The sequence below is a fragment of the Lepidochelys kempii genome, chromosome 20, assembly GCF_965140285.1.
Source record: "Lepidochelys kempii isolate rLepKem1 chromosome 20, rLepKem1.hap1, whole genome shotgun sequence".
NCBI lineage: Eukaryota > Metazoa > Chordata > Testudines > Cheloniidae > Lepidochelys > Lepidochelys kempii.
In genome coordinates, this window is record NC_136399.1 from 27,674,623 (window position 1) to 27,744,768 (window position 70,146).

Genomic DNA, 70,146 nt, shown 5'->3' on the forward strand with positions numbered 1-70,146 from the left:
GTTCCTCAGACATTCTTGTCAACTGCTGAAAATGGCCCAACTTGATTATCACTGCAAAAGGTTCCTCCCCCACCCCCGCTCTCCTGCTGGTAATAGCTCACCTTGCCTGATCACTCTCCTTAGAGTGTGTATGGTAACACCCACTGTTTCATGTTCTCTATCTATATAAAATCTCCCCACTGTATTTTCCACTACATGCATCTGATCAAGTGAGCTGTAGCTCACGAAAGCTTATGCTCAAATAAATTTGTTAGTCTGTAAGGTGCCACAAGTCCTCCTTTTCTTTTGATGGATACAGACTGAATATGGCTGCTACTCTGAAACCATATTTAAACTGAGTGACTCATCCTGTGAGGGGAGACTATGAAGAAAATGCCTGCATGTGGCAGTGATTACAGCTAACTGGTTTAAATTATGTGGGCTGCGGATGGTAGTTGAGGGGGAAATGCACAGCATCTTCAGGCTGCCTTTGGTAATGCATTCTGCTTCCTGTCTGTGCTGGAAAGGCTATTGCAATTAATGCTCTAATCTGCTGGTTTGTTAGCTCAGAGTAATGCTGTGGGGGATGGGACTGGAACGATCACTCTTCGCACCCCACAGGGAGAAGAGGCAAAATACTGATTTAGATGCTTCACTTGTTTGTCAGAAGGGCTTTGGTAGCTGGATAGTGGGGGAATTTGGGCAGGATCTTTTTTTTGTGTGATTAATGATTTAAGATGGAAACCTTGAATTTAGATTAATTTGTCCCCATGGAATCAACGCCTAGAGATCCCTGCAGCATCTCTAAAAGATATACACTGCTGCCCTTCCCTCCACTGCAGCTGTCATGGGTCATTTGCAGCTTGTTTTTTGGTTACACTGAATAAGGAAGAAACAAAGATAAGCTGGATTTTTGCCCCAAAACGCAAGAGACAGTCAGCTGCTCCAGGCCTTTACTTGTGACCTCCATTCTTTAACATCATGCAATTGTGAGGAAAATCATGAATGGTGTGGAGAAAGTGAATAAGGAAGTGTTATTTACCCCCTTCACATAGCACAAGCACCAGCAGGTTTAAAACAAACAAAAGGAAGTACTACTTCACACAATGTATAGTCAACCTGTAGAACTCATTGCCAGAGGATGTTGTGAAGGCCAAAAATATAACTGGGTTAAAAAATTAATTAGATAAATTCAGGCAGGGTTGGTCCATCAATGGCTATTAGCCAAGATGGTCAGGGATGCAACCACATGCTCTGGATGTCCTTAGCTCATGACTGACAAAAACTGGGACAGGATGACATGATAGGGAGTCCTGTTCTGTTCATTTCCTCTGAAGCATCTGGCACCAGCCATTGTCACAAGACAGAATACTGAGCTAAATGGACCATTGATCTGAACCAGTGTGGCCATTCTTATGTTCTTAGGGGTCATTTCCTTTTATTCCTGTAATTTGATCAGACAGGGAACAAAGGCAATCCCATAGACACATCACAGTAAGAACTGACTGCATCTCCAGGGATGCTAACTGGGAAAACTTAAAACATCATGGAGTGAATAGCTTTTTAAATGTTTCTCTAAGGCATGCAGCAAACCCACCACAAGTGGGAAAGATTTGCCTGACCATCCATCCATACTGAAGGATTCTCCCTCCACGTATGAGAGTTTTGGCAGTGCTGGAGCCCTGGATGGAAAGACAGCCCTGACACTGATTTTACTGAATAAATATCAGCCCTGCAGAAAGCAGTGAGCAATGTCGATTTACTTAGTGAGCACATTTTCACAAGCAGCATTGTTGTATTTATTGGAATGCCTGAAGGAAAAGCAGAGGGCATAGCTGGATGGCAGAAATTGTACCGTTTCGATTAGGCAAAGGCTTCAAAGCTTCCCCTACAAGGAGTAGCATATGCTTTTTCACACAATGCCCAAGTAACCTGTGGAGCTCACTGCCACATGATATATTTGAGGTCAAGAGTTTAATAGGACTAAGGAAAAGGTTGATCCCTTAAGAATATGTGCCAGCTAGTTATGCTAGACTATCTGTTCAGCCTTGTATTTAGCTGTGACATTGAGTGCCTTTTCCAGACCTGAGGAAGAGCTCTGTGTAACTTGAAAGCTTGTCTCTCTCACTAACAGAAGTTGGTCCAATAAAATATATTACCTCACCCACCTGGTCTCCTAATTTCCTGGGACCAACACGGCTACAACAACACTGCATATAAGGAAAATCTTGGACATTTACAGGGATAACAAGAATAACCAGCATTATAGCGTGGATTAAAAATAACCAAGACTTGTGGAAGGGCTATAAAGTGTCTTTTTTCAGGCAGGAGCCTCAACATCTCTCTGTCAGGAGGGTACTTCCCCTGGGGGCAGGTTATACCATTGCTGCCTTCTGAAGGGTTCCTGCATTTCCCTCTGAAGCAGCTGGTTTGGGCTACTGTCAGATATGGGATACTTGTCTAGTTGGACTCCTGGTCTGGCAATTTCCATGTTCCCAGAGAGAGAGTGAATCTTCAAAAGCTGTAATAGGAGTCTAGGGAATTGGCTGTATTACTATTTTCCTGGGTCTAGCGTTTGGGTGTGCCTCAGTTTACCCATCTGTAAAATGGATTAAATTATAGTGACCTGTCTTTGCAAAGTACTTGCAGATCCTAGAATGAAAAGTGCAAAATAGAATAATTTAATTTGTTAAAAATAAACACTGAGGTCAGAAGGTCTGTGTGTGTTAGGAAATCAGTATGAAGTAGTGCTGTAGAAAAGCTGCATTTGTTCAGAGCAGCATAGGCAGCCAATAGACACAGTAGCTGCAGGGAAATAGAACACTAGCAGGTTTCAGAGTAACAGCCGTGTTAGTCTGTATTCGCAAAAAGAAAAGGAGTACTTGTGGCACCTTAGAGACTAACCAATTTATTTGAGCATAAGCTTTCCTGAGCTACAGCTCACTGCACTAGCAGTTAAATGGTCATGTTGACTCTTGGGTGCCATCTGGTGGACATGAGGGCAGATCCTTAGCTGGAGTTAATTGTCATAGTTCCATTGAAGTGATGACAATTTACATTGGCTAAAGATCTGTTCCACAGAGTCCATGTAAAAATTCACTCAGTGGCATATTTTCTGGATTTAAATCCTACCACGATCAAAATGGGCTTAATGTATTTAAACGTTGTTAGATAAAAAAATTGTCTGGGCAGATGTGAGCTGCCTTGTGGCTCTTGTTTACTGGAATCTATTTGACAGATTTGTAAAGTACAGAATTCATAAGGTGCAGCCTGAGGGCAACCTGTACGTGTCATACAGGGTATCCTAGCTCAGACTGGAGATTTAGCCTTTTGCTCTCATGGTGTAGGAGGGCTGTGGAGGCAGCACCTCATCCTGTAAAATTCAATTCAAACGTGAGGCAAGAAAGGAAAATCTGGGTTACCTTCCTCTTCCAGCTCTTGCAGCATGTCTTGACTTATCTGTTTCAGTCCCTTAGATGGTGAGCTCTTCAGCATAGAGACTGTCTTTAATTTTTGTCTTATAAAGGGTTGAGGGCACTGTTGGCACAAACCAAATAATGACAACAGGCCAACAAACGTCCAGCCAGGGATTTCACAAATGCTCATTTAACAAACAAACAGGACACAAAGAACTTGTAATAAAGCTCCCTAACACTTACTACAGAAATTTTATTAAAAGATAATTTAATATTCAAGAATACAAAGCAACATATTAACATTAAATACACATCTTTTGAGGCATGATGTGGAGTGAGTGGGTGATTTCCCCCATTTTCTGGCCCAAGCTCTACAACTACTGGGAGTAAATCCTTAGCGTTTCTTTTAGGATCTTGTTAAGAAACAGGAACAAATAAAAAGATCAGGGATGAGGAAAGAGAAAAAAGAAGGTGGCCAACATTATCAGAAAAAAGAGAGAGATGCTGAGCAGACTTGGAGAGATGTAATATTAGCTTTAACCATTTGCTAATGGCTTCCTGGTTCAGACACAAGTAGCTCAACAGCTGCTCACTATTGGAGAAATTCACCCTTATGCAAAAGGAGCTTAAATTGGTGGCCAGTCCTTGCACTGCCCTCTGCACAGGGGTGAATTTCACCCTGTACATAACCAGAAACCAAGAAAATCCATATCTGTGGATCGCAGTGTGCACCCTATTACAATAAATCACCCCACGTAGCTACCCATCATTTTATTTTACATATTTCAGTGTTAGCTCATTACATAATATTCATGTATTCATCTGGGGCCTAATCTTGAGATCTTTACTCAAACAAACATCACATGGACTTAGTTTGGTTCTGACACCATCAGAATAGGGCTCCATGGTGAATAATCAATGTGCAGGGCAGGAGGGGGAGGGTGTTGTCTTAATGTGATCCTGATATGGAAGATGTTGAGAACCACCAAAATACAGACTAGTCTTGCTTTGGATTAGTGAAAATGTGCCCTTCTGTAATGGGTTCAAGGGATTATGTTTGTGACACAACAGTTAGAGATGCTAGAGAGTGAGGGGTCTGTTGGAAAAGCAGAGAGATGGAATTAAGATAAAGAAACACACTGAGGCTGCTCACTGGGTGGCACAATCTCTTCTCTTTCCTAAAAGATACATGCTTTTTATCTGTGTTTATAGAAAATAGAAATTGCAGCAGTAGAAGCCCCAGGACCCCCAAACCATATCAACACACACTGCTTCACTGGATTTGTGCTGAAAAATGAGGGATGTTGGGAATTAAACAAATCAGTGGAGGCCTGTAGCTTCAAGAAAGTGACCATTTGTGAGTGTTTCCTCCAATGGCCTAATCTTTACAGTCATTTCCTCTCTGCCTAGGTATCCGCGGCCAAGTAATCTGTGCTCTCTCTGTACTGCCTAGATTATTCATCACACTGTGCTAAAATGTGTATCACACCGAACCCATCCCTTGCAGAAAACTCCTGGCACCACTGACAGATGTTTGCTTTCCATGAACAGAGCAGTAAGTCCTCTGGACTTATTTCTGAACGGTCTCTTGGAGTTTGCTAAACAGTAAAAAAAAAGGAAATTCTGGGCTGACCCACAGCCTGCCTGATGATTCATAGCAGAGGTCTTTCCTGCAGGCTCCATCCCTAACAGAAAGCTAGGATTGGGTCCTCATCTCATCCCCTTCTCTGTCCCCACCATTCAGCAGGCAGCACTTGGCGGCAGTGCAGGTCTGTCTCACTTTCCAGCAGTGCACTCCTCATTGTTCGCAAAGGTTTTCCTGGGATGGTGTCCCCAGGTGAGGGTTTGGTTCGGGTTCAGTGCAGTCTGTGCTTGTCCTTTCCAGAGAAACTTGAGGGGACCCTGTGGAACTGTTGTTGGTTTGAAACTTGGAGACCATCCTGGCAGTTTCCTGGGTGATCTCAAAATGTCTGAGTTGCTGTTTTCCTCCAGAACGTCGCTGCAGTGTGCTGGGCTCTGGTGAGCTACTCCTGCTGCTGCCTTTCTTCTCCAGGACTTCCTTTGTCATGGGGCTGCAGTCTGCAGGATTGCCTTCTGCATCAGCCTCCATCAGAGGGCTAGACAGAGCAGCAGCCATCAAGGACAAGCTGGAAGGTTTGTGAATGACTGGCCTCATTTTGGCCTGTGCAGGTCGAGAATACTTCACAGGCTGCCGGCTGAAGTACCCCCTGGGTTGCGTCCCTAGAACTGAATCAGAATCTGAGTCTGGCTTTTCGTGCACTGATTCCTCAAGGTCCTCCAGCTCAGAGCCGTCATTTCTATTCAAATCTGAACAAAACATTAGAGAGTTATTTTAAGATGAGGTTCCCCCTCAACCTAGAGCAGTGGTGGGCAACCTGTGGCTGACGGGCCGCAGGTTGCCCACCACTGGCCTAAAGCATGCGGCCTAGCTAATGTGACAAATTGGACTAGTACAAATCCCTGGACAAACATACAAGTGGAGGCCATTCCCCTGTTCAGTCCTGGGGACTGAGCTGCCACTCTTAATGCTGGTGTAAATCAGGAGTAATTTCAGAGACATGGTGGGAAATGGGTGCAAGTGAGGGGAGATCAGGCGCTGTGTTCTCAAGCCTGTGAATCCTGCTTACAGCACCTTAGAGAATCGACTCTGGCAGGTAACTCTAGGCCTCCTGGCCTCTAGCAGCAGGGCTTGTGCGGAGTAAAGGAAAACCCCTTCCCGAGAAGGGCTCATAATACATTGAAACTTGGTGGCATGCTAGCCCGGTGACTGTGATGGAGTGGGCTGCCTAGACAGGAAAGTGGCAGAGCGATGCCATGCCTTACCCCATACACAGGGACACACGCAGAGACAGGCAGACACAAAGAAGTTGTGAAAGTTCAGTAAACACAGATCAAGCCAACCCAAAACCTGCTCCATGAACATGTGCCCCTGCTTGACATTTACCTAGGGGATCTGTGCTCAGGGGACTGTGTGCTCCCTCCACTGTCAGCTCATTGATGGCTTCACTGGAAGATGACTTATCAGACACGTAGCCCTCACTTGAATCATGCTTGAAGGAGAAACTCTGTTGGAAAAAGCCGAGTTTTGTGAACCTCTTTAGACAGGGCTCTCCTTTCAGATTAATTACAATATGCAATTCCCTGAATGTTGCAGTAGCCAAGGGAACAAAGATAATTGGCTAATGGCAAAAGTATCTTGATCTCCAAGACTCCATTTCAGCTTGCCCAATGCAAAAGCACAGTGCTAAAGCTGGCTCAGCAAGAGAGGGAGAGGCCTCTTACAGCTGGGGTTAGGACCCTATTTCACTGGGTGCTGCACAGACACAGAATGTGGGACAGTCCCGCCCTGAAGAATCTAACTAGAGAAAGGCTGTGAGGTGAAACAATGGGGAGGTGATTTGCCCAAGGTCACACAACTGGTCAGAACCAACAACAGAACCCAGGTGTCCCAAGTGCCAAATCAGCACTCTGCCCATTGAACCATACTGCCTGCCACAAAAGGCACCACAGGAGCAGGGGTTGCTTTCTGGCAGGAGAAATGAGACCTGTGCTAAGGTTTACATCCAGGTATTCTACATACTATTAAAACAGACCATTTTAGAATGAAGGGGCGGTAGCTCTGCCCTGGAGTTGTGGGGAGACAAGGTTCACTCCCTGGGTTTATGGCACCTTCAGAAAACCCTGCATGGAAGCACAGGCCCCTTATTTAGAGCCACCTGTTCTTTATGCTCGATATAAATCAGGAATAAGCCAATTAAAAGCTTGGTGAAGGACTGATTATGAAAATGGCACTAAATTCATGTCACCTCCCTGGTTCCCTCTGGATAGGTCACGATGCGCAGCATTAATGGGCAGCAGCCATATTATCTGTCATGCTGCGGCCTCGCTTAGTGATTCCTTTGTGAGTCCTTGTGCAGATGGACAAAGTGGGGGGAAGCAACGGAAACATAACCATTAATTACAGCAAAGTAATTACTATTAGATTGAAACAAATGAGAGCCTGAGATGGCTGCTACAGTGGGGCCCGAACATCATTGCTCTTATGGGCCCAATTCCCCATGGAAGTCAGTGGGAGTTTGTACAGAGATTGATCAAAATCTGAGCAGGGACTTCACGATTTGGCTTTATTATTATATTGAGAACTCCTATAGAACTTAATTCCCCACCCCGCAATAATTTTTTACCTTTCCTGTAGAATTTAGTAACCATCCCTGCTGTAGAATTATATAGGATGGTGTGACGGGGCATCTGCCCTGCACAAGCCCCGATAGGGTTAAAACCCAGCCTGGAGGGCTACAAGGAAACAGACAATTAGGGCTGTGGCTGCAAGGCTGGACCAGCCAATCAGGGCCCAGCTGGCCCATATAAAAAGGAAGCTGCAGGCTAGAGCAAGGTTGTCTGCTGCAGGAAGCCCAAGGGAGGGGACTGGCTTCCTAGAGGGCTGCAGAGACTAGCACTGTGAATAGGGCTGCTAGGACTTGCAGGCCCAAGGCCCTGGAAGAGGGTGAAGGAGCCAGAAGCAGGAGCCGAAGGTGCTGGGGAAGTGGTCCAGGGACTTGAGACAGACTGGTGGAGAATGAAAGGAGGGACAGCGGGAAGCTGTTATTTACAGGGTCCCTGGGCTGGGACCCAGAATAGTGGGTGGGCCTGGGTCCCTTCCTCCCCCCACTTGCTGCTGAAGAAGCAGCCAGGCTATGGACTGCCAAGCTGCTGCAAGGAGCCACTAAATTGTTGCAGAAGGAGGCCCCTGGAAGGGGGAACCTGGATTGTGACATGGCCGGAGGGCTGTGCCCTGACGCAGAGGCAGTGAGACTGGAACTGTAGTGGGTCTGCAAGTGGAGACAAGGACGGGAGAGCCACCACCACCACTGGAGGGCACACCTGCTGACCAGAGCTAATTCCCAAAATGGCCAGCAGGAGGGCGTCAGTGCGGTGAGTGACTCTGTGACAGATGGTTTTAAAAAAACAAACTCAAACTATGGAAAGGTGCTGATTCCCTATTAGAGTCATACCTATTAGATTATATTGGACTTTTCCATATGGGGAATGGAAGTCAGGTGCACTGTCAGATTAATACCTGCTTTCAGCTGGGATCACAGTCACGATAATTCCTTAGGCCTCAGTGACTGGGAACCACAGGGAAAGCAGTACCACTGCCAACAAGACATGAATGTGACAATTAAGAAAAAGTGCCCCCCCACACCCTTCTCAGTGGCCTGAGCACAGGACTGGGACACAGATACTGATCATTCAGGCTTCGACTCTCCCTGTGACCTTGGGAAAACCACTTTCCCTCTCTCTGCCTCAGTTACCTCAATTATAAAATGTGGGTAACACCCCTGACTTGGCTCCCAGGAGGTATTGCCCATTACCTCAAGTTTTAAAGTGCTTTGAAGAGGAAGGGTGCTAGGCCTTATCGTGAGAGACGAGCAGATGGGGAGGGCTGGAGAGGTGCTTAGCCCTCAGCAGCACAGAAACACAGCCTATCTAGGCACAGCTGAACTATGCCTCTGAGGGAGGCAAGCCCAGCAGGTCTGAGCTGGGGATCCTGCTGTATCCTTCGCTATTTATACAATCGTCCATTCCACGAGCTATAAAACTATCTACTGAGAGACGCAGCAATGTCCTGAGTAACGTAATCTGGAGAAACCCATGTCTTTTCTGCAGGAATCGGATTCTTTAAAATGGACAGCAAAACACTCTCCAGAGCTGTCTGGGGAGCTGCTGAGGGATCCGTAGCTTGGAATTTCTTCCTGTTCAGTCGCCCATTTGCTCTCTGAATAACCCACAGATGCCAAGTGGCTTCACTTTCTGTAAGATCCCGTCTTCCTCGCTAATCCAACTCCCTGGGACTATAACAGGGTCACGGGGCCCAGCTCAGTGTCTCCGAGCTGTACCTCTGTGGTCACACCCTGGGCTTTCTCAGCGCTCTGCTGCTCCTCTTTGTCCTTCTCTGCCAAGGCCTCTTGCGAAGTGTTTTCATCCAAAGATGGAGGCAAGTCATCCATCCCAAAGACCCTCTCGTAGCTCAGAATGAGAAACTCCACAATCTGGGCCTGGTACCCAGAGTCTACGAGGCATGACATGGAGACATCGCTCCCTGAGCCAGGCCGGATCAGCGTTGGCCCAAAGATTATCCCCAGGTTGTTGGGAGACATCTTGTTCTCTTCGTATCTCTGAGCCACCCTGGGAAAGGGAAACATCATGGTTAGGGGCTTCCCAGCTCTCAAACCCACTGCAGTGAGCGGGGAGGGACGGAATGGGCAGGTACTGGGGGAGCTGATAGCACCATTTCCTGGCGCAGATATACATCCTGACCCTGGCAGGAACTGGGTGAGGGAGGGAGGGGATGAGGTTCTGGTTTCCAACGCTCAGACTCCACTGTTCCCTCTAAGCTGTGCACGTGTGCGTGTATACACTGATCCTAAACCCCACGCACACAGCGAAACACTGTGTGCACAAAAATTTGCATAGAAGAGATTTTTTGCACACACAGCCTGTCAAAAATTAGAGGGAACATTGACTGTGACCCAAGAAACTGCTCTGAGCTGAGTGAAAAGTCTAGCTCTAAGAGAAGATGCTTGGTCAGCGCTGAATGAAAGGAGCTTGGGGACATAGGCCCATGTCTCCCATTGCCCTAATGGGGATTCTGGCTCTGCACCTAGTTTAACTGTAAAGTGCCATCAGTTAAGGAGTGGCCAGCCAGCTCATCTGGGACCAGGGCCTTTTCCTTCTCCCTTGTTGGGAGCTGCGAGGGTCTCACCTTTCTTCTGAATAGGCTTTTCCCTCATGGCTGTCCCTTTGGGTCTAACCCTGCCCTTTCGCTGGCGAAGGAGGCTACAGACATGTCAGCACTTCAAGCTGAGGGTGTAATTCCCAGCTAGTGTGCTAAACACGGAACATGGCTGTGGCAGTAGTGCAATGGCAGGAGAGGCTAGCTGTACTGAGCCACCGATGCCAGACTCGTCCTCGGGGCAGCTGGCCCCTCCCGCCGCTTGTGCTGCTGTGGCTACATGCTATTTTTAGCATGCTACCTCACGGAGAGCTAGCTCGAGTATGTTTTCTCAAGCTGGAAATTATACGCCAACTCCAAGTGTAGATGTGTTCTAAGAACTTGTTCTGATACTGACCTGCCATTGTGCCAGATGCTCATCTGGGGAGCAAGATCTCTGCAGCAATCTCTTTGCAGCACTAGCGTCTAACAGACCCCCTCCCCATCCAGGTAACGCTAATCAGCAAGCCAGCCCCTTGTCCCCATCACCTGTACAGATGTGCAATGAGGTGTCGCAGGGTGTTGTAGTTAGTCCCAGGCAGTTTGCTCAGCAAGTCCTTCATGCTTTGAATGGGATCTGCTGAGAACCCTGAGCTGTCTCTCTTCCCTTCCCCAGGTCTCTGTAGGTCCTTGGCAAGTGCGATTAATTCATCGTAGAGCTCATACAGGAGCACTGGTCCTGACAGCTGCAGTGAGATGAGGGAGATTGTGTTACTGCAGCCTGCCTATTTGATGCTCTGGGGAAAGTCCCATGAAGGACCTTTGCTGGTGTCAGTGGCCCCGCAGTCGTGGCCCCCTTCAGCCACATGCTCCCAGGCTCATACCCATGATGTGCAAACTAGTGATTGGCTCCCTGATTTCACATGAACTTCTAGCGCCTGCAGAGAAGGCCCAGGCCTCGCCAGAATTGCCTTTCACATGGAATTAATATTTGGGGAAGCTCAGAAATAACCCAGGTCTGCTACTGCTCAGGGAAGCATTGGGTCTCATCTGCCCTTTATCACTGCAAGCCATGAGGCCTGGTGAGGTCAGGAAACTTCCCAGGGACCATCTTAGACAGTCACTCCCATGGCACCACAGAAGGTGAAAGTTAGGAGATCAGTGCCTGGAATTAATCCCTGATTCTACAGTAAACAGACATCAACACATCCCAGTGCTTCAAAAACCCAGCTAAGAGCAAGCCAGGAACAGGGGTTGCCACCCTCCCAGAGATGCACCAGAAACTGAAGCCAGGAGCCTGCAAGTAGCCAGGACCAGAGATTGATCCTGGCTCCTCCTAGGGATTTGCTACCCACCTCCTTCAGGAAATGCTTCAGGACGCCAGTGATGTCATGGGGAGAATGTTCTGAGAGCTCCACCAGCTCCCTCCCATTTTCAAATGCCTGGCAGAGCTTCTCCACCCGGGCCTTGGCCCCACTTATCCGATAGATCCCCTGCATTATTGAAATGGGGAAAGGGCAAGGGATCCTGGTTAGATAATGTGAGAGGAGTGGGGAGGCAAGGGCCAGGAACTAACAGGACAGCTTAATTTCTGCAGCTAAGGCCAAGAAGGGATGTGACATTCTCTTTCCCCCTGTGGACAGGCAACAAAGGGTGATATGCAGAGACTCGGTACTCAGCCACCCCCATGATGGGCCATTAGAAATACCAGAGCTAGAGGAAACCAGAGAGAATTTTAGTTAGTCTGTCTTGATGCCAGGTGACCTGTGCCAGCTGCCTGGGCCACCATCAATGGTTCACCAGGGAAACCCCCTTTGTGAAAAAAGAAAAGGAGGACTTGTGGCACCTTAGAGACTAACCAATTTATTTGAGCATGAGCTTTCGTGAGCTACAGCTCACTTCATCGGAGTTCCTGTCAAAGTCAAATGGAGCATAATCCTGGTCCCCAGCGGGAGCAGGACCAAGCCCTGTGCTGGACTCAACCCCAGGGCTGCTCACCTGCACTCCGAGGGCACGTGCCTCGATTTCTGAGGTGCATTTCACAACTATGAATGGAACCTCTTCTGGGAAATCCCGTGGGACCTGTGTGAAGTCGATGCCAAAGAGGGGCACTCGGCTGGGCAGCTTCTTGTGGCCACAGGTGATCAGGAGGTTCTCCAGGCACTTCCTGTGGCAGGTCAGGTAGCACTGCAAGGGTAGGACGATCTTGCAGTTAAGCACTAATTACAGTTCAGCAAGGGGAAAGTGTCCAGAAGCTGCGGAAAGTGTCTCCCCCGGGGCACGTCACAGGCTCTCCCTTCTCCTGTTCCCTCCATTCCCTGTTCTACACCTCTCTGCAGAAGCGCATCACTGGGAGATACTTCCCCTTTGCCTCCCTTTCCTCCGCTGTTATGGCAGAGCAGCCTGGGGTAAGAGACAGGGAGATGGTCATGCACTGAGTTGTTGGCCTCACAGTGTGGGGCCCATTCACATAGTTTTGCACCGGGGACATGCCTGCAGTGAGATACCTTGCACAGGGACCAGGGAGAGCTGGTTATCTACAGTCCAGGGTGTTCTGAGCTTTCTCACCTCTTCACACTCGGTGCCACTGACCATAAAGGTTTCACACTCCCTGCACTTGGACGGACCCCGCAATTTCCGCAGCCGGTGGGTCTGTGCTGCACTTGACAGAGAGATGTTCTTAAACTGACACTGGGATGATCCATTTTCTGGTGCAGCAACCATGTAAATAACAAGAAGACATTATAAAAAGTCATTCATGCCATCTAGAAATGCAAAAGACTTAGCAGCCCATTTCTCTAGACAGCTGGGCAGTTCTCTTGTCCTGCTATCCATTGGGGATGATAAGGGGTGCTCAACATAATGACTGACTGTTATTGGCTTAACTGGAGGGGGCCTGAAATAGAATTTGGGACATTGCTGCCATATGTAAGTGAGCAGCAGTAGCATAGCTCTACTGAGGTTCAGGGCTGGAATACCATGGGGCGTTGTGGATTGGAAGGGGCATCAACAGAGCTGCTGTGGGGAGCCCAGGTTTAGAATAGCAGGGGCCTGTGGTTTTGGATTGAGGAGCATCAGCAGAGCTGTATATGTTGGGTGGGGAGCCCAGAGCTGGAATAGCAATCGGGGGGGGGGGGCTGCAGGTCCAAATTGAGGGGCATCAGCAGAGCTGTATGTGGGTCCAGAACTGGAATAGCAGGGGCGCTGCCCGTTGGGATTTACATGCATTGACAGGGCTGTGTATGGAAAGCTCCCTTTCATAAGCATAACAGAATGGGGAAGCACATGGGACGCAGGATGCTCTCCTGCTGTTTCTTTTTATCAGTCATGTAGGTTTGTTTATTGCTCACCATTTTCATATGTTTGAGATGAATCTCTCTCTTCAAAATCATCCGAGGAGGACATGGTGCCTGTGGATGAAGCTTTTAGCAACATCCTACTTTGGTGCCCTGGAGACAAGGAGGAAGGTTTTACATTATACAAAATACAAGATGTACTTTATTTACGTGACAGGTTTCAGAGTGGTAGCCGTGTTAGTCTGTATCAGCAGAAAGAACGAGGAGTACTTGTGGCACCTTAGAGACTAACAAATTTATTTGAGCATAAGCTGTCGTGGGCTAAAGCCTACTTCATCAGATGCATGCAGTGGAAAATACAGTAGGAAGAGATATACACATATACACAGAGAACATGAAAAAATGAGGGTTGCCATACCAACTCTTAATAGCCAACCTTAATCAGTTGGTCTTGTTATCATCAGGAGAAAAAAACTTTTGTAGTGATAATCAGGATGGCCCATGTCAAACAGTTGACAAGAAAGTGTGAGTAACAGTAGGGGGAAAATTAGCAAGGGGAAATAGTGTAATGACTCATCCACTCCCAGTCTTTATTCAAGCCTAATTTAATGGTGTCCAGTTTGCAGTTTAATTCCAGTTCTGCTGTTTTGCATTGGAGTCTTTTTTTGAAGTTTTATTGTTGAATAATTGCGACTTGTAGGTCTGTAACTGAGTGTCCAGGGAGGCTGAAGTGTTCTCTGACTAGTTTCTGAATGTTATAATCCTTGACGTCTGATTTGTGTCCATTTATTCTTTTGCGTAGAGACTGTCCGGTTTGGCCAATGTACATGGCAGAGGGGCATTGCTGGCATATATCACACTGGTAGATGTGTAGGTGAACAAGTCTCTGATAATGTGGCTGATGTGAGATCCTATGATGGTGTCCCTTGAATAGATATGTGGACAGAGTTGGCAACGGGCTTTGCTGCAAGGATAGGTTCCTGGATTAGTGTTTTTGTTGTGTGGTGTGTGGTTGCTGGTGAGTATTTGCTTCAAGTTGGGGGGGCTGTCTGTCAGCGAGCACTGGCCTGTCTCCCAAGATCTGTGAGAGTGAGGGATCATCCTCTTGAAGGACGGAGTCCTCGCTTACAGACAGCCCCCCAGCCTGAAGCAAATACTCCCCAGCAACCACACAACAAAAACACTAACCCAGGAACCTATCCTTGCAGCAAAGCCCGTTGCCATCATGTGCCAGCAATGCCCTTTTGCCATGTACATTGGCCAAACCGGACAGTCTCTATGCAAAAGAAAATAAATGGACACAAATCAGACAAGAAATATAACATTCAAAAACCAGTCAGAGAACACTTCAACCTGCCTGTGTGTGTGTGTCTATATAGATCTCTTCCTACTGTATTTTCCACTGCATGCTTCTGATGAAGTGGGTTTTAGCCCACGAAAGCTTATGCTCAAATAAATTTGTTGATCTCTAAGGTGCCACAAGTACTCCTCATTCTTTCTTTTATTTATGTGTTGCACATTATAGAAAAAATAAAAAAAGCTCCAAATCACATTTAATTTCTATTGAAGTTTTTTTGTTAGTATGAATATTAGGCAGAAAGTGCCATTCTTCTCACCTGGGCTAGAGGTGGGAGAGTCCAGGGAGCGGGATTCGCAACTCCCACCCAGGCTTTCTGTGTCACTGTAGAAGGATTTGTTTACACCTGTAAAAGGTGAAGTAAAAGAGACAGATCATCTCAACACCCTGACTAATGTCTCAGCAGCAGTTTCTAAATGTACAATCTCATCTGCTGGGGTCTTTACTCTTACCGACAATGCTTCACAACAACTGACCTTTCTGCTAATATCTTTTAAAACAGAAACATAGGCACAATGAGAGCCTGGTAATCCAAAGAGCAATCTGGAGGCATTTTTGCTGAATCATGCCATGCTTTTTGAAGACCTTTAGGAAATGTCCTTTTGTGCCAGAAAAGTTTAATGACAATTATTTTCTACCGTAATGAGATTTCCAAAATGTCTTTGAGAGAAATTTTAAGATGGTGAAATGGGATGTTAAATGTGCAATGAAAGGCGATGATCTGTGGAAGGAGCATGAAAAACTTGAAAATATAAAATACCACTCGGGCCTGAACTGAAGGAATAACAAGAGAAGGCTTACTGGCTGCACTGCCTGTCACAGCCCACTCTAAGGTGGCTTGCATACAGAGTATAGTCAAGCATGAAATCAAACATGAGGTTATAAAAGTGATTCATAGATATTTAGGTCAGAAGGGACCATTATGATCATCTAGTCTGACCTCCTGCACAACGCAGGCCACAGAATCTCACCCACCACTCCTGTGAAAAACCTCTCACCTATGTCTGAGCTACTGAAGTCCTCAAATCGTGGTTTAAAGACTTCAAGGAGCGGAGAATCCTCCAGCAAGTGACCCATGCCCCATGCTACAGAGGAAGGCGAAAAACCTTCAGGGCCTCTTCCAATCTGCCCTGGAGGAAAATTCCTTTCTGACCCCAAATAGGGCGATCAGCTAAACCCTGAGCATATGGCAAGATTCACCAGCCAGATACAAGTAAAGCGGTCTGATGCTGCAAGTAAAGGGGTCTGAGGGTACACTGGATGTCCCCAGTCCCCAAACTGCCAGAAAATCCATAAATGTTTTCACAGGAAAGAGAAACAACAAAGTTTCAGAAAAAAAATCTCCATTTCAGGTCACACACCAGGAGATGGACAAGAGCTTCCAAGGCATTCAGGCCATGAACCAGCTTGTTTGTACCTTTATTAAAATGCTGTAAGGCTTATGTACCATGCAAATAGACTACACCTGCCTTATCCATGACAGCATCTCCTGGTTAAAGCTCAGAATGACCTTCACAGCCTCTTTTTTTTTTTTTTTTTTTTTTTGGAACATACCTGTTGTCTAAGATGCCTGTGGATGTGGAGTGAATAAAACCTGACACTTTGTGAGATAAAAGTAAAATTTTCTGATTCAATCAGGGAACAAATTTTCATGACCCTGAATCCCTTTCCATAAAATGGCAGCAGCCAAACCAGACACAGTTCCAGTCTAGAGAAAGCCCTGGGCTCTGACTCTTTTTAGGTTATTAATAACCTAACCTCTCCTTGCTACGCTTGGCTACATATATATAGGAATCAAGCAGCAGTGACACAACAGAGAGTTAACTTTTCCTTGTTAAATTAAACCCACTTTGTTCACTGTTTGTGGAAAACTGCTTTCCTGATGCATCTTCCGCAGATGTGCTCAGATCAGCGGCCGAGGATGAGATGCAGGAGTATTGCACTGCATTCTTTTTTCTGCCACTAGGGGGAGACCTGAGACCGACAAACACAGAGAAACAAGTTTCAGAGTAGCAGCCCTGTGAGTCTGTATTTACCAAAAAAACAGGAGGACTTGTGGCACCTTAGAGACTAACAAATTTATTTGAACATAAGCTTTCGTGGGCTACAGCTCACTGCATCGGATGGATTCAGTGGAAGCTTATGCTCAAATAAATTTGTTAGTCTCTAAGGTGCCACAAGTCCTCCTTTTCTTTTTACAGAGATGAGGAAATATTTTTTATTGTGAAAGAGACAAACTTTTGAACAACACAGACTTATTCAGGTCTGGGACCACCATGACTACAACAATGCTTCAAATGAAATACACAAGCAGGGGCATTTTGTGTTTTGTTTTTTTTAAAATGTCTTTAATTAGTTCAAATATTATTGCCCCATAGATGTACATGGTGCTTTAGGTCCATATAAGGGGACCAGGTCCTGGCCTCCGGGAGTTTACAGGTATTTGTATGCTGGTCTTTTCAAAGAAGCCAGGGACAAGTGCAAACTAGATTGAGAGTCAATACTAAGAACATAAGAATGGCCATACTAGGTCAGAACAATGGTCCATCTAGCCCAGTATCTATCTTCTGACAGTGGCTGGTGGCAGATGCTTGTGAGGGAATGAACAGAACAAGGCAATTATTGAGTGATCTAGCCCCTGTTGTCCAGTCCCAGCTTCTGGCAGTCAAAGGTTTAGGGACACCAGAGCATGGACTTGGATCCCTGACAATCTTGGCTAATAGCCATAGATGGACCTATCCTCCATGAACTCATCTAATTCTGTTTTGAACCTAGTTATACTCTTGGCTTCCACACTATCCCCTGGCAATGAGTTCTGCAGGTCAACTGTGCATTGTGTGAAGAAATACTTCCTTATGTTTGTTATAAACCTGTTGCCCATTAATTTCAATATAAGTAAGTTTAATATAATTTCCCATATATTTTCTGTCTACAGGAAGTATATAAAGATGGGTAGTTTGGAAATCAAACATCATACATATGAGATAATGAGGATCAATACATTAAACAAGTGGGAGAAATAACTCCTGACTTGGGACAGACAGCTGGGCCAAGTTATCCTTGTGCAGCCTCTAACACTTACTGATCGTCACAAGGAAAGCAAATGATCTTTGGGAGTCTGTTCTCTGCTAATGTTAATGGAAGCTATGCAGAGACCTCAAGGAGAGAACAGACCCTTCTGGACTTTGGCTTGTGGTACTTCTCAAAGTGATCAGCTAGCCTATTCCATGTCTTCTCAACATTAATAACCCTGCAGCATCACAAGTGACTTTATAGCGTAAAATGTTTTGAACGAGTCTTTTTATTCAGCTTATTATACATTTCAAGCCCTCAAGTCACCAGCTGTGGTTCTACATTTCTTTACCTCCGCCCTGCAGGAATAAATGCTTCAAATTCAAACACCTCCATGGGGACCTCTTTCTTCTGCAACTTCTGAATGAATTCCAGATATTTCTCACCCACTTTGTAGGGCTTGCAGTACTCAGTCATGTTCTCGTACCCCACTGGAATCTTCTCTGCCTGAGTCTGCTGCAACTTGAACATCCTCAAGGTGACCTTATGGAAATCCCAAAAAGCATGAAACACCCCTAGGCCTAGGTGACCCTCTTTCTCTTGAATCTCAGGTGTGTCCCCCAGGCTCTCAGTTCAGTTCAGCCTCCTACACAGGCCCCACTGTTACCCACACTTTCCTGCTTATTGATATATCTGCCTAGCATTTTAGTTTCACTTTGTTAATGAAATTACACAAAGAATTGCATTTAATTTAAATAAACCTGCATACAAGCCCATTAGCCAGTCAAAACACAGACCCCTACCCCATATCCAGCTGCTCTAGGAACTGTACTTCAGTCATGGTCAGGTGAAGCTGGTGAGGGCTCCTCGGGGCCGGATTAACCTCTTGTGGGCCCCCTATAGGGGCAATGGAGCATGGCGCGGTGGGGGTCGTTCCCCGGAGCGACAGGCCAGCCAGGGCCGTTGGGCATGGCATGGCAGGGGTGGCCCTGCTCCGCCCAGCCCAGTGAGAGGGCCCTATTTACAAACCAGCAGTTGCCAGATGCACAATGGCCTGCCCGGATCTGTGCTGCCAGCGTGCCCCTTCCCCTCGGGGGTGGGCCCATGCCATGCCACACAGCCTCCCCGCCGCCCCTGATTCCCTATGGCCAGAACCCCCCAGACCCAGGGGCTGGTGGGGTCTCAGGGCGCAGTGCAAACAGAGCAGGCTGGGGCCCGTCCTGAACGTGGGCCCGGCTCTAAGGCACCATTGGTGCCATTGTAAACCAGGCACTGGGGCTCCTCTGGGAAGCCAAGAGAGGACTTCACCTCCTCTATGCTGAATCATATACAGGACGAGCTTTGCTCACTGGCTCTGAGCCTGCTCTCTAGCCTCTGTGTTTGTCTCCACATCGTCTGTCACCAGATTCAGCCTTGTCCCACAGACTCCCCTGGTAAACTAGGAGGTCTGTGGTCACTATAGCTATGTATGTGACCACTGATCCTTGCAAAGTCAGCACTAAAGTGATGCTCAGGATGTGATCTGAGTTCCGATTGCTTGAGAACCATCACATTAATTATCTGTATAGTAGAGAAAGATCAGGTGGCTCTGTCCTGAATGATGACTTCCCTGTGACTGGGGCAAGTGGCACAGCAGTGTCATACTCACCCGTGTCAGCACCTCATCTCCTTGGTAAATGAGTTTCCGGATATGGGAGACAATCCTCTCCCGCACCTTTTCCAGCTCCTGCCGACGAGAGTTGGCATCACTGATGCACGTCTTGTAAGAAACTTCTGTTTCCTGAACCTGGGTGCAGCAAAATAAAGAATGAAGAAGCAGCAATGCCAGGCTGGGAACCCTGGAAATCACAGGCAGGCAACCACAGTGCAGCCAGGAGTGAGGGTGACATGTGATAACGCAGAACACAAAGGGAGATGAGCTGGATGGGGCTATCGGCTTGTTTGTTAAGCGTTTATATTAAGTCTTAGTGCTGATTTTCAAAACTTTTGTTGATACATTTTAAAAAAATCAAAGATTGGACAAATATTTTTGTGAAAAATTTAAAATTTTAGTAAGGCTGCAAACTCTCCATAAGGCTAGTGAATTCAAAACCCATCTGTGTCACTGGAGCATTCTGCGTTGCTCTGCAGCACATTCAGTTGTAATGCTAGGTGTTCAGCCTACAGGGGTATCTAGCCCAGCATGGTAAAGCCACTGAGCATTGAATATTCCTCTTTACATGAGGAACAAGCTACTTCAGGGTCCCAAACTCTTCTGGGCACAGGTGCCTTTGTGGGTGCCAAAAATGGGAAAGAGCAGAGGATATCCAAAATGATTAAAGGCTGAAAACTCAAGACCTAGCCCTGCTCAACCCCACATCCCAGCAGCAAAGGATGAACCTGGTAGCCTCATAATATTTTACTTTGAGCACAATATTTCAAGTGGCTTCTAGTTCGTTGAGTCTGTTCCCCAGTTATCTGTATAAGAGAGAAGTGATATAAGCCCAGGTTTCAGAGTAGCAGCCGTGTTAGTCTGTATTTGCAAAAAGAAAAGGAGTACTTGTGGCACCTTAGAGTCTAATCAATTTATCTGAGCGTAAGCTTTCGTGAGCTACAGCTCACTTCATCGGACGCATCACCTTCAATTGTGCCTCCTCACGAGTGCGGCGCCGTTTTTCCAGCTGCTTGTTGGCGCTGCCAGGGTGGGTTGCTGCTATGCCCTGGTACTCATCTTCTGCCTTGGCACTCAGCAGCTTGGCTTTCTCCAAATCCTCGCAGCGTTGTATGTAGTGCAGGCGGGACTTGCGCAAGGATGACAGTGAATCATTCTGGAATCCGAGAAGGAGGGCATTTAGGGCACATCGTCAGGCTGGAAGGAGACTGGGACCACAAGTCTGCTAGTCATAAAAGCATCTGTTTCTTGGGTGCCGATGTCACTTACTCTAAGGCCACTGCTAGCCAGTGTCAGACTGTGGAGAGGACTCTATGCAAGTATCACTTACAAGACCAAAGAGTAGGACTAGAACTCAGCATCTCCTGGCTCACTGCTCCTGACCACACTGCCCTGACTCATCATCACACTCAAGTTGCAGTGGGGGAGGTTTAGATTGGATATTAGGAAAAACTTTTTCACTAAGAGGGTGGTGAAACACTGGAATGCGTTACCTAGGGAGGTGGTAGAATCTCCTTCCTTAGAGGTTTTTAAGGTCAGGCTTGACAAAGCCCTGGCTGGGATGATTTAACTGGGAATTGGTCCTGCTTCAAGCAGGGGGTTGGACTAGATGACCTTCTGGGGTCCCTTACAACCCTGATATTCTATGATTCTATGATTCTATGATCATCCTCACTGCACACCTCCAACTAATTATTTTCATATTAATGATGACTGTCATTAGGCTTTAGAGCATGTACCCCATTGAGATGAATGGGTATCTCTACACTGCAATTAGAGACCTGCGGCTGGCCCATGCCAGTTGACTAAGGATCACAGGGCTTAGCCTAAGGGGATGTTTAATTGCAGTGTAGATGTTAGGGCTCAGACTGCAACCCAAGCTCTGGGACCCTCCCACCTTGCAGAGCAGTGTAGGGCAGGGTAAAGGGTTCCCAGTAAGGCTGCTGTTAGCACTTCTCCCTATGTGCTCTGAGAGGCCCTGTGTTCTCAGTGTTCTGGGCCTGTAGCTGTCAAGATGGCCTGGATCTCTCACCATTTTCCACCTCTTGGTCTCTTACCATTCTTTTCTGTTCCTTTAGCCATTGATCTTTGAATTCTTTCCGCCACTTCTCAATTTCATTCCTCTTGGCTGTGAGAGGCTGCAAGGGAATAAAGGTGCAGGTGAAAACAGCTTAGCTATACTCTAGCTCAGCCAGAAGCTATTGATGCAGACACCACTGAGAACCCTATGTTAGACAGGAAGTCACATGAAATGGTCACAATGGTCTCTTCTGGCCTTAACATTTCTGAGCCCCTAATGTCACCCCTCACCCTGTGTTACAAAGGCTGGAGCTGTTTAAGGATCAGTGTCAGGATGCTAACCCTACCCCTCTACTGCTGCAGCCTCTTTTCATACCCAGACAGTAAAGGGTTACATTAAACCAAGTCACTTCATGTCATCAAAATTGCAAGAGGGGAAAGTCTGAAGCATCTGCCCTGCCTCGGCCTGAGTAACTGGGCAAACTAGTGGGGAGGTAGAAAAATGCCTTCCGGATCACTCAGAGTATGTTTACACTGGAATTAGACACCCATGGCTGGCCCAGGCCACCTGACTTGAGCTGCAGGGGCTTGGGCTGTGGGGCTGTTTAACTGTGGTGTACATGTTCCGGCTGGGGCTCCAGCCTGAGCCTGGACATCTACAACGCAACTAAACAGCCCCATAGCCTGAGCCCCACAAGCCCAAGTCAGTGGGCACAGGCTAGCAGTGGGTGTTTAACTGCAGTGTAGACATACCCCGAGCTGCTCTGCAGCTTCCACTGCAGCCTAAAGCTAGACTAGGTTCCAGACTGTGTGTGTCTCTCTCTCCCTCCCTCGCACACACACATGCACACCATTGAGAGGAGTAGGTACAGATCCTCCCAGCCCATTTAGCTCCCAATAAACTGTTACACACAGATATGCCAGGAGCCCCTGCAGAGTGGCACTCCATGCTATAGCATGTGATCCCCCTGCACAGGTCCTGGCATCCTGCCAGTTCAGCAGAGCAGAAACACTCTTCACAGGCATGGAAGAATGGGTAGGATGAGCCACAGCAAGGTTCTGCTCTGGAAAGGGACTGTGTAAAGTCCCTGTGTTTGTTGCCTCCCAGCAACTCCAGATCAAATGTGTGCAATTCTTTAGTAAGAAGGAACCACAGATTCCACCTGGCCCCTGAGAGGCAAGCTGGGGTCTTTCTGGCTCTCACTGTCACTGTTGACCCAAGAGAACTGAGGTACCATATGGATGCTGGTCATGGGAAGGTGGAGAGAGACATGGTTTGAGAACAGCACCAGCTCTGGCATCTGAGGCTATGACATCAGAAACCAAAGCTCCCAGAATGCTGCTCTGTTGGGAAGTAACTTCCCTTTCCCAGAAGCTGAGTGTGGACTTCCTTCCCGTTTCTCTCAGTCAAATCAGAGAGAGCATCTAGCTCCCAAAAGATTAATGGGCCCGCCCTTGAACTACCCTGGCTGCTGCCTTTGGCTAACCAGTGAGATTAAACTGTCTGACCTAAGCAGGAAATACAGTACCTGGCAGTATTCTCTCAGCTGCAAAGCCCCTGCAGTCTCAATGGCTAAACTCCCAATCTTTATGTCATGTTCCAGGACCATGGTGTAGAGCAGCTGGAGTGGCATGCAGACCTGGAGAGGCAGAGAGTGTGCATCATATATACCAGGTAGCCACAACAGCTTCTCCAGGTTAAAGAGCTTTTGCTTATTATGAACTGAAATGGTTGTCCATGTTGATTACAGCTATAACAAACACACACTGCACATCACAAAGCAGCATCAAAGGGAGTATTTATTCTCTGTTCCACTCCTTTGACATATTACGAATGCATCCCTTTGTCTACTGCATAGAACAATCTTTGTTCCCTTTATAACCGTATGGAAGAAAAAGGGAATTGTCCCAGCTCTGAGAGCTTTATTAACTATGACAGTTAATGCTAGACAGAACTTTTGGAAGGAATATAAAACCTCCTGCTTCAGGACTTAAACCAATCTCTAACTATTAGGAATTAGGATGAACTTTCATAGGAGGCAGATTACCCACAGCTGCCTACTGTGCAGTTTTTTGCACCTTCCCCTGAGGCTTCTGGTATTGGCCACTGGCAGAGACGGGATACTGGGCGAGATGAATAATGGGTCTAATCCAGTCTGGGAATTCCCATGTTCTTATGTTATGTCGGTATTTGGAATATCCTTAATGCCCTTGCTTAGACTTGTACCCAGCAAATTACTGAACTTCTTTGCAGTATTGTACTTTTAACAAATGGGAAATCATGTCCTGTAGGCTTCAGCATGATTCAAAACAGAGCTGATTTAGCTCCATGAGTGATGTATACACAGCGGCACAATAAACCCTCTTGTACAGTGAAAGCAATCCAAGAAGGAAAATCCAAAAGAAATCATACCTGTTGGTTAATGGTATATCGGCCTGATTCTGCTATCTTCACAATGCTTTTGGCAAACTCTATTTCTGTGAAAGGGAAGAACAGGTTAGTGTCTAGATCTTCAGTGGCAGGGGGATGTCTCCCAAGAACAGAGGTATTGCTCAGCCAGTATGTGAATTAGCATCATCCTAAAGGAGGTTTTAGGACTAGAAGAATTTATAGCCCGGCCTTTTCTGCTAAGAAATGATTCTGCATTTTAATATCTGGTTCAGACCCAAGTTAGAAAAGCAACCTTTCACCTGTTCCTTGTTAGCTTATTTGAATCCACTGCTGCCTGCAGTAACCCCCTGCTGGCTCTGCAGAGAAACACCAAGCTATGAGAGTACAAGGTCTTAAAGCTGGCCCTAGTTCACCCTTATGCAATGAGAGAATTTGGTACCATAAGTGGAAGCAGTGGAGAGATTATGGATTCTGCTAATGGGACTCACCATAATTCAGGCGTTTATCAATCCAGCTCAGCAGTTCTTTGACATATTTACACCACGTTTTGGCATATTCAAGTGCTGCATCAACACCACCTTCGCATTTTATCAGCATCTCATCAGCCTCTTCAACTGCAAAAATAAATCCAGACTCAGAAGGGCTTCAGAGGCTCCCCCAGGGTGAATCTCTCTGATATTTTGGCTTGTGCCATCTTCACATAACAACAGGTCATAGAAGAGATCTTTCATGGAACAACAAGGCTATACAAGCTATTTCACCGCAATCAGCAATTTCACACCAACTCCCCAGCACAGCCATATGAGTTTTAGGCAATTTAGATACATTTTATTGGGGACCAAATGCATTTAAAATAGAACTTTTATTAAGTTTATTTTTTGTAAATTAGAGGCCAGGACCCATTGTGTGATGGTAATGGGAGTGACGAATTGCAGTTATGCTCCCTCTCTGCTCCTTGAGGATGCTGAGACCGACTCACAGCACTGAAGTTAGCAATTCTGACAGAACTTCAAGCCAAAAGTTGTCATCACACAAATTAGAAAATGGCTTCTCTTCAATGTAAGATTCTCATGAGGGGAGACGTGGTTTTATATGGGACTTTATGATGCCAGTGATGAATACAGAACTGATGAGTCTATGAAAAGTGAGCAACAACAGCATTTCAAATACAGTAACTGATTTTTATTATTGGGAAAATATTTATTGCACTAAAAATTGACAGGCAGCTATAGAAATATAGAGAATTAACGTCCCAGTGCTCAAAAGTCAAAGTCAGTGTACGAAGATAGGCTGTTAGTGGGATAACAGGTGAAAACATGTGTAAACAAGGGGCTCAGAGGGGGTATGATGGGTATTCATCCCACACTTACCTGGAAAGGGTTAATATAGATTGAGAATGGGGCTAATTAACCCAACAGGCCGCAGCTGAGGGGAATCAAGTGGCTAAGTAATCCCCTGACTGCATGAGGCAGCCCATATGAGGAAGAAGGAGCAGGGTTGGGATAAAGACAAGTAGCCCACAGTTACTCCCTGGGAGTAAGCAGTTGAGAGGCTGGCGAACTCAGAGAGGGGGAAGGTAGGAAGGAGAAGGTTCAGGAAAAGGTAGCAAGGTCTGTGAGGGAATAGACTTTAGCTGCTGAGCTAGAACCCAGAGAAGAGGGTGGGCCTGGTTCCCCTACCAGCCACTGAGGGAGGGGCAGTGGAAGGGAAGACTGCTGGTGAGAAGGGACTTTGATACACAAGCCTGAAAGGGACTGGCTGGAGGGCTGAGTCATGAAGAGGCAACTCTTGGAGCAAGACAGAGGCTGCAGACAAGCCAGAGAGGATGGAGAGATGATGTGCAAGTGCAGAAAGGGGTGCTGGCCTTGCAGAGCTAATTCCCAGAGTGTCCAAGAGGAGGTGTTATCCTGGTGGTGAATAGAGCACCTCATCTCAAGGGTTTATAGGGAGCAATGTGAATACTGAGCTTTAGAGCCCCAAATGGACACATATGACTATATTCATCTCTGCTGGAATCTGCCATGGCCATATAAGGTAATGGCAACCAGGGGACATCTGAATTGTACATTCTTGTTCATAGGTGGGGAACAAGAGCCAATGACAGAAAATGGATCAACTATTCTTGAGTCATCTATATATTTTACTTTGCTTCTCTTAAATTACCTGTGATTTTCATCTGCACCTGCCCCTCCAAATTGCTTTTGCTCTTGTAGAAATTTTCATCCACCTATGGGAAAAAAAAGGAAGAAAAATATTATCCAGATGTTTAGAGGAATTTACTAAGAGCTGGTCTTAGAGTTGTCGTCTTCTTTCCTGGGAAGTTTTATGTAGTGAGGAAGGTAGCTAAAGACTTGACAGAAGGCTAGTAGCATAATATAAAACTCCACAATTTACAGGAATGTGGGAACTGTGACAGGGTGTGCACACCCTGCACTGGGACTGCAGGGGTTAATTCCTCTCTTTAGGCTGAGGAGGCCACGCCCCCTCGCCCCTGTTGGGCATGTGCAGGCCAGGTATAAAAGGGAGCAACCCAATTAATTTGGGGCTGACTGCTGGAGAGGAAGGAGGTGTTCTGCAGACTCCTGCTGAAGAACTGCCGGCACGTCACGATGCAGAGGTCAGCCAGATGGCAGCGACACCACCCCCCACCCCGACCTCCCAGGCTCCAGATGCCACAGAGGGAGGAGAGACTGGGGGAACCCTGAGACTCCAAGCCGCAGAGAAGTGGGTAGGAAGTAACCCAGGGAGGTGGTCGGAGACTAGCTCAGCGTGTTTTGGCTGGATCCCTGCCGAGCTGGTGGTGGGCAACCCTGCCACCGACAGGGCCCTGGGTTGGGACCCAGTGGAGAGGGAAGGCCCGGGTCTCCCTATCCTGGCCGCCGCCCACCCTCGAGTGGTGGCCTGGCTCACCACCCCTAACTCAGGCAGCTAGGCCGCACAGCCCTGATTGCAAGAGCAGGTAGAGTGACTTTGGTTGTTAGGCCACATTACTCCAAGACCCAGAGGGGTCGTGCAGAGTTGCCCATGGGCCTATAATGACCCATGCCCCATCCCAAAAGGGGATGGGGTGTGCATGATCCGTGACAGGGACAAATAAGCTTCTAACCCTGTTAGCTCTGGAGAAAAGCCTGAAAACGTAACATGAGTGCAGCCTAAAGGCTCAAAATCTGAAGGCAAATAAAAAACCCCAAGTCTATTTTCAAAAATCTCATGGGTTTTTATAGATTTGTATAAATTAGGGCTAGAAGGGAACATTGGATCTAGTCTGACCCTCTATATGGCATTAAATTTCACTAAGACACTAATTTGCAGTGACTAAGGCAATTTTCAGAGTAACAGCCGTGTTAGTCTGTCTTTGCAAAAAGAAAAGGAGTACTTGTGGCACCTTAGAGACTAACCAATTTATCTGAGCATGAGCTTTCGTGAGCTACAGCTCACTTCATCGGATGCATACCGTGGAAACTGCAGAAGACATTATATACACACAGAGACCATGAAACAATACCCCCTCCCACCCCACTGTCCTGCTGGTAATAGCTTATCTAAAGTGATCATCAAGTTGGGCCATTTCCAGCACAAATCCAGGTTTTCTCACCCTCCGCCCCCCCCCAAACTCACTCTCCTGCTGGTAATAGCCCATCCAAAGTGACCACTCTCTTCACAATGTGTATGATAATCAAGGTGGGTCATCTCCAGCACAAATCCAGGTTCTCTCACTCCCTAACCCCCCTGGATTTGTGCTGGAAATGACCCACCTTGATTATCATACACATTGTGAAGAGAGTGGTCACTTTGGATGGGCTATTACCAGCAGGAGAGTGAGTTTGTGTGGGGGGGAGGGCGGAGGGTGAGAACCTGGATTTGTGCTGGAAATGGCCCAACTTGATGATCACTTTAGATAAGCTATTACCAGCAGGACAGTGGGGTGGGAGGGGGTATTGTTTCATGGTCTCTGTGTGTATATAATGTCTTCTGCAGTTTCCACGGTATGCATCCGATGAAGTGAGCTGTAGCTCACGAAAGCTCATGCTCAGATAAATTGGTTAGTCTCTAAGGTGCCACAAGTACTCCTTTTCTTAAGGCAATTTTGAGCTTTTAAGCAAATCTCATGGATTTTTGCTGCCAGATTCATGATTTCTGAGCTCTTTGGGTTGACAGTACTGCCATCTTGTCCACCTTTTTGCATAGCGTAGGTCCTAGAACTTTACCCAGTGATTCCTGGCATGGAGGAAATTACTTTTTCTTAATCAGCAAGAGTGAATCCAAACTGCATGCATTTGAAAATTCTATGAAGTATTATTTGTTCTTTAGCCCCCAAAATAAAATTAGCCACGCTTCTCACTTTCTATTCTGTACAGGGTCTTCTAGCACAGTGGTGGGCAACCTGCGGCCTATCAGGATAATCTGCTGGTGGGCTGGGAGACGGTTTGTTTACATCGACCATCCGCAGGCACAGCCCCCCACAGCTCCCAGTGGCCGGGAACAGGGAAGCGCAGTCACTGGGAGCTGCGGGTGGCCATGTCTGCAGACGGTCGATGTAAACAAACTGTCTTGCGGCCTGCCAGCAGATTACTCTGACGGGCCACAGGTTGCCCACCACTGTTCTAACACCATCACTGTATCTGTGCACCTAGCATGTCTCTCTCCTTTGGTAAGAATTCTAACCAAAAAACAACTTCATTTCCCTTGCTAGAATAAACGTTACTTAATCTCTATTGAAAAGGGTTCTCTTCTTTTCGCTTACTGGAAGCATCTTGCTCTCTGGGATCAAGTCTGTAGTGTCCGTGCTGTCTGTGTCATCTATGAACATGTCAACTGTCCTGTAAAGTAAATAAACTGATTAAATAATAAAGACTTAACGCTATTGGAAGCTGCAAAATGCAGGATTAGAACCATGGCACTTAATTTATTGCTGAGCCCATCTCTTCTGGGGTCTAAAAGGCAGAATATGACTAAGAGAGAGGTCAATCTGTAACCAGCTGGTTTTTGACCTGACTTAGTCCAAATTATTATTATTTAAGAATCTAACCAGAAATGATCATTGTAGCCTTTAGCAGAGTCAGGGGATCCATGTCTCAGCTGAAGGTAGTTATAAGAAAGAGATGCCCAAATTCTGCTCTGTTAAACCCATTTAATCTCAATTAGTTCATTGGGTTTCGTAGATATAACTGAGACCAAGCTTATGGAGCATACACAAAGGAGGGTTTATAGTGCAACTATAGCTATTGCATACCCAGCTGAAGCCATCGGTGGGTGTCTGCGCCTATCCCAGACTTAACTAGAGCAACAGAACAAATATACCCAGCAGAATAAGCTCTCCACCTTTTATCTGTTTGAATTTTAATAGAACTGTTGTTCTTATAAACCCCACCATTTAATATGCTACAAAGCAATAGAGATTACCTAAATAAACCCTTCTCTGCCATTTTATCTGCTTTTATTTCATGTGAGTTTTTCTTTTACAAATTAAATAATTTTATTGGAGATGGTGCACTGTAGTGGGCAAACATAAAACACTTGAGAGAAGACAGACATGTCCTTCAGTGTTTGATTATATAATATAGGGCCAAGTGTGGAATTTACACTAGTGAGCACTGACTCACATAAATAGCCCCATTCACTTCAAGTGATCACCATCACAAGGGAGGATTCCACAATCTCTCTCAGAATGTGTGTGGATTAAGGCTGAAAGACAAGATCTTCAGAGCAGAGATTGTCATTAGCTCTGGACAGCACCTAGCACAATGGGACCCTGAATCAGGTTGGCCTCTAGGTGCTACTACGATATACATATTAAATTACTACAACAACAATGGGCCAGACTCTGCTATCCCTGGTGTAAATCCAGAGCTCCCTGAAAACATCCTCTCTAGTAAGGTGCTGCAAAGTTCAGAAGAAAGGTACGTGATTGACTATCTTAGGAAGCCTGGAAGATAGTAAAGTAAATCGAAGTTATAGGCAGAAAATCTCGAACCTAGAGAAAAAGAAGCAGGGAGGGGACTCTGATGATTTTTCTAAACATAAAAAGGGTATTAATAGGCAATGGAGGTAATGAGTCACAAATAATATATACAGTGAATGTGCAAACACGTAAAAAAGGAAAGGGAAAAAGCAGATATGAATGGTTAAGGCCCCATGGAACTGGAACCAGACCCATCTTGTTTGTGTACATACGCATTTCCAAGTGAGATTTCTAAGGCGTCCAGACTCCGGAAAATCTCACTGTACCGCTTCTTGTTTTCAGACCCTCTCACTTGATGGTTGAGACCTGGAGATAAATAGGAAAGAGAAACAGTTTTGCTAAGAAATCCCAATGGGCCTGATCCAATGTCCACCGAAGTCACTGGGAGCCCTGTGCATTGCAGTGAGCTTTGGATCAGGTCCAATATACAGAGAATGGTGAGGAAAGTAGCAAACCATGGTGGGCTAACAGGAGGGTAATAATGGGAGGCCACAGATGGGAGGAGATAAAACTGTGGGAAAACCAGACATTTTCCAAGGCTGCTTGGGTGACTGAGCCTCTTGGAAACGGGAAGCCAGATCCAGAGCCCACTAATGTAAATAGGAGACTTTCCACCAGCTCCATTGGGCGAGGGAACAGGCCCAAGATCAGATAGGTAAATTAGCAGGAACTCTCTCGAACAGGTTCTGAACTGAAATAGCAGAAGCACTGCGTATTGGTGCTAATGTGCATTGGAGTGCTGTGTGTGAGATGCTTGCACATAGTACCTGTCTGCACGACACTTGGATCAAGTTAGTAATTGGCCTCTACTTTGGAGCTCGAGTCTTGTGTATCAGTTAGTGGTGCATATGATTCGTAACGTGCATTGGCAGAGCTGAGTATGTATGTAGCACTGCAGATTGGGATCAAGATGCATGGGCAGGGCTGAGTTGTGGAAGTTGTCCATTGCTTGAACAACACATGCTATCCTGTGTTGCAATTTGTTGTGTGTAGTAACCATTTCTCAATACCATACATGCTTGTTTCTGGTGATACTCTAGCTGCTGAAATACTATATGTGCTGTATTTCATGACAAGCATTCATAACAGCAATAAATTCCTGCCACTGATCTTCCAAAGGCCTGAGTAAATTGCACAAACACAAGGGTGGTTGTGAGCACATGTGTTTTATGCAGGATGTACAGTAGGCAAATTTTGCTTCCTACTCAGATACATTCAGTTACGACTATGGACAGAAACTAGACTTGTCCTACTGCAGAAAAGCAACGGCATTTTTTAAAATAGAGAACTAGGCATATTTGGTATAAACAGAAGTGAACTTCACTCTTCTTTTTTTTGGTCCCCCTGACATTCCAGGAAACAGGATGTGGTTGACCTAAATCAAGAGTTACTTCACTTGTAGCTGAGAGGTGCAGTCAGTGAGCAAGCACTTGCAAATGTCACTTAATGGTGCTTGATGGAAAAGTCAGTGTCTTTTCTTGTTAATCTGACTACAGTACAGCTGGTCTGTGTCACAGCTGAAATATGCAGATTTTCAAGTCAGGTTTTTATTAGAAGGTTGGCTGCTCTGGCAGCTCCTCAGTGAGGAGTGGACTGTGGAACCCACACACAGCCCACATCGTAAGGTCCATTGCACAGCCACACTGCCCCTGGGGAGTCCAGGGAGTGGGGAATTCTGCCTGTCTGAACTCCCCAGTGTGCAGGAGGAAGGCACCTGCTGTTATGCCCCTCCAGAGGTGCTGTATACTATCCACTGCAAGCCAGCCTTTTCCCTCAGGCTGATACAAAAGGAGATGGGTGAGAGGAAAGGAACAGGACATGACCCCCCTTTAAGGTGGCCTGTGCCTGCAAGATCATAGATAGAGTACACCTATTCTCACAAACTTTCTTTAAATTTGAAGCAGAACTGTCTGGCAGGAAGTGAGGAGGCTGTGAAGGTTCTGGACAGAAGCTTTACAGCGAAGCAGAGAAAGACAGAGCAGCTTTAGAGATAATCTTGCTTCCATATTCTAAGAAATATGGGTCCTGGGTCAGGTGAAAGTGACTCTGTGTCTGTCACGCTGTGTCAGAGGCCAACTCATTTTAAAAAAGCATCATTAAGAGTAAAGGAAAAAGGCCAATGCAGCCCACCCCAAGCCTATCCATTTGATGGGCCATGGAACAGCCTGGGTTAAAGGAGCATGGCCAGTTTCCAAGCTGCAACGAAGTTCAACACAGTGCAGGCACCTCTTCTATGCAATGGAGCACAAAGATGGGAACGTTTATACCTTATTTGTCTTTGCTGAGCAAGAAACTGAGATTAATGGTGACATCATTCTTCAAAAGTCTGAGCATTTCATCCCAACAGGGAATGTAACCCAGGAGTGCTTTTACCAAAGGCCAGGAGGAAGTGTAGAGGTCATTTGGACTTGCCTGCCAGCCTCATGAAAGAAATTAGAGCTGATTAAAATTACCATTGATGCTAATATACCATTGTAAATTGTATCCTATTGCTTGCCCAGTTACCTCTCAGTGGTCCCACATCCAGCCTGTGACTTCCATGTCACGAGAGAGGAACTCTCCAAAGGTGAAAAGATGAAAGCTACATCCGATGAAGTGAGCTGTAGCTCACAAAAGCTTATGCTCAAATAAATTGGTTAGTCTCTAAAGTGCCACAAGTACTCCTTTTCTTTTTGCAAATACAGACTAACACGGCTGTTACTCTGAAACCTCTCCAAAGGTGAAAAGTCTGATCACCTATAGCAAACCTATTGTGGCCCTGCAAGTACAGTTGGGTTACATGTTGGCAAGGATACATAAGTAACACCAGAGCCTCCCATAAAATGCCAGGAGTGAGCCCGAATGTCAATGAGTGGCCCCAACAGAGAGCGGGACCTAAAATGTAAGGTAGAATCATGTTACTCTTGCAGAATGACCAGAAAGACACAACCCAAAGAGTCTAATTTACATTGCTTCATCTGTCCTACCTTGGGAATTGTGAACTAGACCACTGCAAAGAGAAGGGGCACATCTATCTCGCAGTCATTGACTGTTTTTTTTTTTTGTTTTTTTTTAGATTTGTAGAAATTCTGCTCCTCACTAGACCCACAACTCAATTGGTCATAAGAGCATAAGTATGGCAATACTGGGTCAGAACAACAGTCCATCTAGCCCCGTATTCTGTCTTCTGACAGCGGCCAATGCCAGCTGCTTCAGAGGGTGAGAACAGAACAGGACAATTTTATCAAGTGATCCATCCACTATCATCCAGTCATCACTTCTACCAGTCAGAGGTTTAGGGACACCCAGAGCAAGGGGCTGTATCCATAACCCTCTTGACTAATTGATAGACCTATCCTCCATCAATTTATCTAGTTCATTTCTGAATCCAGTTATACTTTTAGCCTTTACAATATCCCCTGGCAATGAATTCCACAGGTTGACTGCGTGTCATGTGAAGAACTACTTCCTTATGTTTGCTTTAAACCTGCTGCCTATTAATTTAATTGGGTGACCTCTGGTTCATGTGGTATGTGAAAGTGAATAAGTGTTCTTTACCCTTTCTCCACATGAGTTTATAGACCCCTCAGCTGTCTCTTTTCCAAGCTGAACAGTCCATTTTTTAATCTCTTCATATGGCTGCTCTGTCATATGCCTAATCATTGTTGTTGCCCTTTTCTGTACTTTCCAGTTCTAATAACCTTTTTGAGATGGAGTGACCAGAACTACATGCAGTATTCAAGGTGTGGGCGTACCACAGATTTATCCATTTCCTAATGTTTCCTAACATTGTTAGCTTTTCTTTTGTGTGCAGCACATCGAGCAGATGTTTTTCAGAGAACTATCCTTGATGATTCCAGGATCTTTCCATGACTGGTAATAACTAATTTAGATTCCATTTTGTATACACTACTGGGATTGTTTTCTAGTGTGCCTTACTTTGCAATTATCAACACTGAATTTCATCTGCCATTTTCTTGCCCAGTAACGAGATCCCCTTGTAACTCATTGCAGTCTGTTTAAGATTTAACTATCTTGAGTAATTTTGTATAGTCTGCAAACTTTGCCACCTCACTGTTTACCCCTTTTCCTACATCGAGTATGTTGAACAGCACTGATCCCAGTACAGATCCTTGGAGGACCCCACTGTTTACTTTTCAAGTGGGCAAATTGACCGTTTATGCCTAACCTTTGTTTCCTATCTTTTAACCTGTTAATGAGCCGAGAGGACCTTCCCTCTTATCCCATGATTGCCCACTCTGCTTGAAAGCCTTTGGTGACTGGACCTCATCAAAGGCTTTCTCAAAGTCCAAGTACACTATATCCAATGGTTTCAGAGTAGCAGCCATGTTAGTCTGTATCCGCAAAAAGAAAAGGAGTACTTGTGGCACCTTAGAGACTAACAAATTTATTTAGGCATAAGCTTTCGTGAGCTACAGCTCACTTCATCAGATGCATGCAGTGGAAAATACTGTCTTTTCCACTGCATGCATCCGATGAAGTGAGATGTAGCTCGCGAAAGCTTATGTTCAAATAAATTTATTAGTCTCTAAGGTGCCACAAGTACTCCTCCTTTTCTTATATCCAATGGATCACCCTCATCTACATGTTTGTTGACACCCTACAAATTCTAATAGATTGAGGCATGATTTCCCTTTGCAAAAGCTGTGGTGACTCTTGCCCAACATATTTCTACTGCTATACTCTTGTTCAAGCATGGAATTTGTATTCATAGAGATTCTCTGGTACTGTTTAGATTTAAGATTTTTATTATATTTGACTCTATGCTTTCTTTCAAAAATAGTGCCACTCCCCCATCAGTGCAACCAACTCGCAGTCCTATATATTTTGTACCATGGTATTACTGTGTCCCATTGTTTATCATTCCACCAAGTTTCTGTGATGCCTATTGTAGCAATATCTTCATTTTAAGACCAGGCACTCAAGTTCACCCATCTTAGTATTTAGACTTCTTGCATTTGTATACAAGCACTTATAACATTTCATATTTAGTTGTCTGCTTTCATGTGACATAATTGAAGGGTACTCATTTTTGGTTGATTGTGTCATCTTACTTCCTACTGCACTTTATGAACTTCTATCCTCTCCTTTTTACTAGGATATTCAGTATTCCCTTTAATAAATCCTCCACTCAGGGATGTGTCTGTCCAAACCATGTGCTTCCTCCACACTGTCAGCTTTCCTCTAGCCTTTAGTTTTAAAAACCCCTTTGCTGGCATGTAAAATTAAAAATTTTGTAATCTTGTTCTATTTTGGTTTAGGCTGAGCCCATGCTTCCTGTATAGCTCCTCCTTTCCCAAAAAATTCCTCAGTTCCTAATAAACCTAAATCCCTCCTCTGAACACCATCTCCTCCAAGCATTGAGATCCTGCAATTCTGCCTGTTTCACTGGCCCTCTATGTAGAACTAGAAGCATCAGAGAATACAACCAGAAGTCATAGCCAAGTTAAAAAACCTCTTTTCTGATTTTAGAGAAATAGTCACTTCGTAAAGTGAGGCACAACATATCTAACAAATCAGCTGAAACTGGAAAAATTAGAGTCACAAGCGGTCTAGTTAGGAAGTTAGATTCCTAAAATCTTGTTTTCTTTCTTGAGTGGTCACCTTCCCTTCTCCTTTATTTACAGAGTTGTAGAAATAAAAGATATTGTAAAACAGGAGGAAGTGATTCATCAGGGTATTTGATCTTCTTAGCACAAATGGCGACGGGCAAAATGATAGATTATGCTTTTGAAAGTGAGGCTTGATTGAAATGGAATATAAAATAGAAATAGCCTCAGTCACTCAGGTTCCTTCACTGTATTTATCATTAAAATTTCAACTTAAAGCAGAAAGAAATTGGATTTAAGACGTTTTCCTGTCCTAGCAAATGCCAGCTCCATTAAGCACCCAGCTGTGTAGTCAAAACATACATTCATAGGGATACAGATAGTCCCTTTCTTATCTAGCAAGAACGCCCATCTGTCCTAACCGGCTGTCAGCCTCCAAGTGGCCTTTCAGCACATACAGGTCCAGACCAAACTCTTTACATGCCCAAGAATCTCTGATAAAGGAACGTCATCCCATTTAAACATAAGCTACTTGTATTCACTTTCATGGCTCATCACCGACCATAGTCCACTGTTGCAAAAAAGGCAAATGTCATTCTGGATGTATTAACAGGAGTGTTATATGTAAGACATGGAAGGTAATCATTCCTTTCTCTTCAGCACTGGTGAGGCCTCAGCTGCAGTGCTGTGTCCAGTTTTGAGAATCACACTTTAAGAAAGATGTGAACAAATTGGAGAGAATCCAGAGGAGAACAACAAAAATTATAAGAAGCTTAGAAAACGTGACCTATGGGAAAAGGTGGAGAGAATTAGGCATGCTTGGTCTACAGAAGAAGACTGAGGGGACACTGTACAAATCTTATATTTATATGGTTGTTATTAAGAAAACAGTGATCAACCTCCAGGATCAAGGGCAGGCTGAGAAGGAATTGGCTTTACAGCAAGGAAGAGTTAGGTTAACTATTATCCTTTCTAACTATAAGGATAATTAAGCACTTGAACAGCTGTCCTAAGGAGGCTGTAGAATCCCCATCATTGTTGGTTTTAAAGAACAGGTTAGATAAACACCTGTTGGGGATGGGTCTAGATATACCTGACCCTTTTTCAACACAGGGGAATGGACTAGATGACCTCTTGAGGTCTCTTCCAGCCCTACATTTCTATGATAGTTTCTCTCTCGCTATCAAGATGTTGATTCTCACCTTGAATTGCCCCATGGTGCCAGCCTCAGTTATTCACTTGTTAAATTTTCACAGTCATCTTTGTGCTTTCTCCCATGTTGTCCCTCATGATTTGAAGTAGCTCCTCAGAAACATCTACAAAGCTACCTCATTATACTTCAAATAATTCTTTAAAACTCCTTTACTGTAAGCCTACAAAAAACTTGACAATAGTTAGGCAATGGGTGCATTGAGGCTACTGCCCAATATGGTCTCACTGTTTTCTAGCACTTCCACGTCAGTCTGTTTTTATTCACCTTTTGTCTCTTATTGTAACCTCTTTGGGGCAGGGACTTCCTAGTTCTGTGTTTGCAAAGTACTTAGAACAATGGGCCTCATGTCCATTACTGCAACTCCTAGGTACTACTAATACATTAATTTTTGTAGCCATAAACTACCTTGAGTCTTATGAGAGATCTTAACACTATATAAGTAAACAAATACGCTGGTCAGTACCAGAGAAGAGGAATAATTTTTCACAAAGAATACTTGCTCTGGGGAAAAGAATAGTGGGCTAAAGGTGAAACAGGATAAATGTCATTTAGATATTATAATAATTAATAATGTGTTGCTCTTCTGTGGCACGTTCCATCTGAGGCCCCCAAACCCCTTCACAAATATTACTTAAGCCCCATAACACTCATGTGAGGCAGGGAAATATTATTATCCCTATTTTATAGGTGGGGAAACGGAGACACCACGTGGATGATCAGGGAGTGCAGCAGTCTGGTAGCGGAGGGATCATGGAGAAGTTAAATAAGTTTATGGGCAAGAAGGGTCTTTCATACCTGATACAAAAGGCTGAAGTAGATTTGTGACATCTCTAGCAACCCTATTATCTAGAATATCCTTGCACATTCAGGGTCTGTGAGGGGGTTCTGGTCTGGACAGGGGGTTGGGGTGCAGGGGGGTGAGGGATTTGGGGTACAGGAGAGGGCTCTGGGTTTGGGTGTGGGGCTCAGGGCTGGGGCAGGGGGTTGGGGCACAGGCTTACCACGGGCGGCTCCCCGTCAGTGGCGTAGCCAGAAGCAGCTAGGAGGTCCAGCTCCTAAGCGAGGGGGCTCCTAAGCGAGGGGGCCAGGAGGCTCTGTGCGCTGCTCTCGCCCACAGGTACTGCCCCCCAGTTCTCATTTGCTGTGGTTCCTGGCTAATAGGAGTGTGGAGCCAGTGCACAGGGCAAGGGCAGCGTATGGAATCCTGTGCCTCTTCCTCCCCACCCCAGAGCCAGACCTGCTGGCTGCTTCTGGGGCACAGCGGGGTGCCAGGACAGGTAGGGACTAGCCTGCCTTAGAGCTGCAGCACCACTGGACTTTAACGGCCCAGTCGGTGGTGCTGATCGGAGCCGCCAGGGTCCCTTTTCAAGCAGGCGTTCCCAGTCGAAAACCAGACCACTGGCAACACTAGTCTGCTCCATCGCTGCAACAGAGAGTAATGAAACCCTTCCAGCACCAGCTATGCATATTGGTTTACAACATGCAGGATAAAGAAAGGGGACTGCTGTGCAAGGCTAGTGCTGGGGCACAGCTGTCCAACTCTCAAGAGCTAGTGTCAGCAAAGGCCTGTCACGCTCCTGGCCTTCATAGATAACTAGACCAAAAGTCATCTGATCTACATCTACCCTGCAAAAGGCCCATTAGCCTTGTTTTCCATTCACTCTTGTTGCGGGAAAGGCAGGCTCCCCTAGTAGTGGGTGTGCAGAGCAGGGTGGATATTTTTAGAGGGAGTTGTTGTTGCTCTGCAGAATGGCAGAAGCACCACTTCCCTTTCAGCCACTGACACCTCATTTCACAGTAAGTGTATAATTTCAAATCCTAGAACAGCTGACTCTTTGGTTTGGTACCAGCCTTCCAGAGTCTCGGGCTGCTGCAGGAATTCCCAGTGGTGCCTGCTTTCCCTGCTCTTGATACTGATCACAGACTCAAAGAACTATTCTTTCCTACCAGATCACTTCTCCCTTTGGCTGCAATACAGTCTGCAGAGTTGGTCCAAGCACTCCAACTGCACAGGACCTCAGTTCTCAGTCCATGTTCATCTTTTAAGTATTGCTGGGAACTGAATCTGTTCTCCACATAAGGACATATGAATCTCAGGGGCAGTAACTCAAAATCCACTGTCTGCACTGCAGTCTGATCCAAATAAACTAGTCAGAAGCTCTCTCAAGTCTTGCTACTCTCCTCTGTGAAAGCTTCTCTACTTTTTGCAACCTAGACATCTCCTCACACCTCATCCTCCTATTATTAACAGAAAAAGCAGCTCAAGCTGCCAGTTGTGAGAGGGAAGACTGAGCTGAAGTTGGAGAGGTGATAAACAGGGCCCTACACAGTATTATTCAACTTGTGCCCCTATGCTTCCCTGAAGGTGGGCCCCAGCCTGCGCTGCTGACCCCAATGTGTCGAGGGGGCACAGCCACCTCCCCTGCCTATGGATCCCCAGAACCCGCCCCCCACTTGCTGACACAAACCAAGCTTTGTACACAGCAGATGCTGCAGCAGTGGTTCAAGGCAGGCTTCATGCTGTCACGTGGGGGCTGCATCTTGCCAAAGCCCATGGCCCTCCTGCAGCTCCTCGCCACTCCTGGCTCACCACGAGAATTTTGACAGGAACTACCAAGCAGTAATAACAATAATAATACGTGTATGTGTGTGTGAGTGTGTATGAGAGAGAGAGAGAGAGAGACTGTATTGGGGGACTGTGACTCATGAGAGGCTGTGTGTGTGTGTGTGTGTGTGTGTGTTAGGGAAGTGTGAGAGACGGTGAGTGCAGTGTCACTTTAAGTCCCTCCCTCCTTCCCCTACGCAGTGGGACTCCCTCTGCCCCTCCCACTGACTCATCTGGAAGTTTTGTTCCTCCTGTCCTGGCCCTGGCACGGCCCCTGCCGGAGACCGGCACAGGCTGGCAGGGTCCAGGGAGGGACTCCGCTCTGGGCAGTGGTGGGCTGGAGCTAGTGAGGGAGGGGGTGGGGTGGGGTCGGGGAGAAGTCCACCAGCCCAGCACAGGGGAGGGGCTGGAGAAGAGAGGATTCTAGCTGCGGCCTGCGACAGGAATGGTGCCCCACATTTTTGGGTTCCCTATGCCGTCATGTATGTTGCGTATGCCTATGGATGGCCGTGGTGATAAAGGGAGCAAGAATAAGCTATCTGCTCAAAGCGCAATGTCTCTGTGTGTGCCTGTGGGACGTGTGTTTTACAACACAGTGCTTCACAGATTTCTTGGAAAAGTCAGAACCAAACTGTTTTATAGACACAAGACCATTTCCTATAATCTCCTCCGTATTTCTCACATTCTCCACCTACTTTCGTGTGTGCATCACCCCAAGCAAAAGCACTAAAGCAAATTATACATAGCTGATAGGAAACAGAGGACTGGCTAAGTCAAACTTTCTCAGCAAGGGGTGATACCTGACACGAGTATAATATAGCAAAAAAAAAAAATTAGACAAAATTTTACTCCCGTTCCAAGAAGGAGACAGCCCTTTTAAGATACCCTTAGGTCCCAAACCTGTGGGGAGCAGCCACAATGACAGATTTGGGTGTAATACAGAGAAATATTGAACAGTTCTGCAGAAATTCAAAAAGCAGCCAACTTGGTCAAAATATAGGTAACACAGCTAATGTGCAGTACCCAGGGTAATGTCAATACTACATCATAATACTCTGCCCTTTACTGAGGTGTTCAAAGTGCTTTATGAATGTTAATGAACTTAGCCACTCAACCCCCAATGAGATCTTCCCTATCAAGGTACCTATATGGCTCCCAGGAACTGTGGTCAGCATAATTATCCCAGTTTTGCAAAGTGGGAAGCTGAGGCACAGAGAGAGGTGACCTGAGACATTCAAGGCGTCACACAATCAGCTGCGGATATTGTAATAGAACCCAGGAGTCCTAACTCCCCACCTCCTGCTGCGACCATTAAACCCCGTCTCTTTCCGAAACTATTTGGGCCAGGCTTTCAGTTGCATGGAATGACACTGGGTCACTGGCTAATGTTGAATCAAATACTCGTGACAGACTTGGCATTTCCAGCCTGTTTCCCATCAGGCAGAGCTGCTCCTCTCTAGTAAAAGCATCACACACACACACCCCTCACTCTCAAATCACAACAATCAGCAATACTAGCATGTTATACCACAAAGAGCATTTTTTTTACCCTAAAGATCTCTTCATACTGTTTATGGTCAAAAAGTCCCTACAGGCTCAAAATGCTGCTGAAATCTTTAATGGTGGAAATTGAGCACGTGCGCAATAGCCTGTTTGCAAAATAAAAATAAAGTAATTGTTCCACACTTTTCTCTCTTTCTCCAATTAGCAGAGCTTTGTCTCCCTGAATGGGAAGTCACCTGGAGTGTTGCGTTTGGTAAACAAAGCTGGCTTTTTTTTTAGTTAGAAAAAAGCATGTGAAATCTTGAACTGGTTATTTCTGCACTTTTGAGAATAGGAAAATGCCATGTGGCCTGAGGATGTTTATGGTTGACGAAGAGACTCTTAAAAATAGGGGTTATAACAAAAAATGTTTAAAGAACCTCAACCCAGAAGAGTGGCACTGTGTACTGCAGGAGATGCATCCACATTCTCAGAGAGAACACTGGAGCCTGTGACTCCTGGTAATGGAGACTCTGCATTCTTTTCTCTCACTAAGAGTTTAGCTTGCACTACAAAGTAACCCACAGCTGCATCTGGAGGCAAGAAAGAGCTGTAGTAAAGCGCATGGAACAGGCCAGGTCTTCATGAAAAGGCAAAGACACAGAAACGTTAGTTTACCATTGAGCTACCACAGCCTGCTAGGCATTTCAAACTGACACAATAGATGGCCCCTATCCCACAGAGCTTACGTTATAAACCATTCACAAGGTTATTTCAAATGCCAACACATACCACTTGGTTCAGGGTCTCCCATGACTGGGTCTTCTGTGTTTTGGTCTGAAAGCAGCAGGGTCCCGGTTTACCCAGCTCTGGATCGCAGCCAAGTTGAGTAAAACACAAATCCTTGACCAATTCTGATGTTATCTGGTTAGCCAGAGAGTCCATATGAGTTGTATGCTAAGGGAATTGACAGAGAAGCCCTGGTCTAAGTGCAGCCGCTTTAACCAATCTACTTCCTGCAGACACATTTCCGTGTAAGGAAACTGTGCGCAGTGTACATTTGTTTGATCGTTCAATTTGCATACATTCAGATCTGTCTGTGAACAAAGAAGGGCCCATTTTACAACTCTGTTGGCTTCAGTGCCTACAGCAGCACAAACTCTCACAGCTAACCTTCACTCTCACCCCAGGAAAACTTAACTCACAATTCCAAACTCCTGGGGTATATGAGTCTGTGCACATTTATGTGGGAACATGTGACTGGTGCTTCTAGGGATGCTAGGTTTTCCCATATTTATAAAATATATTACCATAGATGCACAGAGAATGTGGCCATTGGTTTAAAAGACTCTTCTTAAAATATTTCAGTAGAGCACCATGTAGCAGCACTTACTCCAGAATAATATATTCAGTCATACCAAGAGAAGAGGGATTGGTTTGGGACAGTGGGAGAATAGTAGAAATTGACCAAAACCCCACAATTATCTGAAACTCTTGTTCCACGCTTTGGTGGTTTGGACAAACTGGAACTGAGACACTCCCCCTGCCCCACCCCTCAAGATTTTGGTTTTTCAAAACCCAAACCTGACCAAGGATTTTCGAAGTTGAGCTCTGGTTTCCCCAGCTCACCTCTAATATGACACAAATGCTCCTTGCTTGAGTCAGTATTTGTTAGGGTACATTTACACTGCAAGCTGGGGGTATAATTCACTTCAGCCATGCTCTGTTTTTAGCATACTTGCTCAAACTCTTATCTGAAACTCTTGTTCCACGCTTTGGTGGTTTGGACAAACTGGAACTGAGACACTTGCTCAATTGGAGCTAGTGTGGGTATGTCTCCTCGAGTTGAGAGTGTAATTCCCAGCTCAAAGTGTAGACATACCCTAAAACCCATGAGGAGGTTTCTCAGATTGAAACCATCTTGAAGACAACTAAACTTTGCTTGAAGTCTTTACATCAGGATTGGATGTCTTCTTAATAGATATGCTCTAGTTCAATCACTGGGTGGAATTTTATGGCCTATGTGATGAGGAGGTCAGATTAGATGATCATAAAGGTCCCTTCTGTCTTAAAACCTATGAATCTCATCCTCAATGTAGAAACACTTATTTGTTTGAAAACCAGTGATACAGGAAATATAGGACACATTTATTCAAAAACTATGGATTTACCTACATAAAGTGAGTTGTGAACTCTAGGGTTCACTTTACAGCAAGAGTAAACTTCAGTGGCTTCCACTGCAATTACTGATCATAATATAAAGTGTTTTACAGAAATTCTTATTATAAAAGTCAGGTGAACCAGTCTCATGGCGTAACCATAGGTCTCTCATGTTCAGCAGTGAAACAATTAATTTTCTTTCATTGACTCACAAATAATTAGTTATAAAAGACACAGTTGTTTGCTCTATACAACCAGAGAAAGGCTCTTACCTATAACTTCAGCCTCTGTCAGGTGCCACAGATCACAAACCCAGGTCTGCAGGGTTGGTGAGTGATAGCCATACCTTCACACCACTGCAAGGTTGGACAAGAGAATTGCAGCTAATATTTCACAACCAGAAGCTACATCTGCTGACTCAGTTGGGTCAGATGACAGCAGACTTACTGGACACCACTTAATTTTACAGCTTCCTATTCTTGCACCATCTTTTGTCTGAGCAACTAGTCTCTTAGGCCTGTTGTTGCCCAGACCCCCTGGAGAACAAACTCCGGCTACCCAAACCAGTCTTCTGACCTGGCTGTACACTATCCTGCCATGCCCAAACCTGGATGTGCCTGCTACCTACGCTAACCAGACTGCCCCTGCACCTTGCATATGCACTGATTACCCTCCTCCCACCAACTAATGGTCCTGGCTGCTGACTTGCTTCACCATGGACTATGAAGCTACCCCTCCATGATCTTTCGGCAAGGCCTGGCTGTTGCCAACCATGTGCATCAACACGTGATCAGCAGCCCTGACCTCAAACCCCACGGCTCTGCTTGCTCACAGCAGGCCATGAGAGCATCCCAGGTTCAAATGTGTTTGAATCACAATAATAAATACTCTGTTTTTTAGCTTTCCTCATGAATATGAATTGATAGCTGAATCTCAGAACTCTGGGGTTGTCAGACTAGGGAAATTAAGGGACTTATTACCTGCTCCCATGAGTAATACATGCCAGAACCAATTGCTTCTCCACTTTCCACAGTAGGCAGGATATATGCCACATGTGTGATGAGGTAACCAGACCCAGTGATGAAGTTCAGAGCTGCTCACTTATTTCTATTCATGTGGCTGTTTCTGGATGGGTATAAAAGGGCATCCTGCAGCTATGAGCATGAACGTTATTGGTTGAGAGCTTTAGGGTAAGTGGTGTTGACAAGTTTCTGTGGTTAAAATGCAGAACTGTGGACACAAAACATTTCATTTCCTTTAACTCATCAGCCTTCTTCCTTGTTCTGACTCAATCTTGTGATCTCTCTCTCATTGGGTTGACTCTTCTAGACCAATACAGTAACTAAATTCCTGGGTGGGAAGCCTGATCCAGAGTCATTGTGACAATGTACAATGCTGGTTGGAAAAGCAGTTGTTGCAGGCACTCCAGAATTTTTGTGGCTTGTGGTTCACAGAAGCCGTAAGAAGCATGATTTCTCTTTCACCCCTCTCTGCCAATTGCTATGGAAATACAGTCTGTTAGAATTCTCACTTCAGCTGCATCATTGTTCCTGTGGCAGCCTCTTAACCACAAGCATAGAACCCTGTCTCTCCCACCACATACACTACCCACAGAGAGTCAGGATTACAGCATTGCTGGAGGACTTATGGGAGTTAAGGCCGCGGCAGCATTTCCATCCTAAACACCTACCTTTTATAAACATCTAACCTAAAAAGAAAATTACCTTTTGGGTTGAAATTTTTCATTCTCATGTGAACATTCTGTGTTCGTTATTATACAGGTACAGAAATGTCTGTCATATTCCTTTGGGGTTTGGGATTGTTTGTATACTGGTAATAAAAAAAAAACAACTAGGTGACATTATGGGTCTGAATCTCCCCACACGCACACTGGAGATACTGTATTGATTTCAAAGGCATTTCTCCTGGTTTACATCAGTGCAAACAGCAGAAGGAGGAAGAGTACGAAAAGCCAGGTTACAAGTTATGGAAGGACTTGGCTGGGTACATGTATGTTGCTGCTCACCAGCTGTTTAAGCGTCTGCACAAGATAGGTCTAAACCTCAACATTTGTATTTAGAAACCTTCAGCATCTGGGGTGGGTGAACTAGGGCTCAGGTCCACCTCTAATTTAAATAGCTATTTGCGGGGGTGGTTAATTCATTAAATGAAGCAGTCACACTGAAATCTCCCTCTGCTCAAAAACCTGACCAGAACTAGGTCTCACGGGCACCTTCTATCACTAATGCCAGCACTCCCTTTGGCTCCGCCCCATCTCCTTGTATCAGTCAAACATGAAACATCTCCAGACATGTGAAACACAGGATGGAAAGCTTTCCCTGTTTCCCCACATGTACCCTCATGCCCAGATGGCTCACTGAGCCTCACACTCCTGCAGTCCTCCTATGAAAGAAGGGCCTAAATGGCAACTTTGTGTGCAAATCAAGGTCTACAAAGCTTGGAGGTGCTAAGAGCTGCAGTGGAGATAAAGGCCTATCTCTATCCTCTATACCCACCCTCATGTGCCCCACAGATCCTTGCCCACATACACAAGATGAAGTACCAGCACATGGAGGTCAAAGAGTTTTCTAGTTCAGTGGTTCTCAACCAGGGGTGCTCAGAGGTTTCTAGGGGGTACTCAAATCATCTAGATCAGTGTTTCTCAACCTGGGGGGTTGCAGCCCCCAGGGGGTCATGGGATGGGTTATGGGGGATTGCAAGTGCAGGGCTGGCATCAGGGGGTGGCAAACAGGGCTTCAATCATGGGCAGCAAGGCTTGGGCTTCAAACTAGTCTCAAATATCAGATATATAAGTACAATATATATATTCTAATCGATTTATTTTTACATTTATTTTATTGTGAAATTATATGGCAAAAATGAGAAAGTAAGCAATTTTTCAGTAATAGTGTGCTGTAACACTTTTGTATTTTTAGGTCTGATTTTATAAGCAAGTAGTGTTTAAGTGAGGTGAAACTTGGAGTATGCAAGACAAATCAGACTCCCGAAAGGGATACAGGTTTCAGAGTAGCAGCCGTGTTAGTCTGTATTCGCAAAAAGAAAAGGAGGACTTGTGGCACCTTAGAGACTAACCGATTTATTAGAGCATAAGCTTTCGTGAGCTACAGCTCACTTCCTCAGATGCATATCGTGGAAACTGCAGCAGGCTTTATATATACACAGAGAATATGAAACAATATGAATATGAAAGGGATACAGTGGTCTGGAAACATTGAGAACCACTGCTCTAGTTCCTCAGTGGGAACAAAGAAGGCCTTAGACCCTTGGATTCCTATGCTGGTGGCTAGCAATTCTCCCTCCTCCTTCTGGTGCCCTCACCAATATTCAGCTCTCAGTCACATCTTCTCCAAGCAGGCTGTGGGGGGTTTGTTCTTATTTTCCCTTTTCTCCCTAATGTGGCATTACCTTTGTTTCCTGAACATTTTCTCCTTTTGCTACCTAAAACCAAAAGCTCAGCTTCAGGATAGCAGCTGCAGCGCAACTCCTCCACCTGTTTGTGGTGGCAACAGGTTCTGCGCTTATTCAGAACAGATTCCAGAACTAGCGAGTTTTAGACCCATTGTCCAACTTTTCTGATAAACACAGCAAAGGAAAAGAGAAAATAAACCAGTATCCATATGTTCTGTTTCTTTTCTAAGGTCTGGTTTGCTGTTTGGTGAAAGTCTCTTGACTTCAGATTCAGGCCACATACATCAGTGGCTAGAACACAGGACTGAATTATATTTCCAATAAATGTACCACTGACTAACTGTGTGACTACTTAACCGCTGTATGCATCAGTTTCCCTCTGTTAACTGGGGATAATTATATCTACCCAGCTTTGTAAAGCATTTTGATATTTATAGATAAAAAGTGCTATTGAAGTGTTTTATGTTGTGCAAAGACATTTATAGCAAACAGGGCTGCAATGTAATACAACAGATAAATGTTAATAAAGCTTAGGCACTCGAGGCTTTAATTCTTAAGAACTTCCTAGGCACTATAGAATCATAGACTTTAAGGTCAGAAGGGACCATTATGATCATCTAGTCTAACCTCCTGCACAACGCAGGCAACAGGATCTCACCCACCCACTCCTGTAACAAACCTCTAACCTATGTCTGAGCTATTGAAGTCCTCAAATTGTGGTTTAAAGACTTCAAGGTGCAGAGAATCCTCCAGCAAGTGACGCGTGCCCCACGCTGCAAAGGAAGGCGAAAAAACCCCAAGGGCCTCTGCCAATCTGCCCTGGAGGAAAATTCCTTCCCAACCCCAAATATGGCGATGAGCTAAACCCTGAGCATATGGGCAAGACTCACCAGCCACTCCATCTGACATGCCATCACAGGTCATTGGGCATATCTACCACTAATAGATGAAGATCAATTAATTGCCAAAATTAGGCTATCCCATCATATCATCCCTTCCATAAATTTATCAAGCTTAGTCTTGAAGCCAGTTATGTCTTTTGCTCCCACTGCTTCCCTTGGAAGGCAGTTCCAGAACTTCACTCCTCTGATGGTTAGAAATCTTCCTCTAATTTCAAGTCTAAACTTCCTGATGGCCAGTTTATATCCATTTGTTCTTGTGTCCACATTGGTACTGAGCTTAAATAATTCTTCTCCCTCTGTGGTATTTATCCCTCTGATATATTTATAGAGCGCAACATATCTCCCCTCAGCCTTCTTTTGGTTAGGCTAACAAGCCAAGCTCTTTGAGTCTCCTTTCATAAGACAGGTTTTCCATTCCTTGGATCATCCTAGTAGCCCTTCTCTGTACCTGTTCCAGTTTGAATTCATCTTTCTTAAACATGGGAGACCAGAACTGCATACAATATTACAGGTGAGGTCTCACCAGTGCCTTGTCTAATGGTACTAACACCTCCTTATCTCTACTGGAAATACCTCGCCTGATGCATCCCAAGACCGCATTAGCTTTTTTCCCGGACATATCACATTGGCGGCTCATAGTCATCCTGTGATCAATCAATACTCCAAGGTCCTTCTCCTCCTCTGTTACTTCCAACTGATGCGTCCCCAGTTTATAACAAAAATTCTTGTTATTAATCCCTAAATGCATGACCTTGCACTTTGCACTATTAAATTTCATCCTATTACAAAAGGTTTTCTCTCCCCCCACCCCATGCTTTGTGTGTATAAAAAGATCTTCTATACTTTCCACAGTATGCCTCCGATGAAGTGAGCTGTAGCTCACGAAAGCTTATGCTCAAATAAATTGGTTAGTCTCTAAGGTGCCACAAGTACTCCTTTTCTTTTTGCGAATACAGACTAACATGGCTGTTACTCTGAAACCTGTCATCCTATTACAATTACTCCAGTTTACAAGGTCATCCAGATCTTCCTGTGTGATATCCCGGTCCTTCTCTGTATTGGCAATACCTCCCAGCTTTGTGTCATCCGCAAACTTTATTAGCTCATTCCCACTTTTTGTGCCAAAGTCAGTAATAAAAAGATTAAATAAGGTTGGTCCCAAAACTGAACCCTGAGGAACTCCACTAGTAACCTTCTTCCAGCCTGCCAGTTCACCTTTCAGTATGCCCCGTTGTAGTCTCCCCTTTAACCAGTTCCTTATCCACCTTTCAATTTTCATATTGATCCCCATCTTTTCCAATTTAGCTAATAATTCCCTATGTGGAACCGTATCAAATGCCTTACTGAAATTGAGGTAAATTAGATCCACTGTGTTTCCTTTGTCGAAAAAATCTGTTACCTTCTCAAAGAAGGAGATCAGGTTGGTTTGACATGATATACCTTTTGTAAAACTATGTTGTATTTTGTCCCAATTGCCATTAACCTCAATGTCCCTAACTACTTTCTCCTTCAAAATTTTTTCCAACACCTTGCATACTACAGATGTCAAATTAACAGGTCTGTAGTTACCCGGATCACTTTTTTTTCCCCTTTCTTAAAAATAGGAACTATGTTAGCAATTCTCCAGTAATATGGTACAATCCCTGAGTTTACAGATTCATTAAAAATTTTTGCTAATGGGCTTGCAATTTCATGTGTCAGTTCCTTTAATGTTCTTGGATGAAGATTATCTGGGCCCCCCGATTTAGTCCCATTAAGATGTTCAAGTTTAGCTTCTACTTTGGATGTGGTAATATCTACCTCCATATCCTCCTTCCCATTTGTTGTCCTACCATTATCCCTAAGCTCCTCATTAGCCTCATTAAAGACTGAAGCAAAGTATTTGTTTAGATATTGGGCCATGCCTAGATTATCCTTAACCTCCACTCCATCCTCAGTGTTTAGCGATCCCACTTCTTTCTTTGTTTTCTTCTTATTTATATGGCTATAGAACCTTTTACTATTGGTTTCAATTCCCTTTGCAAGGTCCAACTCTACATGGCTTTTGGCCTTTCTCACTTTATCCCTACATGTTCTGACCTCAATAAGGTAACTTTCCTTGCTAATCCCTCCCATCTTCCACTCCTTGTAGGCTTTCTGCTTTTTCTTAATCACCTCTCTGAGATGCTTACTCATCCAGCTTGGTCTACAACTCCTGCCTATGAATTTTTTCCCCTTTCTTGGGATGCAGACTTCTGATAGTTTCTGCAACTTTGACTTGAAATAATTCCAGGCCTCCTCCACCTTTAGATCCACAAGTTCTTTAGTCCAATCCACTTCCCTAACTAATTTCCTTAATTTTTTGAAGTTAGCTCTTTTGAAATCAAAAATCCTACTCACAGATCTATTTTTGTTTATCCTTCCATTTGGTTTGAACTGAATTAGTTCATGATCACTCAAACCAAGGGTGTCCCCTACAACCATTTCTTCTATGAGATCCTCACTACTCACCAAAACCAAATCTAAAATGGCATCCCCTCTTGTTGGTTCAGCAACTACTTGGTGAAGGAATCCATCAGCTATCGCATCCAGGAAAATCTGAGCCATCTTATTATTACTAGCACTTGTCCTCCAGTCTATATCTAGGAAGTTAAAGTCTCCCATGATCACACAGTTCCCATTAGTATTTACTTCATTAAAACATTAAAGAGGTATCTATCCATATCCACATCGGATCCCGGTGGTCTATAGCACACCCCGAGCACTATCTCAGGGGAGGCTCTAGTAGCTTTTTTCCCCAGTGCGATTTTTGCCCAGACAGATTCTGTCTTATCCATTCCATCACTTCTTATTTCTTTACATTCTTCTCATCATTGATAGACAATGCTACTCCACTACCTTTGCCTTTATTTCTGTCTTTCCTAAACAGGACATACCCTTCAATGCCTGTACTCCAGTCATGACTACTATTCCACCATGTTTCTGTTATCCCTATAATATCTGGTTTCACTTCCTGCACTATAAAAGTTCTTAATATAACAAGGCTGCTTTTAAAACCAATTAAATTCAGTCACAGTGTCTCCATCATACCGTATAAAATAGTGCCTAATAGAAGTTTATATCAAATTTCTAATCTGGATTAAGTGTCATATCCTTCTGACATTTTAAATGTGATTTCCCACGCTCAGGTCTCTGAGCTATTCACGCAATTATCTGGATATCAATGCCTCCAACCTCAAATTATTTGGATTATTAGTAAAACTTTCCTTAATCAGAACCTATTGTACCCAATTCAGTCAGTGCCCAATAAGGTCTTAGTGGAAACATCACACCAGAGATCCTGAAATCCCTGATCTCCTCTCCCATCTCAGTCAGTCAGAGGGGAGAGGCCAGTGCTTTGACTCACTCTGCTGCCAACTCATTTCTGCCTTCCACACCTAGCAGTTTCTGCTCACCTCCCAGTTTCAACACGAAACTCAGGCTCACTACCAAGTCTTTTCTAAATAAATCACTCTGAAATGTACAAGCCAGTGGGTGCAAAGCCTGAGGAAACTGAACATTTTCAGAAAGGAAGAACTAATACCACAGATTTATTGGAACCAAGATCATTGCAAGGAGCTGTGGGAGATGTAAGCTATTGAAAGTTTGGGTAAAGTAGTAAATATTTACATTTCGTGTATTTCTGAATTCACATGCCTAGAGCCAGTGGTCATATCTGAGCCTGCTACTGTAGCATTAGAAAAACACAACACACATGGCTGTTGGACATGGAGCCAAACCAGAACCCTAGACCCAAGCACAATGAACTTTGGGGAAGTTTGAAAATTAAATTTGCAATTCAGGCCTATTCCAAATTTCTACAGGACTCCAAAAGGAGCTGAACTAGGAGCATCAATTCTGAACTGGCAGCTTCTTCAGCTAATTTCCTTTAATTACTAACTTCTGCATGACCTTTACCAAACAGAAGTAGCGAGAGACAGGTGATTAGATAATGAGAACATTATTTCCTTTACAATCCAATTGTTTTCAGTTACTCTTCTAGAGGGGGAAAAGTAGTGTTCCAGGGGAGAGAAGGAGGTAGGACAGCACTGGGGAAGGATTGTTTGGCTGCTTGGATTTTATTCTTAGCAAATCTGCAACTCTTAACTATGTAGAAAGAATACAAGGAATATTCCCAGGAGGAATCTAATCCCCATGGGAGGAACTTTTCAGATAGTGGTTCAAGTACACCAAAAATAGGGAAGTGTAGTGTAGAACCCAGGAGTCCTGACTCCCAGCCTCATGAGTTTAACCACTCAGCTTTTCTTACTGTGTTTGTTTTGTTAAAGCACAGAAAGCAGAATCCTGAGCTTTCTTTGGGGAGATGCCCACAGAAAGTAAGTACAGGAATTCTTCAGAAATGGATCAGCTTCTACATTCACATCAACATACAGGGAGTAATAGAGACTCATACCCCCTAGACATTTAATCTCATAAATTGTCCCTGTCTCTCCCCACAGCCCCCACTTATGGTTGAAGCAAGATTATATTTTATCCCTAGACCAGAAAGCCTTTTCATTTGCACCCAACACTGAGATCTCCTATAAGACAGTTGGTGCATCTCCTTATTGCTTTTCTAATTAACAGCTGTACATTCAGTGACTGCACATTCAGTGACTGCATTAGAAAAAGTTAAGTGCTACATTGCAGAGCAGCCCCTTCTATGTTTCCTGTTGACCTTTCCCTTTGGGAAAAGCACCAGCCTTTTTATAAGAACTTTTTCCCCAGCATGCCTTTCAGGGGATGGGGGAGTGGGAAGCAGGCCTTTTCAATGTGGCAGAGAGGCGCTGCTGCTGCTGCTCTAAAGCTGCTGCATCTTCCTTCCTTCCAGATGGGGGTGCATATCCTTAGGTTCCTGGAGAGACAGCCTAGCATGTTCTCTTGTACATGTTCCTGAATTGCATTTACTGTCTTAAACTAGGAAAACACTGGGTTCTTCATTTTCAAACAAATTTACTTTTGCTAGCAGAGTGCTAGGATAAAAAAAAATTGCCTGAAATACAATGCTGTAGGGTCTCACTATTCCCCTGTGGTATGGAAGGCTGTGGTTTGGGTTCTGTTCCTGTGTGGGGTAGAAATGACCAGGTGGTAATAATAGCCAAAGCCACCATCATCCAAACTGAACTGAATCAGGCAGGCCGCCAGGATGCAGAATAGTCGGAACAGGTATGGGCCAGCCTGAGAAGAGTCCCTAATGAAGTCTGCTAGTCACAGCTTCTGGTAGGACCTTCCCTGAGAGGCTCCCCAGCCCTCCGCAAATAAAGTGCTCTAAACTCCTCCTCTAAGAATTCCTAGTCTCCCCTTCAGTACTCTTGCTGAACTGGCCTCAGAGTGAAAGAGCTGTAGTTTAGTGGCTTGGGCATGGGACGAAGTACTAAAACTAGCGTGTGATAATCCTGGTTCTGACAATTACTATGTTCCCTCTGTAACCTTGGGCGGGTTACTTCACCTCTCAGGCGCTCTGCTTCCCTACTTGTAATGTGGGGATAGTTAGTTACCTCCTCACAGAGGGGGTGTGAGGATTAGCTGTTTAGCAAGCTCTAAGAACAACTGTTTTTATGGAATTGACACTGACAGTGAGGGATTTGCAGGCAGCTGCATCTCACACGTTTTCTTTTCACAAGGAAGAGGCAGAAGAAAATGCAGTTTTTAAAAGAAGAATGGCCATAATGACTGGGCAAGTGTTCCTTGCCCGTACCACAGGAAGGGTTTGTCGGGAGAAAACTTATACTCTGGTGCCTGGGGTCTACTGTGGCTTTGCTATTCGCTTCTAAGCGAGAGGGAGATTGTATTTCTCAAATTGAGTAACTCTCTGCTTGCTTTAAGTGACCCAAAGGAGAAACTGAATCCTGAGCTCCCTGGAAGGTAACTACTACACACAACAGGAGGATAAAAAAATATTAAGGATTTGTTTCCAATCTCCCAATGCCAGCAAATCCATAACGAAGGTGGACACTTCCTCCTCCATTTACCCCAGTGCTAGGTTATTGCAGGGCTACGTCAGTGCCTAAGAGTAATGATGCCATCTACCTCTTCTAATTTTCCATGCACTTTATAAAGATTATTTAATTAAGCGCTGATGGGGGAACAGAGACAGATGTAAAATGACTTGCCTAAAGTTGCACAGCACGTTAGTGCTGGGAACAGAACCTAGGAGTCCTGACTTCCAGCCAGTCCCTCTAGCAACTAGATGTGAGTTAGAAGTAGAACCTAGGCATCCTGATTACTGTTCCCTGGGTTAACCATTACACCCTGGCACCTCTTTCATAGTGAAAATACAGTCATGTTAGCAACATGTTAGTGTAACAGCCAAGTTAAATAAGGTCCAGATGCCTTGAACAAACTGTACTTCAGAGAAACAAATAAGACATCATCTACTAGCACAGTACGAAAATAAACAGCGGAAACTGGTGGATGCCCTAGGCACTTGCAGATGTGGGAGGAAAAAGAAAGAAGATGCCTCAACTCTGAACTTTCCTGTCTTTATAAGTTTTAGCAGCAGCTTCTTCCCCAAAATAGAACTTTTAATGGGAATAAATATGGACAATTCCTTACTTTCTGCTTCATGACATCTGTCATAACATACATTCTACGCATGACCAGATACCTGCCTCCATATGTGCAGCACCAGTACAATGAGACCCTGATCCTGACCAGAGCTTTTGAGCACTACCCCAGTACAAACAATAACTAACACACACTTCTGACTCTTTCGGGTTGGTGATTTACCATTCACGCTGGTGATGAGGGCTGATGTGGCAAGCTGGATAACCGCACAGTTCAAAGCAGGATACTTGCTCAGGAGGGAAGAGATTGCCTGCAGCAATTCTGCCAATTTAGCTTCAACAGCTCCTGAAATAACAGCTCCTGAAATAAGAATAGTAATAAACAATTCTAAGTAATAGAGGCTATTTATTTTAAAAAAGAAAACATCCACATGATTTAATATTGAGGGATAACTGAAAAAGTGAAAGGGGAAAAAATAGATGACTAGTGTTTCACTACATAATTTCCCCCCCTCCCCCTCCACAGTAAGTATCTCTCTGCCCCCCAGACAGAGCTAAATCCCCTCTTTAGGGGCACTGACACCTTATTGCTCCCACACACAAGAGAAGCATGCAAAAGAGAAAAGAATTAACATCCAAGAGAAAAGCATTTCCCCCATACGTGAAAACCACAATGTACTAGGTGGAATGGAGCCAGGAAGTAGACCCTTGGAACCTGACCCAAATCCAAGGTGTGCCCACACCTCGAATAGTGGGTGCAGTTCTGGTCACCCCATCTCAAAAAGATATATTAGAATTGGAAAAAGTACAGAGAAAGGCAACAAAAATAATAAGGGGGATGGAACAGCTTCTGTATGAGGCGAGATTAAAAAGACTGGGACTATTCAGCTTAGACAAGAGATGACTAAAGCGGAATATGATAGAGGTCTGTAAAATCATGGATAATGTGGAGAAAATGTATTAAAGTGTTATTTCCCCTTCACATAGCACATGGATCAGAGGTCACCCAATGAAATTAATAGGCAGCAGGTTTAAAACAAATACTTCACAAAACACAGGTTCACTGTGTGGAACTTGTTGCCCTGGGATGCTGTGAAGGTCAAAAGTATAACTGGATTAAAAAAAGAACTAGACAAGTTCATGGAGGGTTGGTCCATCAATGGCTGTTAGCCAAGATGGTCAGGGATGCAGCCCCATGCTCTGGGTGTCCCTAAACCTCTAACTGGTAGAAGGTGGGACTGGATGACAGGGGATGAATCACTCAATAGTTGCCCCATTCATTGCCTCTGAAGCATCTGGCACCGGCCACTGTCTGAAGACAGGATACTGGGCTAGGTGAACCATTGGTCTGACCCAGTGTGGCCATTTTTATATTACGTTCTTACATTGAACAGCATAGGTCCTAGCACAGATCCTTGGGGAACCGATTTACCTCTTTCCATTGTGAATACTGACCGTTTATTCCTACACTTGCTTCTTTTTTAACCAGTTACTGATTCATAAGAGGACCTTCCCTCTTAAGAGTCTTTGGTATAGAACTTTTTCAAAGGCTCTCTGAAAATTCAAGTATGCAATATCAGCTGGATCATGCTTGTCCACAAGCTTGTTGACACCCTCAAAGAATTCTACTAGATTGGTGGGGCATGATTCTTGCAAAAGGCATTTTGACTCTTTCCCAACATAACGTGTTCCTTTATGGGTCTGATAATTCTGTTCCTCACTATTGTTTTAACTAATTTGCCTAGTACTGAAGTTAGGCTTACCGGCCTGTAACTGCCAGGCTCACCTCTAGAGCCTTTTTAAAAATCAGAGTAACTGTCCTTCAGTCATCTGGAACAGGGGCTGATTTAACATACCACAATTAGTAGTTTTGCAATTTCATATCTGAATTTCTTCATCATTTTTGGGTGATACCATCTGGTCATGGTGATTTATTACTGTTTAATTTATCAATATGCTCCAAATCCTCCTCTAATGACACCTAAATCTGGGACATTTCCTCAGATCTGTTACCTAAAAAGAATGGCTCAGGTGTGGGAATTTCCCTCACATCCTCTGGCATGAAGACTGATGCAAAGAATTAATTTAAGTTTCTCCGCAATGGCCTTTTCTTCCTTGAGGGCTCCTTTAGTACTTCAATCATCCAGTGGCCCCACTGATTGTTTGGCAGGCTTCCTGCTTCTGATATACTTAAATTTTGTTTTGCTGTTAGTTTTTGTGTCTTTTGCTAGTTGCGCTTCCAATTATATTTTGGCTTTCCTAATTATACTTGATTTGCTAGTGTTTCTACTCCTTTCTATTTTTCTCCGTGGGGTTTGACTTCCAATTTTTAAAGGATGTCTTTGTCTCCAACCACCTCTTTGCTCTGTTTAGTCATAGTGGCACTTTTTTTGGTCCTCTTACTGTTTGTTTTTTTTAATTTGGAGTATATGTTCAGTCTGAGACTTTATATGGTGTTTTTAAATAGTTTACAGGCATTTCTCTCTTGTGATTGTTCCTTTTAATTTCCATTTAACGAGCTTCTTTGTTTTTGTGTAGTTTCCCTTTTTAAAATTAAATGCGACTATACTGGGTTTCTTTGATATTTTCCCCAATACAAGGATGTTAAATTTAATTGCATTATGGTTGCTATAACCAAGTGCTTCAGCTATATTCCCCTCTTGGACCAGATCCTATACTCCACTGAGGACTAAATCAAGCGTTCCCTCTCCCCTTGTGAGCTCCAGCAGTAGTTGCTCCAAGAAGCAGTCATTAATGGTATCTAGAAATTTTATTTCTGCATCTTATCCTGAGGTGATATGTACCCAGTCAATATGGGGACAGTTGAAATCCCCAATTATTATTGGGTTTTCTCTTTTTTTGTAGCCTCTCTAGTCTTCCTGAGCATTTCACAATCACTGTCACCATCCTGGGCAGGTGGTTGGTAGTAAAATCCTAATGCAATACTCTTATTATTCAAGCATGGAATTTCCGTCCACAGAGTTAAAGTTTGATTCATTTAAGATTTTTTTTACTATGTTTGACTCTATGCTTTCTTTCCCATATCGTGCCACTCGTGCACCAAAGTGACCTACTCTGTTCTGTATATTTTGTACCTGATATTACTGTGTCCCATTGATTATCATCGTTCCACCAAGTTTCTATGATGCCTATTATATAAATATCCTTGTCTGATACGAGGGACTCAAGTTCAACATCTTAGTATTTAGACTTCTTGCATTTGTATATACGCATTTATAAAATTAGTCAATATTTAGTTGTCTGCCTTCATGTGATGTAATCAAAGGAGACTCCTTTTCATTTGACTGTTTCTCTTCAGTTCCTACCTCTACTTTATTAACTTCCATCCTCTCTTCTTTACTAGGATATAGAGTATCCCCTTTAGTAAATCCTCCTTTAAGGGATGTCTTGTACCACACTGTTTGCTCCTGCACACCTGTCAGCTTTCCCCCATGCTGATGTGATAGGCCATTAAACAAAGACCCACTTTGCCATGTAGCATAAATGTAGATAGGACCCTCCCTGGATACCATCCATCCCTATGCGGGATATAAGTATCAGGGGATAGCCATGTTAGTCTGTATCCACAAAAACAGTTGTAAGGTAACTCCCTTCTCTTCATGTGTCAGTATAATAATTGACCTCCTGAGGTCCCTTCCAACCCTGATATTCTGTGATTCTATGAATAATGCCTGCATCTGTAATTTTCCCTCCATGCATCTGAAGAAGTGGGTTTTTTACCCACAAAAACTTATGCCCAAATAAATCTGTTAGTCTTTAAGATGCAGGATATAGTTAGACAACGCTGCTGTTAGCAATGCAGGCTAGATTGTCAGCATCTGCTTCCTTTCAGTGGGTGTTATTCATTGCAGTCACTAACACTACTGTTTAGAACTGCTGTAAACCAGATTTTTCATCCACCAGTAATTGCAGGTGCCATCTATAGCACTTAGGAGCCTTCGCTTTTCATTTGATGAAGCAACTGGGTTCTTATATGCGGAAGTGCTATAAAAAGTGCCTGCAGTTATTTACAGGTGCAATAAATATGGGTGCAATTAATACAAATAAGAGTAAACATTATTAAGTGCCTGCTAAAAAAGGGAAGTAAGCATTGAAAGTCTGGTCTGAAAGGTCTGAGGGTCATCTGACTTCATTGTTTTTTATATGTGGTAAAAAGAATGCTGGGTGCTTTACAGAACAAAGATCCTGGGTCCTGTCCAGACCTTTTCAAGTGCAGCCTAGATTTGGTATGATGTTAACTTTTATGCTAGCCTTTCTTGTAAATGAACAAGCTTAAATATTAGATATTTACCTTCTCTTTGGAAAAGCTCCCGGAGGCTCTGGAATTTGCCATCGATGTTTCTCAGATGTCCAGTAACATGCTGCAGCTTGTTGGTACACAGGTCCATTTGGCCAATGCAGTTACCAGAGGTAGGTTTCTGGACAGAAGCCCAAACAGCAGTCAGGAACCCAGAGTCATGCTCAGGAGTGAAGTGCCCATTATCTGGTGATTTGCCTCCGATCTGAATGTAACTGGCATTGTCCTGTACTCCTGTGCGACTCATGGTAATGTCAGAGGTATTAGTAAGCACAAAGGAGAACCTCTTTCTCACAAACCATGTTTTCTGTTACACATTTCTGCAGTCCTACAGACTTCTGCACAGCTTGCTGTTCCTAAAATAAGTAGAAGAAACATTCTGTACAAGGCCTCAAAATTCAATACAAAATGCCTGGAATAACTGAGGGTTTGAGATTAATTCTCATGAATCATTGCTGTGAGCATTTATTTAAATATAATTTTCTAATCTGTTGCTGCTGCCTTTTGACGGTCTAGCAAACGAGACTTTAATCACTTCAAACGTGTAGTAAATACCATTATAAAAACTCCTCCTCCTGCACATTTCAGCAAATGGAGACCCAAGTTCAGGAAGGTTGGAGACCCAAGTTCAGATTTTCCTCAGAGAGACTGATATCAAAGTGAAACTCAAATATCCACATGCAGCAGCACTGTGTTTTCATGTGAGGTCTTTTAATTAAAGTCAGATTTTTTTAAAAGTAAAAGTATTTGTGTTCTAGGTGCACTGCTAGAATGTTAACGAGGAGTCCAGTGGCACTTTAAAGACTAACAGATTTATTTGTTCGTCTTTAAGGTGCCACCGGACTCCTTGTTGTTTTTGTGGATACAGACTAACACGGCTACCCCTCTGATGCTAGAATGTTATGAATCACCTTCATTCTCCTTCCCTATTTAAGTTGGGGGTAGGGGGAAAACAAAAATGACAACCTGTTTGAAAAATCAATTTGCCGACTGTCCCGCGTTTAAAGGCACCTCACTCTTGGCTGATAAAAATGGAAAATCAAGTAGTTGTCCTGACTCAGTCCTTTGTGCAGCAACAGCTCTTGATGTTTGCAGCCAGTTTCTGAACTCAACTGATACGCCCCTCAGTCTGAATCCTTTCAGAGGGAACCAGTCCTGGAAGTCTCACTACGTGTTGTCTGTGTGGGATGAGTCTCTCAAACTCCAGACAAGTGTCAGGCTATGTGGATTTTCCACATTCCTGCTGCAACTTATGAAATCACTCATTTCCCAGAGTATCTATACCATCTATAGGAGCAAACTGATCCTGCTACCACTCTTTTGTTAACCCCTTTACTACCTGAAGATCTGCAAACAGCCTTCGTAGTAAAAATTATTAGCAAATTGAATTACACAAGCATAACAAGATCTTTTATAAGAAGATTAATGTATAGTTCAAAAAGAAAAATGAGTTATGCAGACAAGCCAGCAGGTGGAGAGTTTGGAAAATGAATTGCTCAGAAATGTATTATTATTGTATTATGGTAGCACCGAGATGCCCCAATAAGCGATTGGGATGCCCTATGTGCACTACACACATATAATAAAAAGTTTAGTTTATATACACATTCACTCATATAATACTCAGAATTTTATATAGTGCTTTTAAACTTAAAAAAGTTTACAGACATTAGGAAATCGGTCCTTGCAACACCCGTGATCTGGGTCAGTCAAACAGTATTGTTTTCATTTCATTGATGGAGAAGTGGAGATGCAGAGAAGTTAAGTGACTTGCCCATGGCCACAGATGGAGAGAATATTAGAGCCAGCATTAGAATGCAGGAACTCCCTGCTTCTAATCCTGTGCTCTAGCCACTAATGAGCACTGCCTTTAATAGAGTACTTATATGCCATGTGTGCTGATAATACTAAACTTCTGTAATAATATATTTAAAGTATTCAATGAGCATTTTATAGGGGTACAAAGCATACTCATGTTTATACTTCTTTAGCTTTCTACCTCTCTACTTACTGCTTTTCTCATCAAACTTCTAGATCACTGTACTGTCTTTTAAAAAATGTAGATATCCAGACTTATTTGTACACAGTGCTAGTCCAGTGTTGAAGGACTTACCCATAACACTCCATCTTAGTTGTACAACTATTTCATACAGCATTCTTCATCATTTATATTACCAATAATATAAAAAGCTTGTCAAATGGGTGCATGTTAACTTTGAGTATGTGCCCAGATCCCTGTTGCACCCTCAGTAATTGGTGCTGTTAGGACTTAAGCTTCTTTTTGGCCCACTTTGGAAACACAGAACTAGGCATCACTGGATCTGACATCTGTATACACCTGATGACTTCCTTCACAGAGTTTTTGTATCCTTGTTGTCTTTCTGGATCTTGGATAGCTTAACTGAGGTGTCAAGTACAGTAGTTGGATCTTGGCATCACTTGCAGTCACACTCTTTCCCTGGAAAGCTCCCATGAGCCAAACTTAGCATGAAAGTGTCTTTCCCACTAACTTGTGTGAGCTGAACCCTAATTATCCTGAGATGACCTCACACAACAACACACATGCTTATGCCCATGAGGCTCAACTACTGTAATCTCATTTTAGCAGGATTTGCAGCCAGGCTTCTCTGCTGTTTCGGAGTGGGTACAGGGTGCAATAGCATGTTTGCTCAGTAGGTGGAGCATCCACAGTCAATTCTGTACCTTGGCTGCTGTCTAGACAGTGGCAGGTTGATTTAAAGTTGGCCCTGTGCCTAGGGTTGCCAACAGTCCCTTATTACAAGGGATGTCCCTTATTTTTCGTCTATGTACAACAAGATCGGGAGTTGCCGAATGCTGCAAAAAGCAGCAAGAAACACTCCTAGCAAATGTAGATGAGTTCTTCTTCTTAATAATAATAATAATAATGATAATATCAGGAGGAGGGGTGGGGTGCTAAGAAACAGTCCCTTATTTTTTAAATACAGTGTTGACAGCCCTCCAGGCTGTGCCAGAAGGAGTCATTAGTTAAAGTGGCACTGTTCACTTAAATCACACTTCTCTCAGAAAACTGTGCCCCTGCTATTGTCACAAGTAACTCCTCAGAGCCTGTAACAGAAAAAGGTTAGAGCAAACAAATGGTTCTCTTCATCAGCATGCCAGCACTTTGCCTTTTGTCAGGTTCACTTTTCTTTTGTATAGTTGTTCCATTTCCATTGTATAGTTGTACTTGTCCTTTTTTCAAACAGTAACAAAGGAAAGAAACATTGGAAAATATGATTGTAAAACTGCAAAAATTAGCAGAGGGAGTCATGAGTCGGTACAGCACTTGAAAATGTTTTTTACTATTTTTTTAAGCTGACATGAATTCAAGTGGAGAGTGTCTTTTCAATAGCATCACAATGCTTGGAGAATGGGAAGCACTATGGATGCTAATTAGTAGCCATAACACTAATACTGGCAGTCTTTAGATAGGTAGGTGTGGGTCTGTGTATAAAACCATTATCCTTTTCCTCCTCCCATACAGTAATATTTTTGTTTCTTGATTTTTAATTTAGAGGGGTTTAAAATTATATTGGTATAATCACCTGTTGTTGTACAGTGACCTAAGTAACTTGGTACATTGCTTTATCTGAGACTTGGAGTGGATCAGGAAGTCCAGTATCTCTCATCCCAAAGCTACTTCATCCCAAATGTTTTTATTTTTATCTATTTATTAAGCACCAAAGTGCTGTACAGAACACAGAAAATGTCCCAAAGACAGTGAACTGGATGCTGAACATATTGTTCTCTCAAGTAACCTTTAATCACACTTTGAAATGGTTTCCTTTTCAGATACATTTTGTGAGATACTCTGGCCCTGCTGATGACCAGACAGTTGAGAAATAATAAGATGCAACAGGTCATTTACACAGAATATCAAAACGCACATGATATTCTGTTTCATTATTTTCCTCTTTGTATCCTAGAGTATCAGAAATATAGCAAGTCTACAGATACACTCCTTTTACAGACCAGGCAGGACTTGCATAGTGTTAGAGCTGAGGGTGGCACCCCTTCAGTTTACATTTTTCCTCCCCCTTTTCCCTTCTACCTGCCAGCCTTGCTAGGTAAATAGAGGGAGGATTAAAAGAGAAAACAAGTTGAACAGGCTGGTCCTGCCTTATGCCTCTCTCTGTCTTCACTAGAAACACACCTTCTTTCAATTCTTTCATTTATTCATTCAGGCTATTTAAACTGGCCTGCTGGGCAATTTAAGAATATAAAATCAGGGGACTGAAATGCAAGATTACTGGGTTCTATTCCCTGCTCTTCCATGAGTTTATTGTGGTCAGGTCACTTAGGCCAAAATTTTCAAACACTGATGCCTAAATTTAGGCACCTAAGTTTTTATTTATACAGCTATCTAAGTGGCTTGATTTCCAGAGGTGCCGAGCAGTTGGAGTTATGGGTGCAACCAGATAGCAGGATTGGAGTTGTGTCCATTCTCTCTGCTGACTCAGCTGCTGAAGTCTTGAGTTATCCTATGTATTAGAACTGAGATAATAGGGACTAGGTTATTTATTAGCCTAGCTGTCTAAAGCAATTGCCTGCACACAAAACTATTTTAATTCAACCTGGGTAGTTAATGAGTGAGGCCACAGGTAGTAATTTGGAAAGGGGCAGTCAAAGATCTCTCATTGCAGGCTTCCTTGAGACTGTGCCTTGTTAAATCATGGGCTAACTAAAACAGGATTCAGTCCTAGTTGCTCCTGTGGCAAAAAAAGAAAAGTAGTTTCTAATCCCTTATTAGACCCATAGTAATGAAATGCCTCAATTTTGAATGAGGTTCTAGTTAGCACAAAAGAGTAAAAGGAGTTGCCTAAAAGATGCTAAAATGATTGTAAATTGTCAGTCATGCCCTCATTTCAAATAAATTGGTTAGTCTCTAAGGTGCCACAAGTACTCCTTTTCTTTTTGTGACAGACAGGTATTCAGCAATTGCTACTTACTACCAGTAGATGGCAACACAGATTAGAGACTAAAACTATGGTTTATTTATTATTTCACATAGCCCTGTAGGGGTGCATCAGCATCACTGAACATAAAAATCAAACAATGATGGTGGGGAAAAAATCCATTCAGCAGCACTGAAATTAACATGTTCTAGAACTTTAAACTGCATAATGTTACCAGTGATATGCAAGGTGAATCAGAAACTGTCACTCACACCAGTATCACCTGGGTCCATAACAAGTAAAATGTGTTGGTCAGTTCACCTGTTTCACAGGAGGATTTGGTTCATAGTCCTTTTAGTGGTCTGTGCATAACACATTAAGAGCAATCCATATATACACTATTGTTTTTAAAAATTAAAATGTCTTCCTCACTTTTTTTGGTGAATTACCAATTGCTTTATTGTGCAGAGCAGTATTTCTGAAAGCCAGTCTGCTCTTCTGTAGTAGTTCATTTTCTGGCTAATTTCTAGGTAAATGAATGGCTGAGATCTCAATGTGAGACTTTCACTAAGGTAGGTTTAGATTCTTTAGGTCAAGAAATCAAAATGTGAGAGCTGATACAGCCAGACTGTCATTAATGTGCTTGCTGCTAACAGAAACTCTCTAGGCAATAAAGGGAAAAAAGAGAGTGTGAGTACAGGAGGAAATGTTCTCTGGGGCATTTCTGTCCAATAATATCCCCGTTATAATATAAACAGACCTATTATTATATGAATAGATGTCAGTGAGGAAAAGGAAATGCCTATTCTCTCCTGCATGCATCTGATGAAGTGGGCTTTAGCTCACAAAAGCTTATGTTCAAATAAATTTGTTAGTCTCTAAGGTGCCACAAGTACTTCTCGTTCTTTTTGCTACCACTCTGAAACTTCTCCTCAGGCTGCATCTTTAATCCTGGCATGGCTCTCTCATCTCCCCAGCCACATGTTGTTCCCTGTTCAGAATCCTCCAGTTGCCACTGAGATCCTGAGACTTTGTGAAGATACAAATGTCTATACTAACTTGTGCTCCAGTAAAGCTACCCCCTTGAGTCTGGAGAGTTTTGACAGCGAGTCTCTAGGCTCCTGTTTTAGGATAACCAAAAGCCTAGCAAATGTATGTACTGCTGTAACTTCATAATTCCATATCAGGACAGAGCACTTCCTCTTTCTCCTTCTTTTTCCTTGTCTTCTTGTCCAGCTTGTACTTGAGGCGGCGGATGGGATCGGTGATGCTCCTCTTGGCCAAGTCATCAAAGTCCTCTGCCAAGAGAAAGCTCCTGTCAACTAGCTCAGCGGCCTCTTGCCAGTTCTTGAAACAGGCAGTGCCCAAGCACCTGATCTCCTCCACAGCATTCCCAGCAATCACCTCCCCGCTTGGCTTCAGCACCACCACTACAGGTGTGTTGGACACAGCAAACCTCAACTCCAGCTCCCTGGAAATCAACAAGGGAAGAAACCTTAAATCACAAAGCCCAGAGCTCCATGGCAAGCCACTGAAGACATTATATCCCTTCTGCTGGGAAGAGTGCTGGGGATATCCATGCTGCTGGGGATACCCATGCTGCTGCTGCTGCCCCTCCTGCTACCGCATTGTGGGGTGAGTTTCCAAACCTCCTTTTTAGGTGATTAATTGCATGACGTGTACAGTATCTTCTCTGGGAAGGAAAACACTCCTGACCCTTATGGGCAACATGGGAATGGGTCTATGAACTGGACGTGAGCTAGAAATCCTGCTTTCTTGTTCTACTTCTCATAATGACTCTGTGTACAGACTTGAGCAGGTCACTTCCCCTCTCTGTGCCAGCAAATGGGGCTAATTTCAATGACCCGCCACACAGAGGGAAGTAAGAACTAAATAGTTAAAATTCATAGGAAGCGTTTAAGCTGTAACATGCTCAGGTTTATTGTCAAGTGGGCAGGGAGCATTCGAAATCAACTACTATTTACATTGCTGCTTATTCTGCCACTAATGTGGGTACAATATTTTGCTTTACATGTTTTCTAGTGTCTCACAAGCAGCCCGGTGGGACAATCACTGTGTTGGATCCTTTTAAGAGCAAGAAATAAACAGGCACTGTAAAAGAACACAAAACACTCAGTATCCAGATTGCCAGAAAACACCAATTGTAACAAAGCTTTGAGGATCTGGAAATCACAGCACTAGATGAGCCTTTATGGCTCTGACTCCTTAGGAATATATCAAAAAACTGCTTAAAAACAACTATAACAAAACACTTTGTACTTATCTAGCTCCCTGTACATACCTAGCTCACTTCATCCAGGTAACAATGAGCTTTGCAAAATGATAAAGTACAGTATTATCTCCATTTTGCAAAGCAACAAATAGGCAGGAGGGTTGAAAAACTTGGCGAAGACCACACAGCGAGTCAGTGGCAGAGATAAGAATAGAATCAAGGTACTCTGATGCTAAGTCCTTTGGACAATACTGGTTCTCACAGAGAAGAGTTTGTTGTAGACAAACTGCACTGATGCTGATCCAGCTTTATTTATTCCTGCTGTCTATATTTCTCCAAAGCCTCCCTTCTCATTACACCCACTTTGTATTCTTTTCCCTCTCGTACGACTGGAATCTCTCCCCACTCTTTGTTCAAACCACCCTTAAAACTCACTCCTTTCACAAAGATTGCCAATAATAATCCACCAAACAGACTTTTAAAATACATGTGCTACTGTGAATCTGAAACCTCAACCTAGGGACAGCTGGATCTAGCAGTGTGATCTTGGGACTGGGAGTCAGAACTCCTGATTTCTAATTCTGGCTATGCCCCTTTGACTCACTGTGTGGCCTTAGACAACTCACTTCCCCTTGCTGAGCTTCAGTTTCTCCATCTATAATAATGGGGACCCAACTCCTTCTACAGATAGGTTTCAGAGGAACAGCCGTGTTAGTCTGTATTCGCGAAAAGGAGTACTTGTGGCACCTTAGAGACTAACCAATTTATTTGGTTAGTCTCTAAGGTGCCACAAGTACTCCTTTTCTTTTTGCTTCTACAGATAAAGAGTGCTAGATAAGTGCAAAGTACTATGCTATCATCTGTGTGTCTGTTGTGAACTGTTATCTGTGTCTGATTAGATTAAATTATCTGTCTTGTTGGTTTATTAAGATCTTACCTTTTGAACTCATCCTGGAAGGGTAAGAACAGCCACCTTTTGGGCATAGTCTTCAGGAACTTTTCTTGCTTCTCCTCTGTCTCATCCTGAGACACGTATACCAGGACCAGCTGGGAAGCCCTTTCCACATAAAATTCATCCGTGAGTCTCACAAAGAAATCTTTGAGGACAGGTGAAAACTCCTGGCATCGAGTACATTCACCAGATCCAAAATACAGCAGCATCACTTTGTTATCCAGTCTCTGGCTAAGTTCACTCTCAGTGTCCACTTCATCACAGTCCTTGTTGTTTGTAATCAGGATCTTCCCAATGAAAAGGGAAACCATGGCTAGCTAAGCCTAGGAGATCAGGCTGATAAAAGGTTAGTTAATAAGTAATTACAACTGATCAATTTGAGACTCTTTTGCAATGAAGGCAGGATTCCATCCCTATGTCTGGGAATTCAGTGTGAGGAAAGATTGCACAGCCTCTTCAGGGTCCCCTCATGAAATTTGTTTGCCTCCAGGAGTTTGTCAGTAAGATCATTCCTTCTACATACTGTTCCCTTCACAATGCTGTCAGAAAATGCACCAGTCCTGCTGCTGCTTAGGCTCTGCCTGGGTTTACAGTAAATCCAATAGTCTTCCTGTTGTGCTTCATCTCCCAGCCTATTAATAGTATCTGACACATCAAACTCTGCAAAGACTTCTTTAATCTTCTTAAACTGTTGACCTGCTCCTGTGGGGCCATTCAGAGCAGCTGTTAAACGATCACAGAAATGCACCAGGATCTGTCATTGGTACAAGCTGTAACAATTCCCTGGTAGGAAAGCAGGATGGGGGGATGGTTGTTGCTAAAGGAAGCAGGAGAGAAGGGGAGCATCTTTACAATCTCTGGTATGCCACTGAGGATATTCTTAAATGAAGATATTCAATGACAACCCTGTGCATTGCTTTTGCGAATCTGATTTCCGTCAACTGTACTTGCATATAACCTCTCTTCAAGAGGACAGAAAAATTCTCTATTTAAAAAGAGAAAAAAGAGTTTGGGTCCACTATGCTCATGATCTTTAAAGAGGAATTAGTATTAACATGAAAAACTGTTTTAAGATCTCAAATCAATAACATGCTAGCCTAATAAGTTTATACAATATTGTATATAATAGGTAAGCTCCAGCTGTGTTCAGTGCTATATGATAAGCTTATGCCAAAGATATATGGAGTTTAATACCTCGTAAAATAAAATATTAGAGAATCTGTTTTATATCCACTTGCAAAATCTTGACCTCAGAGTTGTTGCTCTTGCTACTGAGATCACAAACACCTAAAGTAAAGGTGGAACTGCAGAGAAATATTTGTTTTAGGTGATTATGATATCAGTTGTTCTGGCAGGAAAACAAAGAACCCTAGACTCAAGATTTGGCAGGTAAAAATAACTGATTTTCAAATACTGTTTAATACATACAGTTAGGGCTGTCAAGCGATTAAAGAAACCAATTGTGATTAATCGCACTGTTAAACAATAGAATACCATTTATTTAAATATTGTTGCATGTTTTCCACATTTTCAAATATATTTTAATTTCAACACAGAATACAAAGTATACAGTGCTCACTTTATTTTTTTTATTATAAATATTTGCACTGTAAAAATAAGAAATAGTATTTTTCAGTTCACTTAATACAAGTACTGTAGTGCAATCTCTTTATCATGAAAGTTGAATTTACAAATGTAAATTATGCACAAAAAATAACTGCATTCAAAATAAAACAATGATAAACTTTAGAGCCTACAAGTCCACTCAGTCCTACTTCTTGTTCAGCCAATCGCTCAGACAAACAAGTGTGTTTACATGTTCAGGAGACAATGCTGCCCGCTTCTTGTTTACGTCACCTGAAAGTGAGAACAAGCGTTCACAGGGCATTGTTGTAGCCGGCATTGCAAGATATTTACATGCCAGATGCGCTAAAGATTCATATGTCCCTTCATGCTTCAACCACCATTCCAGAGGACATGTGTCCATGCTGATGATGGGTTCTGCTCAATAACAATCCAAAGCTGGATGTTCATTTTCACCATCCGAGTCAGATGCCAGCAGCAGAATGCTGATTTTCTTTTTTGGTGGTTTGGGTTCTTTAGTTCCTGCATCAGAGTGTTGTTCTTTTAAAAAGCATGCTCTACACCTGGTCCCTCTCACATTTTGGAAGGCATTTCAGATTCTTAAATGTTGGGTCGAATGCTGTAGCTATCTCTAGAAATCTCACATTGGTATCTTCTTTGCATGTTGTCAGATCTGCAGTGAAAATGTTCTTAAAATGAACAACATGCTGGGTCGTCATCAGAGACTGCTATAACATGGAATATATGGCAGAATGTGGATAAAACACAGAACAGGAGACATACAATTCTCCCCCAAGGAGTTCAGTCACAAATTTAATTAACGCATTATTTTTTAACAAGCGTCATCAGCATGGAAGCATGCCCTCTGGAATGGTGGCCAAAGCATGAAGGGGCATACGAATGTTTAGCATATCTGGCATGTAAATACCTTGCAATGCTGGCTACAACAGTTTTTTGGTTGGAACAAAGAAAGCACAATCAATTTTAGCTCTCATCTATATTTCTTTTATGCATAAACCTTTAGATTTTAGATTCTAAAGAATTGGCAACAGCATGATTGTCAGTAAGATCTGACTTGTATATTGACCTGGGTCTGGGGCTTGGTCCTTTGGGATCCGGAGAACTTTTTTTTTTCTTTTACTGGGGTATTGGTTTTCATAACCATTTATCCCCATAACAAGTGGTACTGGTGGTGATACTGGGAAACTGGAGTGTCTAAGGGAACTGCTTGTACTTACGGTTAGCCAGTGGGGTGAGACCGAAGTCCTCTCTGTTTGGCTGGTTTGGTGTGCCTTAATGGTAAAGGAAACCCAGCCTTGGGCTGTAACTGCCCTGCTCTAAGTAATTTGTCCTGAATTGATACTCTCAGTTGTGTCCCACCAGAGGCAGCATCGTTACTCCCATTTTTAAACAAAAAAAGGAAATCCCCCACAGACCAGATTCTGAATGCAATTATATCTGTGTAACTCAGAAGTAAAGTCACTAATTTAGATGGAATTACTCTTCATTTATTCCATTTTGATATCAGAATCTGGTCCTATGAGCTCTGCATATTCATATATTTTGTGTTTGAGAATGAAAGGGAATCAGTGTAGCTCTGGGGGAATCTGATAAGGGGAACACCTAAACTCACCACAAATACACAGCCCACAAAATGTTTTAAGCTTTTTTGTTTTCCTAGCTGTAACTCTGTTCTGGATTATTTCAGTCACCTTTGGAAAAGGTCCCATTGTTTGCTATGTGCATCACCAGCTTGGGGTGCCCACCAGAAGCGCATGATGCACCTCTGCTCTGCATTAGCTTTGGGCCCTGCCAGATGCCTGTACACAGGCCTGTAGAGCTAGGCCAAGGGGAAGGGTTACTGCAGTGTGTCTGGAGCAAGTGCCATTTCCAGCAGAAAGGCCTGACCCAGGAAAACCAAAAACGCTATCCCAGCTCGCCCCTGTATAGTCCTCCCTCCAGCCCCGCCCACCAGGTTCTCTGTGCTCCTCCTTTCAGCCCTTTCTCCCTCCAGCCCCTTTATGCTCCTCCTTCCAGTCCCTCTATCCCAGTGGCCACTGATGGGTCGATCCTAGAGGATCTCCCAGTCGATCGTGATCTCCCGCAGCGCAGCGGGGCTGCTGCTAAGAGAGGCTCCCTACTTGCCCCGGCCCCACACTGCTCCCTGAAGCGGCCAGCGCAGCCCCGCAGCCAGGGTGACAGGGGTCTCCATCCACACACTGCTCCTGCCTGCAAGCACCGCCCCCGCAGCTCCCACTGGCCGGGAACGGGGAGCTGTGGCCAGTGGGACCTGCGGAGGCAGCGCTTGCAGAGAAGGGTAGTGTGCGGAGCCACGTGCCGTTCCTCCCTCCCCCCAAGGGGTGTATTGGCCCCTTCCGGGAGCGGCGTGTGGACGGGGTAGGCAGGAAGTTAGACTTAATGGCAGCCTCCCAGACCCAGCACCCCAAACCAGCCCTGAGCCC

General features: G+C 44.1%; 2 protein-coding genes across 2 annotated transcripts; both read right to left on the reverse strand.

The window, feature by feature from the left end:
* Window positions 1-3,628: 3,628 nt before the first annotated feature.
* GMIP (GEM interacting protein) lies at window positions 3,629-41,677 on the reverse strand. The gene is made up of 21 exons (XM_073318686.2): window positions 41,459-41,677; window positions 30,030-30,123; window positions 28,600-28,675; window positions 26,019-26,082; window positions 24,344-24,469; window positions 23,877-23,941; window positions 22,993-23,103; window positions 21,502-21,582; window positions 20,412-20,600; window positions 19,442-19,579; window positions 18,146-18,336; window positions 16,631-16,755; window positions 15,041-15,127; window positions 13,479-13,577; window positions 12,697-12,836; window positions 12,127-12,315; window positions 11,484-11,621; window positions 10,678-10,874; window positions 9,314-9,602; window positions 6,361-6,481; window positions 3,629-5,723 (listed from the first exon to the last, which is right to left on the reverse strand). Exons 1-21 carry the CDS (start codon window positions 41,478-41,480, stop codon window positions 5,194-5,196), a joined length of 3,072 nt encoding a protein of 1,023 aa, XP_073174787.2. The 5' UTR covers window positions 41,481-41,677; the 3' UTR covers window positions 3,629-5,193.
* A 21,353-nt stretch (window positions 41,678-63,030) lies between these two features.
* Window positions 63,031-69,343, reverse strand: NXNL1 (nucleoredoxin like 1). The gene is made up of 3 exons (XM_073318527.1): window positions 68,923-69,343; window positions 66,086-67,085; window positions 63,031-64,386 (listed from the first exon to the last, which is right to left on the reverse strand). Exons 2-3 carry the CDS (start codon window positions 66,409-66,411, stop codon window positions 64,086-64,088), a joined length of 627 nt encoding a protein of 208 aa, XP_073174628.1. The 5' UTR covers window positions 66,412-67,085; window positions 68,923-69,343; the 3' UTR covers window positions 63,031-64,085.
* Between the last annotated feature and the right edge of the window lie 803 nt (window positions 69,344-70,146).

Bases quoted from the DNA above. Each gene is read 5' to 3' on its own strand.
- NXNL1 (XM_073318527.1), bottom strand. From the start codon at position 66,411: ATGGTTTCCCTTTTCATTGGGAAGATCCTGATTACAAACAACAAGGAC. The intron at 64,387-66,085 runs GTAAGATCTTAA...GTTGATTTCCAG, and splicing joins TTCCAGGATGAGTTCAAAAG to GGAGCTGGAGTTGAGGTTTG.
- GMIP (XM_073318686.2), bottom strand. From the start codon at position 41,480: ATGGGAGACCCTGAACCAAGTG. The intron at 15,128-16,630 runs GTGGGTTTAATT...CACCTTTTACAG, and splicing joins TTCCACAAACAGTGAACAAA to GTGTAAACAAATCCTTCTAC. The intron at 12,316-12,696 runs GTGAGAAAGCTC...CTACCCTTGCAG, and splicing joins GTGGCACCGAGTGTGAAGAG to TGCTACCTGACCTGCCACAG.